The following is a 70443-nucleotide window of genomic DNA, read 5'->3' as shown; positions in this document are numbered from 1 at the left end:
ATCCTTAAGAGAAGGGGAACAGATGAAGAGAGCCCTACAATGGCTTATTGCCTGTCACAGAGCAGGGGGAGAGAAGCAAAATAGACCTGGTAGTCTCACTGAATTGAGGAGAAAGTTGCAGTTCAGGGAAGCTAGGGTGCTTGAACTTGCAGGGCAGAGTACCAAAGAGGAGAAAGTTCACAGAAACAGACAGAGATCTGAGATCTTCATAGGTGTCCCTTGAGTCTTTGACAGGCTACTTGGATTTATAATCTGTGAGAGTAAATGACCCAAAGCTGAAGAATCAGCAAAGAATGGGCAGAACTGTATAGTGGCGAAGTCTGGGCTTTTAGTATACCTGTCACCCAAATAGCATATATTGTACCCAATAGGTAGTTTTTCATCCCTCACCCCTCTTCCACCTTCCTGCCTTCTGAATCACTAATGTCTATTTAACCAAAAACTACTTATAACCCTAAAGCTATTGACATAATAATAATAAAAGAGTGGGCAGAACAGTTTCTGGAGCTTATATGGAACTTAGAATTTGTATTCCTACCAGCCAGAGTTGAGAGATCGTATAATACATGGGACATTAGATAGAATGTTCAGAAGGGTATTGGCTTAGTACTGGGTTAAATTAATTCTACTCTAAAGGCTGCAATAAGCCCACTTTAATTACAAAGCTTAATCATAAGGTTTGCAAGGATCCAACTTAACTTATGCACCAGAATAGAGTCCAATACTACTTCAAAAAACACAAAAAAGTCCAGCACCCAGTGATATAAAATTGAGGATTTGGCTAGAGGTTAGGAGCAGAGTGGAATGAGGAACTTGGGGCTAGGCTAGATGAAGCCCTCCTGTTTTCATCAGGTGTCAAGGTAGCACATAATATAGAACCTTAATTTTAGTTCTTACACCACAGAAAAGATCAATACAATTGATAAAACTCTAACCTGACTGATCAAGAAAAAAAGAGAAAAGACACAAATTACCAATATCAGGAATGAAAGCAAGGATGTCACTACAGATCCTACAAACGTTGAAGAAAACCTAAGGAGATATTATAAACAACTACATGCCAATAAATTCAGCGACTTAGATGATAAAATGGACATAATCTTTGAAACACAAACTATGAAGGTCATTCAATAAGAAATAAGTTGAATATCTTATATCTGTTAAAGGAATTACATTCATAGTTTTAAAAAAGTGAAAACTTTTTCATAAAGAAAACTCCAGGATCAAGTGGTTTCACTAGTGCATTCCACCCCCAGGTGTATTGGTAAATGTTTTACACCTGGCACTCTAGAAGAAACAACAACCTGTTTTGTAGCATTTGCCAGTTTCCATAGTGTAAATATTCCCACTATGGTCAATTTCATGCTACCAATGTGATGTCACTCATCATGGAGATAAAAAGAGATGTGCATATATATGCACAAATATATATAAAGATAATACCATATAAATGAAAGTCATAAATACCCTAATAGCATTGAGATTAATAAAATGTAGCAAAATATTTAAGATATGATAAGTATTCATTCCATATGTATTACTTTTGCTTTTAACATAATTTATTTAATTTTTAATACTGGCTGTATTTAACAGCTGGCTTACAAAATTTCTGAGAATTTGAAAGTACATTGTCATGGGCCAGTACAAGCCATTTCTGGGATGCTAAACTTTAAAAAAAAATACCAGTTCTACAAAAACTGTTGCAGAAAAGAGACACGGAGGAAACATTTCTAAACAGAATTTTAGCAGAAAAAAATCAGCAATATATAAAAAGAATAATAAAGTATGATCAAATGGGATTTATCCTAGGAATTCAAGGTTGGCTTAACTTTCAAAAGTCAGTTTTTTTAAGTTTTAAAATCTTTATTTATTTATTTTATTTAAATAGCTTTTGGGGTACAAGTGGTTTTTGCCTACATGGATGAATTCTATAGTGGTGAATTCTGAGATTTTAGTGCACCCATCACCTGAATAGTGTAACTGTACCCAGTATGAAGTCTTTTATCCCTCACCTCGCTCCCAACCTCCCCACCCACAAATCCCCAAAGTTCATTATATCACTCTGTATGTCTTTGCATCCTCATTGCTTAGCTCCCACTTACAAGTGAGGATATACAGTATTTGGTTTTCCATTCTTGAGTAATTTCTCTTAGAATAATGGCCTCCAGCTCCATCCAAATTGCTGCAAAAGACATTATTTGTTTCCTTTTTATGGCTGAGTAGTATTCCACAGTGTATGCATATCACATTTTCTTTATCCACTCATTGGTCTATGGGCACTTAGGTTGGTTCCATATCTTTGCAATTGTAAATTGTGCTGCTATAAACGTGAGTGTGCCTGCATGTATGTGTGTGTCTTTTTTGTATAATGACTTCTTTTTCTCTGGGTAGTTACCCAGTAGTAGGGTTGCTGGATTGAATGGTAGATCTACTTTTAGTTTCAAAAGTCAATTTATATACAACTTGAATGAACCTTGGAGATACTGTGTTGAGTAAAATAAGCAGTCATAATAGAACAAATAGTGTATGATTCCACTTATATGAGATATTTAAAGTAGTCAAAGTCATGAAAACAGAAAGTAGAATGGTGGTTTCATTGAGTTGGGAAGGGGGAATGGGGAGTTGTTGTCTGATGGGTATTGAGTTTTAGTTTTGCAAGATGAAAAACTTCTAGAGATCTGTTATACAACAATGTGAATGTAGTTAACACTACCGGACTGTATACTCAAAAATGATAAAGGGTAAGTGTTATGTGTTTTTAACCACAATTTTTAAAAAGTCAATCTATAATTTATCATATGTGGTAGTCATAATACCTATGTCCTAATCCACAGAACTTGTGAATATGCTACTTTACGTAGCAAAAGATATTTTGCAGATATGATTAAGTTAAGGATTTTGAGATGGGAGATTATTCTGGATTATCAGGGTGGGCCCAATGTAATCACAAAGGTCCTTGTACCTAAAAGAGGGAGGTAGGAGAGTCAGAGTCAGACAAAAAGATGTGTCATGACAGAAGCAGAGATTGGAGTAATACAAATGCTGGCTTTGAAGATGGAAAAAGCCATGAGCCAGGGAAAATGTGCAGCCCCTACAAGCTGGAAAAGGCAAAGAAACAGGTTATATTCTAGAGCCTTCAGAAAAGATGCAGCCCTGCCAACACCTTGATTTTAGCCCATTTTGGGCTTCTGACCTCCAGAACTATAAGATAATAAATTTATGTTGTTTTAAGCCACTAAGCTTGTTATGGCAGCAATAGAAAATGAATGTACCATATAAACAGATCTAAAAAGGAAACAAACATGATCATGTCAGTAGATTCAGGGAAAGCTTCTGACAAAATTCAACAAGACAAATTTATCAAGATTCATGATAAAATCTTAGCAAATTAGGGATACAAGGGAACTTACACAATCTAGAAAAGGGCATCTATTTAAAAATACCCTACAATTGACATTATACTTAGTAGTGAAAAATGGAATGTTTTTCCTCTCAGATTAGGAACAAAGCAAGTAAGTCTGTTATAACTATTTCTATTCAACAGTGTACTGGAGGTCCTAGCCAATGCAAGAATTCAAGAAAAAGAAAAAAGGCACATAGGAGAAGATTCAAAATTGTTTTCATTTATAAACAATATAATTTTCTACCTAGAAAATCTTAGGAAATCCACAAGCAAGCTAAGACACTACAGTTAATAAATGAGTTTAGCAATGTTGCAGGATACAGGTTCAATACACAAAAATTAATTATTATTATTATTATTTTTGAGAGGGAGCCTCATTCTGTCACCCAGGCTGGAGTGCAGTGGCACAGTCATGACTCATTGTGGCCTTGAGCTCCTGGGCTCAAGCAATCTTCCCACCTTAGCCTCCCACGTAGCTGTGACTACAAGCATGTGCCACCACACCTGACTGACTTTTTTATTTTTAAATTTTTTGCAGAGACAAGGTCTTGCTACATTACCCAGGCTGTTTTCAAATTCCTGGCCTCAAGCTGGAGTTGCCACCTTGGCCTCCTAATGTGCTAGTATTACAAGCGTGAGCCACTGTGCCTGGCCTAATTGTATTTCTATATACTAGAAACTAACAATTGGAATTTAAATGGAAAATAACATTTATGATGGCATAAAAACATGAAATACTTAAGAATAAATTAGCAAAAATTTGTATAGTACACTAAAAACTACAAAACTGCTAGGAGAAGTTTAAAAAGATCTAAATATATAGAGAAACATACCATGTTCATGGCATGTATTGATATTAAGACTTGATTTTGTTAAGCTGTCAATTCTCCCCAAATTGATCTTCAGATTTAATGTACTCTCAGTCAAAATCAAAGCAGATTTTTAAAGAATTTTGTAATCTGATCCTCAAGTTCATATGGAAATGCCATGGATCATAATAGGTACAAAAAATTATGAAAAACAAAGACCAAGCTTGGAGGACTATCTGATTTTTAAGACTTACTACAAAGTAGTAGTAATTAGATAGTGCATTATGGAATAAAGTAAACATTTAGATCACTGAACAGAATAGAGTCCAGAAATAGATTTATATATATGTAGATAATTGATTTTTCACAAAGGGGCCAACGTAATTCAATGGGGGAAATGATAGTTTTTTCAACAAATGGTGCTAGAACAATTGGGTATCCATATACAAGAAAAAAAATGGCCCTTATCTCACATCATAAACAACAATTAACTTGAAATAGTGGATCTAAGATTTAAAATCTTTATAACCTAAAATCTTTATAACCTGTTATGCATAACAGCGCTATCTATACCAACCCCAAACTGAGGCAAACATTGAAATTTCTTAGATAAGACATAGAAAGCACAAACCTTAAAGAAAAAAAAATCAGTATATCAGACTTCCTTAGAAAAAACTTGCTTTATTTATTTTTTTATATATTTTTTGAGACAGAGTCTTGCACTGTCACCTAGGCTGGAGTGCAGTGGCATGATCTCAGCTCACTGCAACCTCTGCCTCCTGGGTTCAAGTGATTCTCCTGCCTCAGACTCCTGAGTAGCTGGGATTACAGGCCCTCACCACCATGCCTGGCTAATTTTTGTCCTTTTTTTTTTCAGTAGGGACAGGGATTCAACATGTTGGCCAGGCTGGTCTCAAACTCCTGAAGTCAGGTGATCTACCTGCCTTGGCCTCCCAAAATACTGGGATTACCAGCGTGAGCCACCATGCCTGGCCAAAACTTGCTTATTAAAAGACATGGTTAAGAAGATAAAAAGGCAAGCTATAATGGGGTAGAAACTATTTGTAAAACTTGTATCTAAAAAAGGACTTGGATTCAAGATATCTTTTAAAAAGCTCTTCCTACTCAATCAGAAGACAAAAAACCTGATTAAAAACTGGGCAAAAGATATGGAGAGACATTTCACTAATCAAGGGAAGCAAGGGGCACATAAGCATATGAAAAGAAGCTTAACATTATTAGTCACTAGATAAGCTCACATTAAAACCACACTGAGATACCACTGTACAACCACTAGAATGGTTAAAATTTAAAAAGACTGATTATATGATGTCTTGGCAGGATGAGAAGTAACTGGAAGTCTTACAATTTGTTGGTGGGAATACAAAATAGCATAGCCACTATGGAAAACAGTTTGAGGGCAGCCAGAGAGAAAGGTCGGGTTACCCACAAAGGGAAGCCCATCAGACTAACAGCAGATCTCTCTGCAGAAACCCTACAAGCCAGAAGAGAGTGGGGGCCAATATTCAACATTCTTAAAGAAAAGAATTTTCAATCCAGTATTTCATATCCAGCCAAACTAAGCTTCATAAGTGAAGGAGAAATAAAATCCTTTACAGACAAGCAAATGCTGAGAGATTTTGTCACCACCAGGCCTGCCTTACAAGAGCTCCTGAAGGAAGCACTAAATATGGAAAGGAAAAACTGGTACCAGTCACTGCAAAAACATACCAAATTGTAAAAACCATCGACAGTATGAAGAAACTGCATCAATTAACAGGCAAAATAACCAGCTGGCATCATAATGACAGGATCAAATTCACACAAAACAATATTAACCTTAAATGTAAACAGGCTAAATGGCCCAATTAAAAGACACAGACTGGCAAATTGGATAAAGAGTCAAGACCCAACGGTGTGCTGTATTCAGAGACCCATCTCATATGCAAAGACATACAGAAGCTCAAAATAAAGGGATGGAGGAATATTTACCAAGCAAACGGAAAGCAAAAAAAGCAGGGGTTGCAATCCTAGTCTTTGATAAAACAGACTTTCAGCAAAAAAAGATCAAAAGAGATAAAGAAGGGCACTACATAATGGTAAAGGGATCAACGCAACAAGAAGAGCTAACTATCCTAAATATATATGCACCCAATACAGGAGCATCCAGCTTCATAAAGCAAGTTCTTGGAGACCTACAAAGAGACTTAGACTCCCACACAATAATAGTGGGAGACTTTAGCACCCCACTGTCAGTATTAGACAGATTAATGAGACAGAAGATTAACAAGGATATTCAGGACTTGAACTCAGCTCTGGACCAAGTGGACCTAATAGATATCTACAGAACTCTCCACCCCAAATCAACAGAGTATACATTCTTCTCAGCACCACATCACATTTATTCTAAAATTGACCACATAATTGGAAGTAAAACACTCCTCGGCAAATGCAAAAGAACAGAAATCATAACAAACAGTCTCTCAGACCACAGTGCAATTAAATTAGAACTCAGGACTGAGAAATTCACTCAAAACCACACAACTACATGGAAATTGAACAACCTGCTCCTGAATGACTACCAGGTAAATAACAAAATTAAGGCAGAAATAAATAAGTTCTTTGAAACAAATGAGAACAGAGACACAATGTACCAGAATCTCTGGGACACAGCTAAAGCAGTGTTTAGACGGAAATTTATAGCATTAAATGCCCACAGAAGAAAGCAGGAAAGATCTAAAATAACCACCTTAATATCACAATTGAAAGAACTAGAGAAGCAAGAGCAAACAAATTCAAAAGCTAGCAGAAAACAAGAAATAACTAAGATCAGAGCAGAACTGAAGGAGATAGAGACATGAAAAACCCTTCAAAAAAATCAATGATTCCAGGAGCTTGTTTTTTGAAAAGATTAACAAAATAGATAGACCACTAGCCAGACTAATAAAGAAGATAAGAGAGAAGAATCAAATAGACACAATAAAAAATGATAAAGGGGATATAACCACCGATCCCACAGAAATACAAACTTACAATCAGAGAATACTATAAACATCTCTATGCAAATAAACTAGAAAATCTAGAAGAAATGGATACATTCCTGGACACATACACCCTCCCAAGACTAAACCAGGAAGAACTCCAATCCATAAACAGACCAATAAAAACTTCTAGGATTACAGACGTGAGCCACTATGCCCGGCCTTAAATTATGTCTTAATAAATCTAAAAGGACACCATTAAGAAAATTAATAGACAAACCACAGATGTGAAGAAGATATTCAGAAAAGATATATCTGATGGACTCGTTACTAGAATACACAAAGAACTCCTATGATTCAATAATAAAAAGATAAGCAATCATGTTAAAAATGGGCAAAATATTTTTTTTTTCTTTTTGAGAGAGAGGGTCTTGCTCTGTTGCCCAGGCTGGAGTGCAGTGGCGCAATCCTGGCTCACTGCAACCTCTGCCTCCCTGGCTTAAACCATCCTCCCGCTTCCCAAGTAGCTGGGACTACAGGCATGTGTCACGACGCCCAGCAAACAAAAAAATAGGCAAAAGACCTAAACAGATGCTTCACAAAAGAAGATATATGAATGCCAATGAGCACATGAAACATTGCTTAAACATCACTAGTCATTAAAAAGTACAGAGTACAACTACAATGTGATACTACTACATACCTACTAGAATGGCTACAATTTAAAAGTCTTACAACAACTGCATGTTAATGAGATCACAGAGCACCTGAAATGCATATGCTTTGCTGATGGGAATGCAAAATAGTGCAACCACGTGAAAGAGCGAGACTCCGTCTCAAAAAAAAAAAAAAATAGTGCAACCACTTTGGAAACGGTTTGACTGTTTCTCAAAAGGTTAAACTTACACCTACTGCTTGATGTGGCAATTCCACTCTTAGGTATTTATCCAGGGGAAATGAAAACATGTCCATAAAAACAAATGTTCATAGCGGCTTTATTCACAATAGTCATGCACAGGAAGCAACCCAAATGCTCATCAACAGGAAATCACTAGGTAAACTCTGATGTGTCCATACAGTGGAATCCTAGTCAGCAACTTCAAAGAAATAAACCACTGTTCATGCATCCAGATGGATGGGTCCCAGAGACATTATGATAAGAGAAAGAAGCAAGGCACTAAGGAATGAATATCATGCAGTCCACTTATGTGAAGTTCTAGATTAGCCAAAAGTAATCTGTAGCTAGAAACTGGATTAGTTGGGGATGGAGGAAATATGAGAGAATTTCCAGTGAGATGTCAGTGTACCATATTATAATAGGGATGTGGTTTGCTTGGATATAAACATTTTATCAACATTGTAGAGCTACTATTTGCACCTTTTAATGTGTGCAAGTTTTCCCAAAAAATAGTAATGTCAAAAAACAATAAAAATTGTGTGGGTGAAAATATAGTGAAAGGAGAATGGTGCAATATGCTCATTGTTGAAGCGGGGTGATGGATACATAAGGATTGAAATTATACTATTGTGTTTACATTGTGTATTTTTGAAGTTTTCCATAATAAAAAGTGAAATAAAACAAAAGAGAAGAAAAGGATAATTATACTTTACAGGGCTGTTTTGCGTTCATACAGACAATGCTGGAGACGGGGTTCTGCCGGCTGTGAAGTGTATTTTGACATAGCTTCTCCATGTGATCTGCTTCTCCCTCTCATTGACTCATGTTTGGCTCTTGCTGTCTGCTGCATTCTCACCTTCCTGCCACTCCTGTTTCACTTCTCTTTCCCTCCCACCTAGCTTTCTTCCTTGTCCTCCCCGTTCCATTGCCTTTGGTCCATTGATGGTTAGATTAGCCCTGGGGCTCAGGGACAGCAGTCCGCAGCTTCAGGGGAGATCATGAGGGAGGGGCTCAGGACAGACACCCCAAGGCATTGCTTCCTGCTCTTTCTTCTTGGTGCTTGCCCACCCCCCAACTCTGCCACCCTATGTCTCCCCAGGGTGGAGGCAGGCAGGGCTCTTGCCTCATTGTCATCTGAGTGCCAGCACATTTGTAACAGGATGGACAGGCTGTCGTTGTCCCGACACGTCTCCTCCACCTGGTTCCCTGAAAACTGTCAGATTAGAGGAAATTTGAGCCAGGTTCACAGCCCTGAACCCTGGCCAGCCTCCCTGCTGGAGCTGCCCTGCTCTGGGCAGCCTTCCCCCTGAACCCTTCACCTACCACCAGACTTGGCCTCACTGCCGCAGCCATCAGCATCCCACAACCCTTGCACCCTGATCTGTTCTTGCCAAGAACCAGCTGAGTGCCTGGCAGTCCTCCGGAAACCTTGGGCTTTGGGGCACTACCCACAAGTTGCCTGCAGTCTGCGCTGGCTTTGTTCTGTTTTAACCACTCGTGAACTCGACAGATACTTATTGGGCACCACTGTTTGCTGGGCACTGTGTTAGACTCTGTGGCCACAGAGATGGCCTGGACTCCATCTCTGTGGCCTGCTGGTGGAAGTGGTGTAAACAGATGATTTCAATGCAGTGTGGGCAAGGTGGGCCCTGGGGAACTGAGTGAAGCTGCAGGGGCACACGGAGGGGTCACTCAGCCTGGACTGGGGCGGGGAGGTCAGGCAGCCATTCTTGGAGGAAATGCCAACTCAGCTGAGACGCGCAGAGGGTGGAGAAGCACCAGAACAGCATGTGGGGCAGCCCGAGGGCGCACTCGCTTTCTGGGAGCTGCAGATGGTTCAGTCTGGTTCGGCTTTGTGTGTGAGGGGAGGGTCCAGTCAAGAGGTGAGGAGTGGAGAGCCCAGCAGCTCCCCTGCTGGAAGCTGCCACACCCAGCCTCCCTGCCCGGATGACGAGGACTCCAAGGTGGGCCCCCGCCCAGCCCTTCCTGGAGCAGCACATGGCTCTGACAGGATGGCACTGAGCTGGTGCCTGAGTGCCCCCTCACTCTGTCCCCTTCATCCCTCCAATTTCTCTCTCCCTAGAGCCTCAGGTTGGGCAGTGACCTAGGCAGAGCTGGGTCATCTCCTTCCGGGCCATCCACACCTCCCATCTCTGCAGGATCAGGCTGCCTCCTCCTGCTCCCTGGGTCTCCCCCGAGTGCTCTGCTCTGGGTCTGCATCTGGGTCACGTTTGGGTTATGGCTCCAGCTCTGGTTCTGGTCCTGGGCTCAGCTGTGTCCCCAGGTGAGCCCATACACAGGGAGCCGGGCCTTCCCTGGGATAGCAGAGCAGCTTCTGACCACAGAGCCTCCTCCTGGGGTGGCAGTCTCCCCCATTCTGAGCTCAGGAGGCCAGAGTGAGCACAGGGGCTGCCATGTGGAATGAGACGGCTCTGGGGCACCTCAGGAGTAGAGACTGGAAGAACATGAAGGGCATGGAAAGAACTTTTAGAGACAGCGCAGAAGTAGCTGTTAGACTCAATTTCGTTAGCACGCTTGGCTCAGGAGGAAAAAATTCACAGCACAGTTCAAGGGATTAGAGGGAGAGTTCTGGAGTCAGAGTACATGGAGTTCCAAACCCAGTTCTGCTAGTTATTCAACTTGTGACCTTGGGCAGGTTACTGAAACTCTGTGTGTCTCGGTTGCTTCATATTTAAAATGGGAGAATGGAAGTACCCCCTTCATACTCTTATGGGAGGATTGATTGAGATGAGCATGTTAAGGGTCTAGCACAGTGCCTGGTACAGGGTTAGTGCTTAATGAAAATGATAATAATGCTATTTCTTGTCATTATTCTGGCCAGTTTCTCTGATGGACAGAGGAGTGACCCTTGCCCATCACCCACTCAGGGGGTCTCCCAAGGGTTTTTCCCCTCCATCCATTGGATAAGAACCTCCCAGAAGCAGGGTATGCCTGACCATCCTGATTTAGGGGGAGAAATGCTCAGGTTTTGGAGCTGAGAGACCTGTCTTCATTGATGAATAGCCGAGTGACTGAGGGAAAATTGCTCAACTTCTCAGCCTTATTCATCAGTAAGATGAGGATAATGTTCTCTCAGGGGTTAGTAGTGAAGTCCAGACAGCACGAATAGGTGGTACAGGACTGAGCCCGGCTCTGCTGTGTGGCCTTGGGCAAGTTGCTTTACCTCTCTGGGCCTTTATTTCGTTACCTATACCATATACCATGGAATTAGGGGTACTCTATATGAAGTGCTTGGCATAGAGTATGCCCTCAACAAAGAATAGCAGCCAGCCTTGTTATTCTGATGGTGGCAATGACGATGAAGAAGGGAAGAAGCTCAGGGTCTGGGAGGGAACTGGCCAAGTCTGGATGTTTCTTGGGAGTCAGTGCTACTGCAGCCTCAGGATAAGGGGCGCATCTTCTTTTCCCTAATGCCTTCCTGAATTGGGGCAGGTTCATATTCAATGTGCGTGGAAGGAGTGAGGAAGAAAGACGTCTTCTGAGATCTGAGGAAGACAAGCTGCAGTTGATACTGCAACAAGGAACAACCCCAGGGCACAAGCTTCTCTCTGATTGGCCCCCTGTAAGCTCTGGGCCTCCGGGGCTGACACTCCACTGCGCCCAGGGGCAGGGCCAGGGAGTGCTGCTGGGCTATCCCCACCACGCCTGTTTAATTTGCTCTTCAATTTTTTTTTCTTTGCTCTTATTTTTCACAATTCTGGGGAAATTAGTGTCTAGAATTCAAATAGCAAGGAGAAAACCCAGAGGTCATCTAATTCGTTTCCTACCACAAATAACCCAAATAACCTCCCCACAAGCCCACAAGTCCTGTAAAATAGTTGATGTTATTTGGGCAAGGCAGGCACCCTGCTGTCTAACTTCAATCCCTCTAGCTGCCTGTTAGTCAGTTCCCCGTCCCCTCTGGCTTTGCCCTCTAAAGGGATGGAGAGAAACTGACCAGTGCCTCCATCCAAATAACCCTCTCTTGGTAAAGAAGGGTGTTATTAAAACACCCCTTCTCCAGGCTAAGTAATCCCAGTGCCTTTAACCCTTTCCTCTCAGGTCCTGTTTTCCAAGTCTTTAATTATTTTCACTGCCCTTCTCTGGATTTTAGGATGCAACCCTATAATCATAGAATTTCAGGGCTGGAAGGTACCTGGGAGATGACATGGAGGAGAGCCAGGAGCAGACGGTTAGAAGCCTTGCCCACCCCAGCTTCTGGTGCAGGAAGAAAGCCCTGGCAATTTGTCTTCACCAGGCTGTCTCCAGTCCTTCCCCAGCAGAGAAAATCCTGCTCATTTTCCCTCAAAGTGAAACATTCAACAAAAACAGACTGAATAGTTCTTGGGAGCCAGGCACAGTCTCGGCATTTTCACAATTTCTCACGTTCCCTAAACCCCCAATGGTCCTGCCAGGGAGCTAGGATCAGCCTCATTTCATAGGCAAGGAGACTGGCTCAGAGAGATTAAGTAACTTGCCCAAATTCACATATCAAGAAAGTTCTGGGGCTCTTCCACCCCAGCTCTGGCTGCACCCACAGCCAGCCAGTCCCTCAGGCCCCAGGTGAAGTTCTTCTCCCACGAAGAAACCCTGACAAAGTTCTGGACAGCCAGAGCTGGGCTGTAGCAGGACTCAGTCAGGATCCCGCAGAGAAACAGAGCCAATAGGACCTACAGTTATATGAAGAGATTTGTTTCCAGGAATTGGCTCATGAGATTGTTGGGGGCTGACAAGTCGGAAATCCAGAGGGCAGACAGGAGTTGATACTGCAATCTTGGGGCAGAATTTCTTTTTCTCGGAGAAACCTTGGTTTTTAACCCTTAGGGCCTTCCCACTGATCAAATGCAGTACACCCACATTATTGAGGATAATCTCCTTTATTTAAAGTCAACGGACTGTAGGTGACCTCACTCTCGCAGCAACACCCAGATTAGTGTTCGATTAAATGACTGGGTGCTATAGCTTAGCCAACTTGATACAGGCGAGTACCCATCACAGCATTGTTTATGGGTGTTGATGGGTGGGGGAGCACAGGTTCCCCAAGGCATCTGATCCAATGGGCATTTTCCACAGAGTTCTAAGCCAGTGTTGGGAAGGTGGCAGGGGACTTGAGGTCCTTCCCATTATGCAGGAGTCCTAGGTCAATTTGTACTACCAGACCCAGACCTGATCACCTTCCCCTGGGGATGCCCTGTCTTGATACTGCTCAACTGAGAGCTACAGTTAGGACCCAGTGTCTTCTCAGGGGATAAAAGCCTTGGAAGTGTAGCAGGACAAGCCACAGACAAAACCCCTGAGGCACTGAGTTAAAGAAGGAAGGGCTTTATTCAGCTAGGAGCTTCAGCAAGACTCACGTCTCCAACAACCACGCTCCCCGAGTGAGCAATTCCTGTCCCTTTTAAGGGCTTACAACTCTAAGGGGGTCTGTGTGAGAGGGTCGTGATCAATTGAGCAAGCAGGGGGTACGTGACTGGGGGATGCATGCACTGGTAATTAGAACGGAACAGAACAGGACAGGGATTTTCGCAGTGCTTTTCTATACAAAGTCTGTAATCTATAGATAACATAACTGATTAGGTCAGGGGTAGATCTTTAACTACCAGGCCCAGGGTGTGGGGCTGGGCTGTCTGCTTGTGGATTTCACTTCTGCCTTTTAGTTTTTACTTTTTCTTTCTCTGGAGGCAGAAATTGGGCATAAGACAATATCAGGGGTGGTCTCCTCCCTTAGAAGGAGCCAAGGGTAGGAGCAAGAGGACTGTTGCTTGAATCCTAAGGGACCCAGTGAACTAACAGCCCTTGAGGGTGAGGACAGTATCTTCTTATTCTCTGTACACTAGGGCTGGGACCATGCCCAGCCCCCTGGAGAGGTGCCACAAATGTCTTTTCCTTTTACTTCCCCTCCCCTCCCAGGTAGGGTACCTGAAACACTCCGGGCAGGTAGAAATCAGTTCTGTTTTTGAAGAGCTTCTGAGAAAGGAATTTATGATCACACGAACAGTACTGCTCAATCTATAGAGTTCTTCCTAATATATAATCTAAATCCTTCCAATTTCAGGACAAATTCTATTGTACTAGGATAGCAGGCATGAGAAAATTAGACTTTAGAAATTTTATTATTGCTATAAAGTTTTGAACTGCCATAGGCTTTTTGCTGCTGTCTACAGATAGAGGTATGAAAAGAGGACAAGGGCACCAAGAAGTCAAAAGGGACTGGGCACGGTGGCTCATGCCTGTGATCCCAGCACTTTGGGAGGCCAAGGCCAGTGGATCACTTGAGGTCAGGAGTTCAAGACAAGCCTGGCCAACATAGTGAAACCCGTCTCTACCAAAAAATACAAAAATTAGCTGGGCATGGTGGCATAGCCTGTAGTCCCAGGCACTGGGAGGCTGAGGTGGGAGAATCGCTTGAACCTGGGAGGCGGAGGTTGCAGTGAGAGGAGATCACACGAAGGCATTCCAGCCAGGGCAATAGAGTGAGACCCTGTCTCAAAAAAAAAGAAGTCAAAATAACCATGTAAGCATTAAGACTGGATCAGACTCTTCCCCTCACAGAAACAATTACCTCATAGCTTCCCTTTTGCAGGGCCAGAGGCTCAGTTCCTTAACTCCAATTGCACAGTACACTTTCATTTATAGAGTATTTATGTTAGACCCAAAGAAGAACTTCTCGCAGCAAGCAGTCCTAAAGCTTGAAATGAATGGCTGAGGGAAGCTATGAAATCTTTTTTCTTGCAGGCCTTTTAAATAATATATAGTTCTTTAAAAGATACATCAAAGACTTTCTTGATATAGCCTTGCCCAGGGGCAAGGGGATGGACCAGTTGACCACTCCCTCCCAACCCTGGGACTCCAAGGAAGCCTGAGAAGTTTTCCCCTTTTAAGGGGTTTCCTCTTTCATCTAAAGATGATTGGTGACAGAATCAGGTGTTCCCAGGCCACACAGTAGGTAAGTGAAGGTGGCTCCACCTGCTGAATCAAGGGAGGCTGCCAGGAAGGGAACAGCTTTGAGGTGCCTCATGGGAGAAGCCTGGGAGGAGGCTTGGGGTTGGCCCGCGGGTGCATGTGGGAGAAGGGACTCTGGGGGGGCTTTCAGGCATGCCTGGTCTGACAGGGCCAAGCAGGAAGAGGTAGAAGTTGCCTCTGCTCCATAGGAATCCTTCTCTGGAAGCCACACCTGCCAGCTCTTCTTACCTTTTAACGCTTGCAAGGGATGAGGCAGGGGCTGGCCGCCAGTCACATCTCACCACCACCGGATATAGGGAGAAACATTGCAGCAGGAAGACTTTAAGCTAGACCAGAGGGAGAACAGGGTGAGATGTGGGAGGAGGGACTGGGGTGGGGGGCTTCACGGGCTCCCTTTCTTTCAAGGCCTTTAAAAGTGAAGAGGCCTCTCTGCCACCGCAGTGCAGATGATGGCCTTTGGGGGCTTTTTGCCAAGTTGCACAGGACACATAGGCTCTGAGGGCCATTAGGAAATGCCCTTTTATGGAACCTGTGCAACTGAGTTTGAGGCTGGAGAGGGGCAGGACCTCAGCAGACGGGGTTGCCTGTAGTCAGGTCCTGAGCGAGGGCCTGGGGAGCTTCGGGAGCAATCACCTTCCTGTGAGGTGTGCAGTGCCCATGCAGACCTCAGTCCTCCAGGGGTGGGAATCCTTTTCTTTGGTTCAGCTCCAGGAGGGATGTTGGGGTGGTGGGACAAGGGCTTGGGGACCAGCCCTGAAGGGACAATTGTTTGCTTCTTTTCAGCTCCTGGCCTCTGGGATCTCCAGGAGACTCTACCTTCTGCTAGGCATTTGGGTAGAGCAGTCCCTCAAGGGAGGAGGGGCCCTGCACCCTGGCCTAGGAGAACCAAAAGACCAGTCAACCAGCACCCACTGAGAATTCAGCTGAATAAATTCTGCTGAGTCAAGTCAAACACTGTCTCTGTGTAGCCAGGGAGGCCACTTACGTGCATGGAAAGCGAGCCATGCTCATCCTGGTTGGCGAGACGGGCCTCTCTCAGCACATGCTGGTTCTTCCCTCCTCTGAGCAGCCCAAGCCCCTCACACATATTTATCTCATTCGCTGTTCATGCCAAATGTAAGTGATTTGCTTACTGATCTCTTCTCCCATTAAACTATGAACTCCCCAAGGGCATGATCTGGGACTCCTTCCTGTCCGTGTGAACAGTCCCTTGCCTAACCCTGGCCCATGGTAGGATGCTCAACAAGTATGTGTGAATGAATGAATAATTAACAACACCAGGTGGGCTGAGCTAATTGCTTCCTGAGTAGGACAGGCAGGGATAGATGCTTGGGTTAGGGAAAGCCTCTTGGAAGAGAGAAATTCACTTCATCTTCCCTTTGCCTTGAATCACTTGAACCTGTTCCCTGACATCCTCCAGCATCCGTCCATCTTTCTATCCTCCCTCTTATAAGATGTCTTCCACTTTGATCATCCACTAGTCCTCCAGCGATACGTTGGAGCAGCCTCACTGGCTCGGGAGAGCTGACTGTGTGCATCTCTTTCCAGTGCTCTTCACATTGGTAGCTTGAGACTGACTAGGGTGAAATTTTCAAATGCTACAAACCAGTGCTTTTTTGCCTGGAAGAGTCCATTGCTAAACTTTTATCAGCACACCCTTGCAATCCACTCACTCACCTACTTACTGCCTATCTGTCTCCTTCCTTCCTTACTCTTCCCTTCTCTTTCCTCTCTCCTTCCCATGTATCGCCCTTTCTTTCTCTCTTCTTCCCTTCTTTTTACATTCTTTTACCCAGTTCTTCAACTATCTGTCCATCCATCCATCCATCCACCCATTTCCTTATTCATATTCATCTAGCTTTTACTTATTTCATTCACCCATCCATCTACCCATCCATCCATTCATCCATTTGTTCATCATCCAACCACCCACTTACCCATTATCTACACATCTTATCCATCTGTTCATTTATTTCCCCATTCACATTCATCTGGCTTTAACTTCTTCCATGCATCCATGGAAGACATCCGTCTGTCCATCTACCCACCCACAAATATTCTCTGAACATCTACTCTGTGTCAGCCTATTCCTAAGGCTCAGAATCTTTCCCCAGATTTCTGGAAGATGGGTGCATAAACTCTAAGAACTAGCAGAGGCCCTCCAGGGTGCCCCAGGCTCATCCAGCATTGATGTTGGACTATAGCCAGAACCCGATGACTTTCCTCTTCTGTTTCTTTGTGTCCTCTCTGTTCTTTTCTCCTCACTGCCTGTTCTCTCCAGGTTAGGGAAATACTATTAGGGAAAGGGGGAGGGGCATGTCCCAATCCAGCAGGCCAGGACAGGACTTCCCTCTCTCCTTCTCCCTCCATACCTCAGGCAAGAGCCCAGAGAAATTGGGCCTGGTATTTTGAGAAAGTGTCCCCCTCCCCAGAAGACCCAATGAGCTCTTAGCCAATTCACCAGTGAGTTCAAACAAGAGGGGGCTCCTTTGGGGCCCACAGACAGAGACCTCAGGCAAGAGGAGAATCCCCGTCATGAAGCCAGCACTCCCCATGCCAACACCACCCCACATACATCCTCTCAGAAGTGAACTGCTCTGTGGGCTGGGCTTGTCTCTGCCCTTGTTCCCAGGGGCTGTTTTTGCAAAGGATTAGCTGCTCAGCCTGGTGAGGCAAAGGGGCAGGGGCTTCCTAGCTTGACCTGGATTGGAGGGGAAAGAAGGGAAACCAACTCCCCTCCACACAGCCCAGAACCTGCCATGCCAGCCTCACCTACTGTCTTCTCTGCCCTGCCCAGCCTGGCCTTGGAGAGGCACGGCTCTTTCCTTGGGGGTTTGGAGGCTTCCTAGGACCAGGCCAGTGGGTCAGAGCCCAGAAGTGACTGGGAGGCAAGTCCTACAAGAGCTAAGGATCCCTGGTGTCCCGCAGGGGCCATGGAGAGGAAGGGGATGAAGTTTGTTTTTCTCACTTTTCTTCCTGAGGTCTGTATTTATATTATAGTCATATTTGAACAGGTGACTTCTGATATTATCTGAATCTCACACTTTGCTGGCCTCTTTTTGGAGGGCATTGCCTGTGGCCTGGCCCAGAGAGGATGGGCAGGTGTTTTCTGAGTCACACAGCAGACCAACTGTGGAGACAGGTGAGAGTCAAGTGTTTGGGCCCTGAGGACCCAACCACCTGGCCTGGCATTGCTTGTGCCTCGGTCCTTTGAATCCAGGCAGGGTCTGACCTGCTCTGGTAGCAATAATCTAAGGTCTATATGTATCTTGTTAGGGCCATTGAGATAGGACAGACTATCAGAAGCCATCTTCTGGTGAGATATTCAGGTGACTCCATGACCACCCAGCTGAAGAAGGGACTTTGGCTTCTTAAAGGCTTAGGGTTCAAATTCCAGCTTGGCCACTTGACTTAGGCCAGTGAGTTATCTTCTTTTTTTTTTTTTTTTTTTTTTTGAGACGGGGTCTCGCTCTTTCGCCCAGCCCGGAGTGCAGTGGCGCAATCTCGGCTCACTGCAAGCTCCGCCTCCCGGGTTCACGCCATTCTCCTGCCTCAGCCTCCCGAGTAGCTGGGACTACAGGCGCCCGCCACTGCACCCGGCTAATTTTTTGTATTTTTAGTAGAGACGGGGTTTCACCGTGTTAACCAGGATGGTCTCGATCTCCTGACCTCGTGATCCGCCCGCCTCGGCCTCCCAAAGTGCTGGGATTACAGGCGTGAGCCACCGCGCCCGACCGAGTTATCTTCTTAAAGCCTGTTTTCTCATCTATTAAAAAGGGGTAACTGAACAGGTTTTAGGGAAGCCTGAATGAGCTCGTATATATGCAATACCTAGGAAAGTGACTGGAGGTTGGCAAGTAGGGTTCAATACTCAGTAGCCAAATCAAACAGAACCCATCCTTCCCCCTTAAGGTGAAAAGCAGTGTTACAGTCCCAGGGTGGACAATCTTTCCTCTGAAACTCAAGCCTGCAAATTACAAGGCTATTTGGCTTGTGTAACCCAGTTAACAGCCCTGTGTCCCGTAGGCTTTTGCAGACACCTCACCTTCTGCCCCAGGGGCCTCTGGGCGCAGTGAAGCCTGCCTACCTGTGAAGACAGAGACTCCCCGCTCCCCGGATGAGAAGCAAGTGCGTCAGAGGGAAGCAGCCCAACTGGTTGCTGAGTTGTGGAAAATAATTAAGCTGGGGGAGAAAAAAACACTTCTTTTAAAAATCAGGTTAGGGATGAATGTGCAGGGCGTGGTTCCTGTGCAATTATCTGCTCTGCTGGCTGCGGGGCTGCCTGCTTCTCCTGGGCCGCTGTGTCAGGCTTGTGCCTGCCGCTCCTCCCCTCCACTCCTCCCCCTCCTCTTCTTCCGCCTCCTCCCCCTCCTCCTCCTCACAGGTGTGTCTCTAGTCCCCGTGGTTGCCTGCCCCACTCCCTGCCGAGACGCCTGCCAGAAGGGTCACCTATCCTGAACCCAGCAAGCCTGAAACAGCTCAGCCAAGCACCCTGCGATGGAAGCTGCAGATGCCTCCAGGAGCAACGGGTCGAGCCCAGAAGCCAGGGATGTCCGGAGCCCGTCTGGCCCCAATGGCAGCCTGGAGAACGGCACCAAGGCTGACGGCAAGGATGCCAAGACCACCAACGGGCATGGCGGGGAGGCAGCTGAGGGCAAGAGCCTGGGCAGCTCCCTGAAGCCAGGGGAAGGTAGGAGCGCCCTGTTTGCGGGCAATGAGTGGCGGCGACCCATCATCCAGTTTGTGGAGTCCGGGGACGACAAGAACTCCAACTACTTCAGCATGGACTCTATGGAAGGCAAGAGGTCGCCGTATGCAGGGCTCCAGCTGGGGGCTGCCAAGAAGCCACCCGTTACCTTTGCCGAAAAGGGCGAGCTGCGCAAGTCCATTTTCTCGGAGTCCCGGAAGCCCACGGTGTCCATCATGGAGCCCGGGGAGACCCGGCGGAACAGCTACCCCCGGGCCGACACGGGCCTTTTTTCACGGTCCAAGTCCGGCTCCGAGGAGGTGCTGTGCGACTCCTGCATCGGCAACAAGCAGAAAGCGGTCAAGTCCTGCCTGGTGTGCCAGGCCTCCTTCTGCGAGCTGCATCTCAAGCCCCACCTGGAGGGCGCCGCCTTCCGAGACCACCAGCTGCTCGAGCCCATCCGGGACTTTGAGGCCCGCAAGTGTCCCGTGCATGGCAAGACGATGGAGCTCTTCTGCCAGACTGACCAGACCTGCATCTGCTACCTTTGCATGTTCCAGGAGCACAAGAATCATAGCACCGTGACGGTGGAGGAGGCCAAGGCCGAGAAGGAGGTAAGTGCTGGGGCCCCTCCTGCCCCTCCAGGCCTCTCCTCTCTCACCCCACCCCTCTGACCTTCGCCTTCTCTACTCGGGCTTCCTCGGGTTTGGGGCTTAAGTTTCTACGTCCTTGGCTCTTTTAGAAAACATTTCTTTCCCCTCATGCCCCCTGTCCCCCCTAATCCTAGCTGGGGATCAGAGGTGGCTCCCCAATCCCCTAAGGTCTCAGGAGACAGGGACATTTTCTCGATGAGCAGATGGAGACTCAGAAAAGATTGGGGACCTGACCAAAGTCATAGGATAAGTTCAAGTCAGGTTAGAGAGTATGACCCAACGGCACAGAACTCACTACTGTGTGCCTGGCTGAGGTGTTTCTTTCTTCTTCTTCTTCTTCTTCTTCTTCTTCTTCTTCTTCTTCTTCTTCTTCTTCTTCTTCTTCTTCTTCTTCTCCTTCTCCTTCTCCTTCTCCTTCTCCTTCTCCTTCTCCTTCTCTTCTCCTTCTCCTTCTCCTTCTCCTTCTCCTTCTCCTTCTCCTTCTCCTTCTCCTTCTCCTTCTCCTTCTCCTTCTCCTCCTTCTCCTTCTCCTTCTCCTTCTCCTTCTCCTTCTTCTTCTTCTTCCTCTTCTTCCTCTTCTTCCTCTTCTTCTTCTTCTTCTTTCTTCCCCTTCCCCTTCTTCTTCTTCTTCTTCTTTCTTCTTCTTCTTCTCACTTTTCCTCTTCTTCCCTTTTTTTTTTGCTTTGAAGAAGAGATAATTCCTCCAACCTGAGTCAGACTGGCCCCTGGGGAATGGGTTGTGGGTGAGGAAAGATACTAGAAGGAGAGAATTTTGGGGCCCACTGAAAGGTCCTTTCTGCTGTCTTTGCAGTTTTTATTTGTCGCACAGTGGCTTCTTGTTCTAGCTGATCCCCAGCTGGTCTCTTGACTTCCTCCACAGCCTCCTTTATCCTTCTCCCAGCTGGGCCCTGTGTTTTGTGTGTGTGGTTGTGTGTGGACACACCTATTCCTGCAGGCGGACACTGTTGGGGAAGTTTGGAGTTTGTGTGTGGATGGCGCGTACACGTACAGCTAGTCCCTGACTTAGGATGGTTTGATTTATGATGACGTGAAAGTGCTATGCTTTCAGTACAGTATTCCATAAAATCCAACACTTTATTACAAAATAGGCTTTGTAGTAGAAGATTTTGCCAAACTGTCGGCTAATATAAGTGCTCTGAACAAGTTTAAGGTAAGCTAGGTTAAGCTATGATGCTTGGTAGGCTAGGTGTATTAAAAGCATTTTTGACCTATCACATTTTCAACTTACAATGTGTTTATTGGTAAATAACCCCATCACAAGTTGAGGGACATCTGTATATGTGTTTATTTTATGTGCACGTGGGTGTTTTTGTGCCTTTGTAGATGTTTGCATGTATTCGTATATGTGATACGTAAGTGTGTTTGCATGAGTTCTATGTGACTGCGCCTGTACTTCTATTGGGAGGAGCAGAGGCAAGTGCAGGCTTGTGGATGTAGCATATCTGGGGAAGGTGATTTGGGCGAAGGGCCCAGCTGTGGCCACTGCCCTTTGCCCCACAGATGTGAGGCTCACTCTTCCCTAAGGTACACAGCTTCCTGCTGTGGGTGGCCTTCCTGGGGCAAACCTTCCTGGCCTCCACGGCAGTGAACTCCACTTTCCTGAAGAGCTTCTGCATGCCTTAGATCTGGACAGCACAGGATTCCTTCCTGCCCAGCATTCCTGACCAGGAGGAGCTGGTTGATTATTCTCTCTCTTCATCTCTCACCCACACCCCTGGACAGAAAGGGCCGAGGTAGAGAGGGGAACAGACTCACAGATCCCTTCCAGAAGCCTCGTTTGGCCCAGGAAGAAGATGTTTCCAGCTTCCCCCATCTTCCAACCCCAGCATGGCCTCAGACTTCATACTGGGAGATATAGATGGGACAGGGGCCATGAAACTCATTCTAGGGAGTTTACTTGGGAGTAGACAGAACAAGAGGCAATCATCCTCATCACAGTAGCTGAGAAATTGCAGAGCCTCAAACAAGGTTTTAGGAAATGTGACCAAGTTCCAGTCCCAGTTTTTGCCTCTAACTAACTATAAGGCTGTAAATAAGTCCTTTCCATTCTCAGTCTCAGTCTCCCAAGGGGTGAGGCTAGATTGTTGGTTTTCAAATTACCCCACAGAGCCCTAGAATTCTTAGAAATATCTTTGAGGCCTCAGGATGAGGAGGGGGCAAAGAGGTGTCAAGAAGGCGGAGGGTTCGGGTTCCCACCTCGACTACAAGCAAAGGACGTTCTTATTGATCATCTTCTATGTGGGTTTGGCCTCAAATTTGGTCTGAACCAAGGATATCTCTGCTTAAGCCTGGGTACCCCTGGAAAAGGTGGTTCTGGTGGGCAGGAGGGTCTTGGGCAGCCCTATCTGGATGTGCCAGGAGCTCAGAGTTCAGAGTTCAGGTTCTGGCATGGGGGCCGCTGAGGGACTCACAGTTCTTTCTTGAGGGAGGGCTCATGATGTAGGTCAGGAGGCAGGGCTCATACACACAAACAGGACTGGGGAGCACCCGCCTAGTTACGCAGAGTGGCTATAAGTCAACATCAAGCCGTAGTAGACAGAATGCCAGGCCAACAGGTATTAGCAACCCCCCTAGTGTCCTCCCTCACCTTGCAAATAAGGACACAGGCACAGAGGAAGGAAGGGGCCTGTCCAAGGTCCTTGTTTGAGGAGGAAGCCCCCTAAGCCCTCTTCCAGGGTTTGAGAGTGCCTCAGGGAAAGGGCCCCAAGGAGATGGGATTGGGATATGTGTGCTTTAGGAGAAAATGCCTGGTCCCCTAAAGTGACTGTGATGGTGGGAGCTTCAGGTAGCCTGCGTGTGTGTGTGCACACACATGTGCACCTGCAGCATAGGGCTAGGCAGGGAGAAGTGGAGCCAGGAAGCCAGGAGACTGAGCTGGGCACATGGGCTGTCTCGGCCTGGCTGTGCTGGAGTGTCAGAGGTGGGGGACATTGGCACAGAGCGGGGTTAGTGGGTAGATGGGCCAAAGTGAATGAGCATGCCAGTCCTGGCATCCTTTTGAGGCATCTCCTGCAGACCCAAACATCAGCCCACACATAGCTCTTTGCAAGCGGCCTTGTTCAGAACCTGTTCTGCAGGCCAGTGGTGAAGACCCAGGTGACATAGCCTCAGACCTGCCTCACTTGGTTGTGTGAGGCTAAGATGACACCCAGGGCTGTTGGTGCCCATCTTCAGGGCCTCAGCTCTACCTACAGACTCTGAGCAGAGTCTCTGTTAGAAAAAGATCACTTGGTGCGGCAACATGACAGCACCTTCCTCTGGTGGTCCCTGGGTCAGCATGTTTCCAATTCCACCCCAAATGTCACAATAGGCCTCATACATGTCCTCCTGTCTTCCCCTCTGCCACTGAACACTTCCCAGGCTAGGTTAGGTGGGTGAGATTGAAATGTACACATACATCCCTTTCTGTCTTATGGTCCTTCCTTCTGCCTATCTCAAGCTTCAGCAGGCCAGGATGTTAAGACCTGCCGGGTGGATGGCTGGCTGCTCTTGGGGGGCCCTGCCCTGTCATAGGTCTGGCCTGCTCTGGGGTGGCAGCATGACGAGGCATGCGTGGAGGTCACTCAGCTAGGAGCATTGCTTTGGAGAGGCTCAGCCTCATGCCTCCTCCACTCTCTCAACCCCACCATTTGGTTCAGTTCAGTTCTCTCACCACATCTGTGGCTTTGTTTCTCGTCTTGTTGCCCAATTCTAACACAAAAGCTGAGCCACTGGCTGCTGGGCATGGGCAGCCGCTGGTCCTTGCGTTTCTGAGCAGCGCCGGTCTGCCCAGGAAAGCTCTTTGGGATTCGGGAAGGGGAGCCGGGCTAAAGGCCAGGGTGTCCTGGAGGGGCTGGGCCCACTTTCCCTGGAGACCTTGGTGACTTTGGGGGAGAATGCTTGCTCTGGGACAGGGTGGGTGAGAAAGGAGGTAGGGGGACCTCTCTGGGTGCTAAGGGGGAAACAACAAAATAAAAGAGTCTTGGAGACAGGAAGCAGGGGAGCAAAGTGACAGGCAGGCAGGAGACAACCCAGTGTCTGTGGCACACACCTGAGTGCCAGTGCCGGGCCCAGCATGTCCTACTTGTAGATGAAGAAACAAGGTCAAAGTCGTCAAGAGACTTACACAAGTTACAGCACTCAAGAGCGGCAGAGCTGGGATTCCTCTCCACTATTTTAAGCCTTTTTGTTCCTGTAGGATTGGAAGGGTCTTCTTGAGATCACCGAGTCCAGTGGCTCCCAAACAGCAATCCCCAGACCAGAATCAGCTGGTGAATTGTTGAAACACAGATTCCCAGGCCTTAGCCCAGGAGGTATTTTAAAGGTCTCCCTAGAGAATTCTAATGTGTAGCTGGGTTGGGAATCAGAGATCTAGTCCAATTTCACCACAAGGAAACCAAGGCCCAGGGAGGGGAGGTTCCCACGGTGCCTGCGTCCCCATCTGCAAGGCGAAGGAGGAGGCTGAGGGGGCTGCTAACACTCTGTGGGCCTGGCATTCTGTCTTCTTCCCCACTCTTGGCCTGGAGATGGCCAGGGTGATACCTTCCTTGCCCCATCTCACCCCTCCCCTGACCTGAGGCTGTGAGGAAGCAAAAGGAGCAGTAAATCTCAGTCAAGCAGACTAACTGATCCTGGGCTGTTTGACGTCTGGATGGAAATGGGGAAATCTACCCAGCATTTCAGATTCTTATCCAGATAATTACCATTTGTCTGAGCGTACAAATTTGGCAATTAACTGGCTCATTTGGCAAATGTCACAGCCGACGGCCCATGTAGTGAATTCAGGCCAGGGGAAGATCATGGCCAGTCCTCTCCTCCCTGGAGGCAGTGCAGGTACACCTATCCAGGTGGGTGCTCAGGTGTGTCTCCATCTGAAGACCACGTCCAGGTTGAGGCACTGCTAGCTGCCGCACTACCCGTCTGCTCTCGGGACAACCTCTGCTCACCCAAAGCTGAAGGATTTCAAGGCTAGGTGGCCCATACAGGGCCCCTTCCTGGCATCAGAGAGCAAGAGGCAACCAGACAGGTGTGGGAGAAGGGAACAAAGGAGTCATTTAGGGACAGGCCTGGGCAGGGAGGAATGAAGCAGAGAGTAGGAAGTCAGGAGGGAGGCGTGGGCAGGGCGGGACTGTGGGGATCAGAGGCCCTGTCAGCCATCAGGGCCTTCAACCACTTTCTGAGGGAAGAGGGAGAGAGGGAGACAGGGAGAGAGAAAGCTGCAGCCTCAGAGGACAATGGGGAGGGTACTGGAAGGGAAGCGGGGGCAAGAGGAAACAGGTGGAACTGCTAAAGTGCACCATCTGCGAGGTGAAGAGAGCATGGGAGGGCTTAGGTCAGCAGGAGTGAAGGGGAAGGACGATGCCACAGAAGACACACAGGACAGCCTAGTGCCACCACCTCTGGATGCGCCTCTTAAGGCACAGAATAGAATCTGAGCCCTATTGTTGCAGCTTGGCCTTACCGCTTTCCAACTGTGAGAACTCAGGCAAGCTGTGTAATCTTTATAGGCCTTGGTTTTCACACCTGTGAAGTGGGGAGGATAATGCCACTTACCTCCACAGGAGGCTTTTGCTGGTTAAAGGAGAAAAGTCCTGGCGCATAGTAGATGCTCAGTAATCAACACTGCCTTCCTTCCCTCTCCTAGTGTTGAAGGAGAGCCCAGCGTCTTTTAAACCTTCCCATGTTATATTACTTCCCATACAGGAAAAATTGCCAAGAGCTGAACAGACACGAGGTGCATCCCTAGGTCTCACCCCAAATGCTCCTCTCCCGACAGGGTAGGACTCATCCCAGAGGTGAGAAAGGACGGTTCTAGCAGCACAGAGTTCCCAGTCCACGGGAACTCCAAGAGCCCACTGTGTCCTGCTGGTCTGGTCTTGCAAGACATGCTGTGGGAACCAGGCCCCTTCCCAGCCTGTGCCCGACTTCTTCAGTGCCCCAAAGAAATAGGAGGCCACGTCTCTCCTCCACCCTGACCGACTCTTCTGCCCACAGCTGCAGACAGTCTCCCCTTCTGACTCTGCCCTCACAGGTTTCCACATCATCCGCCAACACCTCTGGCTCTACTCTCCACCCCTCGGTGCTCAACTAGCCCTGTTGCCCTCTTTCCTGGCTCCCTTACCCAGGATGGACTCCCGGGGGACTGGCCTCTCCCTGCCCTTGGCCTAGACACTTCTTTGTTCTAATCCCCATTGAATTCTGCATCCCTGAACTCACTATCTCCTTCGTCTGTCTTGGCCAATGAATCCACGCTTACCTGGGGAGACCTTTCCTCCTCTGCAGCCCCAAGCATGCAGCCCTCACCTGGTCTCCCTGTGCACTTCTGCTCACTCCAGGCACTCAACTCGTGGCCTTCACCTTCTCTGGTCAGACCTTCTTCCACTTGCAGGTGGTTAGTCCACCCTCATCCCCTTTTGTCCTCCCTCATTTCCACCAGTGTCCTCCAATCTTCAATTATCCACGAGCTACGCTTCCATCTTGCATTCAGCCCAGTGTCTTGACCTCGACAGCCTCTCTGTGCACTCCCTACTGTTCACTCTGTGTCTGGACAGTGTACACACTCCATCTGGATCCCAACCCAACAGCGTACACTATCCTAACCACTGAACACCACCAACACCTCACCTGACCACATCTGCTGCGCTCCTCACTTGCCAGTGCCGGGCCCACCTGCCCACCATGCTGCACACACTGCTCCGAGCATGGTGTGAGTGAAAGCACCCGGCCTGGCCCCTGGTCCACGGAAGGTGCCCACACAATAGTGATGATGGGAACCATTGCTCAGACGGTGCTCACGCTTTGCCAAATGCTTTCTGGGAGCTTCACTCCCAATCCCAGGGCATCCCACAGCTTCCCTGGGAGGCAGGTCCTCTTCCTGCCCCCATGGACCAGACAGGGCTACTGAGGCACAGAGAAGCCAGGCAACTTTCAGAGGCACCTGCTGTCCTGTGCTTCCGGGGAGCTCCCTCTGAGCCCACCATTGCTCATTTCATGGAAGGGCTGCCCATCTCCTATTTGAGACAGGACTTCTACCACCGCTGGGCCCTGGCCTATGGTGGGAGGGATTGTGTTTTGTTCTCTGCTTTCCTTTCCATCAGACCTTGTTCTGGGGGTGGTAAGGTGGGGTGAGGAACCCAAGTGCCAACTCCTCCATCACCGAGCTGGGTCAGGAGGTTGGGGGTCTCCAGCTATTCCCCGACCTCAGGCTTCGCTCAGGAGTTCTCCAGGGATGAGAAAGGTGCTTGGGACAGACCCCCAGTTCACTCTCTTGGACTCTTCCTCACAGCTCAGATCTGCTTGCCAGGTCCAGCCCCCTCGGAGGCCTTTGGGGCTGTGGGATCTGCCAGCCTGTGTTTCCTGGGCTCTTGGGCTCTGCATCGTCAGAGTGTGAGGGTCGAGTTTCTGCCATTACAGTGGGCCTCCTTTCTTTGTTTTCCACTCTCTCACCACCTTATTTAGTGACTGCTGGCTTCTCTCCAGCCTTTTTTCCAGAGATGGGGCCAAATCTCCATCCTCCTCTACTTAGGTCCTCTTTTCCATCTCTGGTGATGGTATTTTCCATGCTATGGCATTTCCAGCCCTTTGCTGGTGGGGCAAATGCTACCGAGAACAACTCTGAATCTCCCTGCCTGGAGAGCCCAGGAATGTGGTGATGGGGGCGGGGAGGCCAGGGATTCAAGGACTCTCTGGGAAGCTCCATGGCTCTTGCCCCAGGCCTTTCCCACCCTCTGGGCGCCTTTTCCAGGAAAGCCAGGGAAGCTCTATCTGCCATTGGATCCACTTCCCTCGGTGCCTGCAGCAGGTCCCCTGTTAGCACTCCCTTGGCCCGGTGGGACGTTCAGAAGGTGTGCCACGCGGTGATGCATGTGCCCGGGTGCTCATGACTCCTGGCTGATGGGACTTCCCTTCCTAGAGGTTTGTGGCTTCCTCACCTTGACTATTCTTTTGGGCTCCTCAAGGAGATGGCCAGAGAAAGGGGTGGGACTCTGCATTCAAAACCCAGCGGTAGCAGGGAGATCTGGAGCAATCCAAGGCTCTCTTGGATGCTTTGTTCTGTCAGGTGGAGATCATCCAGCTATTGTCCATGCTAGAAGGGGCTTTGAGAGTCCTACAGGGCAGCCCAGCAGAACAGAGGCTTGGCTGGATGGGATTGGCCTTAGCCTCATGACCTCCTTTTGTCTCTATTGTGGCTGCTTTTCAGAGAAGGGCATTTCCCCAAATGAAAGGTGAGTATGGGAGTGAAAGCTAATGTCCCAGTGCGCTACTGATACAACCTCTTCCTAAACCACTCCAGACCCCAACAGTCTGTGTCCTCTTCCTGAGCAGGAGTCCCTACAACCTCTTCTTCCACTCTGCAGTGCCTTCCTGTCTAGCCTTTTCCTTCCCCAGAACCCCTGGGTAAAATTCTCTGTCTTGCCAAAATTGCAGAATGCCTTCCCTTTCCCATAAACAGGTTTTATAGCTGTGCCTGCCCAGACGGAGTCCACGCCGGCGGCAACCCTGGCTGCTGCTTGCAACACAGCCCTACGTCATGCCATAGAAACGCTGCACACTGTTACTGCCATGAGACACTCCCTGGGCTAGGCTGGGCTGAGCTGGGCTGGGTCCCCTTCCTTTCTCTTCCCAATGTCTCCAGGTCCACTGAAAGGGGCAAGCACCCTGTAAATGAGTTTCCCTCCTGCCTATGCTGGGTGGAGGAGACAGGCAGAGATTTAGCCCTTAAAAAGACATGGCTAGGATATCCAGCCCTAGTGGCGTGAGAATACAGCAAGATGGTATTTAACTTACTGCTAGATCCTTGGCGACTGGCATGGAGCCTGGCATATCTGAGGTCCTGATGAATGTTTGCTGAATGAAGAGCTGAACAGATGAGTGATGAGCCCTGGCTGCGAGTGTGCCCCCTGAGTGGACCCGCTCCGTGGTTCTCTGGTTCTCTTCCATCTCCTCCCCCTGACTTCTCCAATCCTGGCTCTTTCCCTGCAGACGGAGCTGTCACTGCAAAAGGAGCAGCTGCAGCTCAAGATCATTGAGATTGAGGATGAAGCTGAGAAGTGGCAGAAGGAGAAGGACCGCATCAAGGTGAGCAGCCCCCAAGCTCACCTTGCTGCTCCCTTACCCCACCTGGCCTGCCTGGAAAGAGGCAGGCCTTGGCTCCCATTTGAGTCCCAGGCCCACGTAGACATCCCAATGTGTTTCTTCTGGCTTCTCCCACCTTCTCTGACATTCTCACCGACTCACCTTCTCAGTCTGAGCCAGGCACTCAGGTGGGATCCTGTCTGTGACCTAATGCCCATTTCATGTTATCCCAGCAAGTAAAGACCCCAGACTTTCCTCCAGTGTGTCTTCCAATGTCCTCCAATGTCTGTTCTGCCCACCAGACTCCCCAGCCACCAAATACACACCATTTCTTCTCTACTTATGCCCTTGTGGCTAAATGCATGTCTGCCATGGTTTGGGTAATTGCAAACCACAATCTGAAATCACTGTCTTCTTGACCCTGACTACATACACAGCCAGTATACACATTCATTTTCTGAATACACATTTCTACATGTACATTCATTTTCTGAATGATGTTTTGTTCTGGTTAGGGTTTCAGGGAGCATATTGTGACCCATGGGAGAACTTTGGGGCCCACAGGGAATGATGGCTCATATCAACCCACCAAGAGGAAGGAGCCACAGGTAGATAAGAAGTGTGGGCTGTGAACAAACCTGGCTATCTCTGTCAGTAGGTGGCATCCCTCAGTGATGCCTTTGAATGGGATTCTTGGCCAAATAGGCTTGCCAGGTTGGGGCAATGGGAATGCCCTGATCCTGTGCTGGAAACCTAAAGACATACCCAACTAGGGTGATTTCTTTCCCTAACTAAAGCCCTGCCTAATCCCTTCCCTGACTCTGGACCTCCAGAGCTTCACCACCAATGAGAAGGCCATCCTGGAGCAGAACTTCCGGGACCTGGTGCGAGACCTGGAGAAGCAAAAGGAGGAAGTGAGGGCTGCGCTGGAGCAGCGGGAGCAGGATGCTGTGGACCAAGTGAAGGTGATCGTGGATGCTCTGGATGAGAGGGCCAAGGTGCTGCATGAGGACAAGCAGAGCCGGGAGCAGCTGCACAGCATCAGCGACTCTGTGTTGTTTCTGCAGGTAACAAGCCACTCCTCTGTCACTCAAGCCCTCGATTTCCCCATCTACTTTTTGAGACTCCCCTCCATCATCCATCCATCCACCTATCCACTTATCCACCTATTCATCTATCCGTTCATCCACCATCCAGCCATCCAACCATCCATCCTTTCATCCATCTATCCAAGTGCCATTCTCTATGTTTAATTTTTTTAATCCAATCCATTTCTTTACCTACTCTCAAGATGGCACACCAATATCACCTTTTACCAACTTCACTTGATATGTGCTAGCAGTGCTCTGGGCTCAGTAGGAAAGAGTTCTGAGATCAGTGAATTGGGTAGAGGAGGAGTGGCGTAGGAGTGCTGCATATTTGTTATCTTGGATCTAGTCCGTTTGTCTATTCATCCATTCATCCTTCCATCTGCTAGAGTGTTTTGGATACTGCTGCGTGCGCAGTACTCTATTAGGTGCTGTGGCGAACAGAGAAGTACAAGACATGGTTTCTGCCCCCAAGCAACTGCAATCCAGCTGGGAAGATAAGACGTGTACAATTAGAGAACAATATAGAAAAGTGTGTAATTAAATGATAAAGCATATGGCTCAGGAGATAAGTGCCTGTAGAAGCTCAGAGAAGGGCAGGCGAGCTGGAGGAAGCTAAGACAGCTTTGTGGAGGAGGTGGAGTTTGAACTGGGTCTTGGAGGCTGGTTAGGATTTGAGAGGGAGGACAGAGTCTTCGGTGAGGAGGAAGGGAAATGAGAAGTGCAAAGGCAGCACTGAGCACGGCACGTAAAGGTAGAAATACCGCTGTGGGCCAGGCATAGTGGCTCATGCCTGTAATCCCAGCACTTTGGGAGGCCAAGGCAGGTGGATCACCTGAGATCAGGAGTTCAAGACCAGCCTGGCCAACATGATGAAACCTCATCTCTACTAAAAATACAAAAAAAAAAAAAAATTAGCCAGGCATGGTGGCACACACCTGTAATCCCAGCTACTCGAGAGGCTGAGGCAGGAGAATTGCTGGAACCCGAAAGACGGAGGGAGGTTGCAGTGAGCTGAGATCCAGCCTGGGTGACAGAGTGAGACTTCACCTCAAAAAAGAAAGAAAGAAGAAAGAAAGAAAGAAAGAGAGAAAGAGAGAAAGAGAGAAAGAAAGAAAGAAAGAAAGAAAGAAAGAAAGAAAGAAAGAAAGAAAGAAAGACAGACCACCATGGCTGACCCCAAATTCTATAGTAATTCCTTGCATTTCTTTAGTGCGTTCACTCCCAGTCTTTGCAGTTTGTGTTCCTCTCATAAACTCTATGAGGTAACAGATGCACCCACTTTAGAGATGGGAGTCGTGGAGTCACACATCTGAATGCTGGTGCCATCAGGGATGTTAGCATCCAGTGGGTTTTAGTTGAACCTTTTCACCTTACAGAGAAATAAACATCCAGTGAGGAAGAGTGGGGCTTGCAGCACTGAGACCCCCAGCTGCACTGTAAGAGCCCCTGGCAGAGAAGCATCCTCATAGCTCATGAAGACCCAGGCAGTTAATGGTTCTTTCCTTTCTTGGTAGGAATTTGGTGCATTGATGAGCAATTACTCTCTCCCCCCACCCCTGCCCACCTATCATGTCCTGCTGGAGGGGGAGGGCCTGGGACAGTCGCTAGGCAACTTCAAGGACGACCTGCTCAATGTATGCATGCGCCACGTTGAGAAGATGTGCAAGGCGGACCTGAGCCGTAACTTCATTGAGAGGAACCATATGGAGAACGGTAGGTCCCCTCTCGTGGCTGGGCCCCAAGGCCATAGACCTTTCTCTCCCAAATCAATTCCTGCTACCTGACAGGGGCTGGCCTCCAGTGAGCTTCTTCTCATTGTTCCCACCCACCCACCCTTCCTCAGGCTGTTTGGACTAGGATACAGGGATTCTAACCCTCCTCCTCCTTTGAACTTGCTGCCAAAGTTATGCAACTATAGCAAGAGACCTCCAGAGCAGGGACATCCTGGGCACTGGCTCCACAAATGCCTCCTGTCTGTGGGTTGTCCGTCAAACTCAGAGACTGGTTTCGTTCAGATCTACATCTAATTGCTGGGCCCAGCCCAGCAGCTGTGTGGATGCTGCCACTAGTATGGGCCAGATTCCAAGCTGGTGGCTTTGCAGACTCTAGCAGACATGACCTAGAACTGCAGCCATGCCTGGAGGGAGGACTTGCCTGTCATCGTGGCCATGTTGAGCAGTGCTGAGCCCAGAGGCTGGACTTGGCCTGTTCAGCTGGGCTGGGGACGGTGGGACACAGTGTCTCTGTGACTCACCAGCTCCCTTGAAGTCAGCTGTTCTTCTGAGTCATGCTGTCCCCTCAGAGGTCAACTGAATCATCTCACAGAAAACCTCTGAACCTGAGAAACAACACCGTCAAGTCCTTTTCCACCCAGTCCCTTTAGGGCCTGAAGCCTAGGCACTTTCCCCAAGGCCCCACCTGGTGTCCCAGGTATTGCATGGGGACTTGAGTGTACAGCCTTGTTAATGACTGTTAGATGGGAATACCCCAAAGGAAAGGACCCCTGATTGCTCTCCAGACACAGCATATGATTCTTTGCAAGAGGAGAAGGGGGTGAAGGGGATGAGTGTGCAGAAGGGTTGGGGTTCAGGAGGCCGTTTGTGCACCTTGGCGATGGCAAGGCATTCAATCACACGAAGGACAGATAAGCCATTTCAGCAAGACAATCATTTGGCTTTAAACGGCACTCAGATCCCAAAATCCTCCTTCTAATGACAATAGTGATGATGCTAATGGTGATGGTGACAGCTGACAATGATTGAGTGCTCCCTCGATGCCGGGCATTTCGCTGAGCTCCTCATGCACATTACCTTATTTTCCCTGCGGGGTGTACTGCATTTTACAGGTGAGAAGGCTGAGGCTCGGAGAAGCATCCTTTCAAAGGGCGCACAGCTCGGTAGGGGGTACAGCGGGGTTGAACACTCTCCTATTCAGTCTCCCATGCCCTCTCATCTGAGAAGCTGTGGCTGGCGGTGGCTGCAGAAGTGGGGTTGAGGAGTGTGATAATCATCATCCCTGGGGTACAAACTCGGCAGGGGAGCCCCTCTGGTGAGGTCCGGCCAGGCCTGGGGGCATGGCCTAGACTGGGGTGGGGTGAGCCTTACAGAAACTGTTCAGGCTCCTGGCCGCTCACTGTCCCATTTCTAGGTCACAATGCTGGCTCTGTACAGGTGTGGCCCTGCGTCCTGTACGAGGTGTGTGGCGAGGTGGCAAGCAGGAGCAGGGATGGGCACTGCTGATTCAGTGGCCCACACCTGTGCCTGGGGCCATGGGGGCGGCTCCTCTGCCTCTATGTTGTTTTTTCGTGTGGCTGCTGTGTGGATGCTGGGAGTGTGTCTGCTCTAGGAGGTGGTGGCCGGTGAGTCAGACAGTGAAGTGACCATCCACTCCTCCCCGATGCCAGCCTGCCCACCAGACCAGGGACTCGTCCACACCCTCAAAGTCCCCTGCGCTAAGAGACACCAGGCCACTTCATCCTGGACTCTGTGGGGCACAGGGATGGGCTAACGCCTAGGAGGGCATTTGTTTATTCTTTGAGTATCTGCTGTGCACCAGAACACTGATAGGCGCAGGTGATGAAGATGAAGAATGAGTGTCTCAGGCACATTCCTCTTCTTGCTCAGGAGAGAGAGGGAAGGACAGGGAAAGTAGAACACGGGGAAGTCGAAAGAGAAAGGAATGGGGTGGAGGTGGCTGAGGGAAGTCAAGTGTCGAGGAGCAGATCTGTTTGAGTTAGGGGGTCTGCAGGTGAGTGGCCCCTGCCATAGCAGCTCACTCCACTGCCTGGATCCCTGGGCCATAGAGGCCAACATTGGGACCTCATCCCCTTCAGTGAGGAGGAAGGGAAATGAGAAGTGCAAAGGCAGCAGTGAGTATGGCATTTAAAGGAAGAAATACCACTGTGTGTTGTGCACACAATCTTATTCACGAGGGCTCAGTCCAAGAGGGTGGATGGCTCTTTGCAGACACCTTCTCCACCAAGAACTCAGGAATTGAGTGAATGCTGGGCAGGGCGTCATATTCTCTGAGGTTGGGGAAACTTGGCTCTCCCTGGGAGATAGGGGAAGGGCTATGGGGTGACTCATCTGAGCCCCAAAAGTCCCCAGTGGGCTGGCTCCTCCTTCCCACCTGGTTCCTCTGCTGAACCGACCCTCTCCTTCCTAGGTGGTGACCATCGCTATATGAACAACTACACGAACAGCTTCGGGGGTGAGTGGAGTGCACCGGACACCATGAAGAGATACTCCATGTACCTGACACCCAAAGGTAAGAGGGAGCCCCTTACCCCAGACCCAGTGTCTCTCCTGCTGCCCAGGGGCCCCCAAAGTCCGTGCAGTGACTCTCAGCCAGGTTCCTTCTGAGTGGGGGTGATGGCATGTCCAGTTTGCCTGGGAAAGTCCTGGCATCTATGTGTTGTCCTGACGTGATGATGAACAGGTCTGCGTTAGCTCTCAGAAGTGTCCTGGTTCGAATGAGAAGTTACCTGGTGCCAGCTCCTCAGAGGCATTCCTCCCTGGCCACACAGGCAACCGCTCTTTGCCCTCCTTGCCTTCTCACTTCCAGCCCACACCTCTGCTTCTCTTTCCTTCCGGAGGTCTCCTGGGCTCCCTTCTGCCAGGCCGTTGCTGTGTTTTGCTTTGGCTCAGGTTTCATAGGGGCTGAGCCCTGTGAGATGGCTGCCAACCCCAGGACCCTAGGCAGGGAGAGTGGTCCCTCCTCTTCTGAGTTTCCTGGCTCTGCACCCTGGCCCCCTTGGCCCTCCCTCCCAGGCCCTGGACAGTCCTAGCCTGCAAGGTGCCGGCCTAGCACAGACCAGTGCCTGCCTGTCCTTGCCCTGTGGTGGCCTCTCACATTCTTGGGCGCCAGCAACAAACCACAGCGATACCCGTTACATAAGGGTGGGTGTGCCGGCCCTCGGACCATGAGGATGTGTGCCTGTGCATGTGGGAGAGGGAGGCTGGGGGAGGAGGGAGACGTGGGTAAGGCATAGGGGCTGGGGAGGGGGAAGCCTCCGGGAGCTAATCAGTAATTCACACACGTCTTACACACACACACACACACACACACACACACACACACACACACAATGGGAGAGGCTTGGGGGATTTGGAGAGATGAGCTCAACAGAAAAGCACCTGTGCTGCCCCACCCAGTTTGAAAACAACCCCTGGGCTTCTTGGTTGTTGGGCTGTCCCTCCTCTGACATTCCTGGTGTGGGCCAGGCCCCAGCCGGCCAGCCTGCCTCCTCCCTGCCCGGGGTGCTCTGCTTTTGGGCAAGTTCTGGGAGAGGATAAGCTGTTCTAACCAGCCTGCCCCAGCACCCCTCTCCTCAGAACCCCTACCTGGCCTCACCCCGGCCCTGTCCCTCCTGTCTCTCCCTTCCATCCATGGACCAGGCCCTGGGGTGCCATCGAGTGCCCTGACAGGCTCCTGTGGGTCTCTTCTGCTCTGTAGGAGACTGAGGGCCCAGTGTGAGCCTCCTGCAGGCTGTGGGAGGGGGTGGAGGGAACAGTAGCCCCACTATGATGCCACCCCGAGGGCCTAGGGCCTGGGGGATCTTGGGCAGGCCTCAGTACCCATATCTGAAGAGAGGGGAGGTTGTGCTCACATGCTGGGAGACTTCCCAGCTCTGTTGCCGTAAGTCAGTCTATGATGTCTGTGATGGAAGAAACAGGTTCCCCCGGCATCCCTGCCCAAGCACTGTGGGTAGCCTGTGCCGAGGACAGGAGGGACAGGAAATCTGCCCTCTGGCAGCTCCCAGGCTCAGGGTGGGGGTGGGGGGAGGACACGAAGGAGTCACCAAGGAGATGAAAGAAATAAGGCCCCTAAAGGGACTGGGTCCTGAGTCTGGGAGCTTTGAGGTCAGTGGGATTGACAGTGGCTGTGACTCCTTCCCAGGAGGGGTGGGTTTCCAGGAACCTGTGCTCAGTAGAGGGAGCATGACTGCAAAGGGCAGAGGGCATCAGGGACCACAGGCACAAAGGCTTACAGGGCCGGAACTGGGGGTGTGGTGTCATCTGAGGGTCAGGTGGGGAGGCACAGAAGTAACAGAGGACTAGAATACACATGGGGAGCTCATTGTTTTCAGCTGGGTATCGGTGGGGGTATCAGTTCCCGCTGCTTCCTCACAAGGCTATTGTGAGAGCCCAGGTGTGCGGGAAGGAAAGCGCTTGTGAAGTGAGGCTCTGATCTCCCGGGAAGCAGCAGCCCCGGTGGGCCCCTGGGAGGTGTTCCTGGCTCATCAGGTCACCTCCAGGAGGCTCCACCCTCACGTGGCTGAGAGCCTACTGCTTCTGCCCCCGCGGTTGCCATGGCCTCTCCAAGTTTATGCTGATGCTGTCTGCACGGTTACTAACAGAGCCCTTCTACTCTCAGAAGCATGCCAATTTGGGTGATAAATTAGTTGATTGACTTATGTCAGACCCAAAGGACCTCTCTCAATGGTAGAATCCAGGGCCTGTGATGGGCACCTGGGCAACTTTTTGGGGGCAAGCAGTCCTGCATGAGACTGTTTTCTGCAATGACAGCCCCCTTCATCTGCTTCATAGGTGGGGCCCGGACATCATACCAGCCCTCGTCTCCCGGCCGCTTCACCAAGGAGACCACCCAGAAGAATTTCAACAATCTCTATGGCACCAAAGGTAGGTGGTGGCTCAGCTCGAAGGTGCACAGAGTTCATGTGGGACTGTGCAGGCAGGAGGGGTGTAGAGGTGGGGTCGGGGCCACGGGGCTGGGACCCCAGTGTGAGATGAATGTGGGAAGCTAGGATGGGTGGAGGGTCCAGGCATGGGTAGGGAGGGGTCCTACTTACCGAGCTTAAAGCGTGTATGTGTGTCTGTGTGGTGGTGGGGGGTGGGGGGGGGCACTGTTAGTTAGACTGGAGGAAAACCAGCCAGGAATCTCGGCATCCCTGGAGATCCCTGAGTCTGTGTGCTCTTCTGATCCCTGAGGAAGGATCTCGGGAAAACTGGGGCTGAGCTGCCACTTGGGCTTAAGTGTGGGCAACCCCCCCAGCAAGTATGAGGGCACGAGGACCCAAAGAGAATCTCTACTGAGTCGTGTACTTCTGCAGTGAAAAGTCATGTACAGTGGTTAGTTGTCAGCTTGGCTGTGACTGGAAAGGAAGGCATGGCAGGAAATGGGGCTGGCCCTGAAGCTCCAGGCCGTGAGGCGAGCGAGCAGCACCTTAAGACCCAGATAAGATGAAATGGGGGTGGGGACGTGGCTTCCCCAGGGGGAGCTGCTAAGTTCAGGGTCTCCCTCTGCCCCGTGCTCTGAAGGGACCATTTGCTGAAGGGCAGGGCCATGCACTCAATGAGACCTGGTTCTGGCAGGCCCTGGTTCTGTCCTAGGGGCTCCTGGTCACATGTCAGCCATGCATGGGGAGGGAGGGGACTGGGTCTGCCCCCACCCCAGACATAGCACTGGAGGACTCTTCAGTGAGGGCAAGACCCATGGAGACTGGAGGGTCAGGGGCACCAGAGCAATGCCTGGGCGTCTACATCCAGCACTGGATTCACAGCCGTGACCAGCGGCACCCCCTCCTCCACATATGCAGTAGTGGGCACCTTGAGGACAGAGCTGTGTCTGTTCTGTTCACTGCTATAGCCCCAGGGCTCAAAAGTAGGAGGGGGTCAGGAAGCAGTTGTTGAGAGAGAGACTAAAGGCGTGAGTGAACAGAAGGGCAAGGTGTCTGGCCTTACGGAGCCCTGGCTGGACGTGCTCACTGAGGCCTTGCTGCAGAAGCTGCCTGGGATCCCTGTGGGAGGGCTTTGCACTGAGGCAGGTGGCCAATCCCAGCCATCTCTGACCCCTGAGCCCAAAAGTCAGCTCTCAGCCCTCCCCACAGGCAGCTAAGGGGTGAGCTTCACTAGGGAGGCTACTGATGCTTCAAGCCCGGCAGGTGGGGGTGTGGTGCTGGAGAAGTGTGCATCACCCATGGGGGCTCTAAGCCCCCCACTCCAGTGCCCTCTGAGTGTCCTGGCTGCTCCTCCCACCCCCTTTCCACTGCCTTCTCCTCTGGACTACGGGACATGCCTGCCCATGGGCATGTGTTAGCCTATTCAGCTTGGCAACTATCAAGTGTCTTGTACCCAAGTTTTAGGATGTGTTTGTATTTATTTGTTCGTTGGTTCATGCATTCTATCCATCAGCCATACAATGAGCACCTTCCAGGAACCAGGCTCTGTGCCAGGCGCCAGGTGTGATGCAGGGGCCAGACAGGCACATTCCCAGTTCATGTGAGCTCACTGCGGGAGACAGACAATCGAACATGCAGTTGCCACCCAGAGGGTAGGGGGTGCAGGATGATGTGGGGATGGGGCTGAGGCACATGCAGACATTGGGGAGGTGCCATGCAAGCTGGCACTTGGAGACCCCACCCATGAATCGCCAAAGGTGGGGAGCAGAAGTGTCCTAGGCAGAGGACGGGATCTGGGCACACAGCCTGGGGCAGGAGAGAAGCTGGAGTGTCTCAGATACTAAGGCTTAGCCTGGTTTGAATGTCCAGTGGTGGAGGGAGGGCAGAGGCAAAGTCAAGAAGTGGGAGATGGTGGGTGGGTGGCGGGGGTTGGGGGAAGCAACTCACGACAGGGCTGTGGGCTGCTCTTGGGACTTTGCCCCTTATTCTGAGGACAGTGGCCTTTAGGTGGGGCAGGGACCAGACTATGCTTTATATTTTAGAAAGATAGCTTTGGTGGCAGAAGGATGGGGGTGAGGCGTCACTGGGATCACACAGTGGCATCCTGGCTTAAGTTGTGGCCAGCGGCTGAAGAGTCATAGACCTGGCTGTGTGCTGGTCCTGCCTCCTCTCCCACTCCCAGCTGTGGCAGCCTGACATCCCTTCTTTGCCCTGCCAGGTAACTACACCTCCCGGGTCTGGGAGTACTCCTCCAGCATTCAGAGCTCCGACAATGACCTGCCCGTCGTCCAAGGCAGCTCCTCCTTCTCCCTGAAAGGTGAGCTTGCCCACCCTGGCCCCTGCTTTCCTCCGCAGCTGCCTTACACCTCCCAAGCCCTGCTTAGGTCTCTTCCCTGAGCTGCTAGTTCCTCCCTCACCTCGTGGAGGAGAGAGGCCTGGCTTGAGAGCCCGGGAGCTGCCGCCATGGTCTTTGCTGAAAATGAGGGCAGGGGTGGGGGCTGGGCCACATCAGCGTCTGCCAGGGCTTGTTTCAGCGCTCTCTAGTCTCTAACTACACGCCGCAACAACAGCTCTCAGTGGTCAGGACGGGGGGACAGGCCATACACCCTGCACCCGACCTCTCTGATCCTCAGGATGCTGCTTCTCCTATTGCAGAGTTTATTTCACTCTCAGCGTTGGCTGGCTCTAGGGTCCTGTGGCCACGGAGCACCTGCCAGCATCCTGCAGAGCCAATCCTGCAGGGCCAATCCTGCAGGCGCCCCTTTGGGAAAGGCAGGACCAGACAACCCTTAGTCCCCCCAGGACTGATCCTCTTTTCCTGCACTCTGCCCCCCGCCTGCCTGCAGTGCTCCCCAGCACTCTGACAAGGCAGAGTGGTTGATGCCTCCTGTCCCCTGGGGCTGGGGGCATCCCGAGGGGGCAGGCTTGAACCAGACCCCAGTTATGGGCCCCAAACCCTCATGTATCTCCTGAAAGATCCCAGGGACAGCTCTACTGGCTGTGGTGGGAGTAACCCTGTCTCTCTTCTGGCACCCCAAACATCTGGCCTGGAAGTCAAGATCAGCAGATTGGGTGGGCTCAGGAGAGGGAAAGGGGCTATGCAGGGCAGAGAGACCCCTGAGCAGTGGCCTCTGAGGCCTCATCACTCAACTGTCCCTTCCAGCCCAGGGTCCTATACTATACCCAGGACAGGGATTCTTGGAGCTGCCGGCAAGATGGAGGAGACAGGACTATGGGTGGAGGGTCCTAGCCTGCAGGAGCTGGCTAGGATCCGTGATCCAGGCCTGGGGAGCTCCAGGACTTGCCTTGGCCTGTTTGGCTTCTAGCAGGCGCCTTTCTGCTCTCTGCTCAAGTCTGGACCACAGAGCACCTGGCAGGGGAGGTGGCCGCCCTCAGGTGTGATTCAGAGCAGCCCCCAGAATGAGGTGTGGGTCCTTTTGGCCCCTCTGGGACCAGCACTCTGCCACTAATGCCTCTCTCTCTCCCAGCAGGCACTGGGAAAACCCCCTATCAGTTCACCACCTTGGGACAGGCCACTGCAGAGTTTTCCAAACCACTGGGTCGCAGTGGGCTGTCTAAAAATAATCCCGGTACCTGCCCATTTTCCATCCCTCCCCTTTTCTCTCCCATAGTGGGACAGGTGGGACATGGGGGGCTGTCTGCCACTTCTAGGGTGTGCCGGTCCCTTCTCCCCAGAGCTCCCTGGAGAGGGATGCATGCCCCACCTGCCACCCCAGCACACTCTCTATCTGGACTTCTGCCTGCTGCACAAGGCGGGTGTCTTGGGCCACCCTGACCCCACCCCTGTTTCCATTCTCCCCTCTCTCATGGCTGGCATGGGATTTTCTTTCTGGGAACTGAGAGATGAGGCCTGAATTATTCCTCTTAATCTCCACTCAGGATCCCTGGAACCCCCCTTTCCAAGGCTGCCCCCACCTCAGATGCAGGAAGAGACCCAGGTTCTTTGCTCTGTCTCCTCCCCCTCCTCCTTGCTCAGTGCCACCTGGGAAGGGCCATCCCAACTGGCAGCCTGGCAGTGCTCATCATGAGCCTGACCTGCTCATCCTCGCTTAGAGCAGGGCAGGACAGGGGCTTTCCCAAGACAGACCGCAGCCTCTCACTGGACAGAGATCTGGCCCAGGACAGACCCTGCTTATTTCTTGAGGGCCTCAGCATCCAGGTCATGGCCTGTGTCTTCCCAGGCATCCCTGCAGGCTGATGGCTGACACTGAGAGTGCCTTCCCTATGCTGTGAACCAGAGCTCCTTTCAGGTTTGTCTGGGCTGAGGCGGAGGGAGTCAGAGTGGCCCCGCCTTAGACTAGCATCTTTGCAACCAAGCTCAGAGAGCGCACCTGCTCCAGGCCTCTCAGGCTTGCCATCCTAACTGTGGGTGGCGGCCACAATGACAAATTCCTGCCCCTCTCTAGGCCCTAGTCTCTGGCTAGTGAAACAGGGGAGGGGTCACAGAGCCGGGGAGAAAAAACCTGAACTTGGGTTTTGGATTTCCGGCACTCTGTCCCCCGCCTGCCTGCGGTGCTCCCCAGCACCTGGTTTGGAATCCTGACTGCTGCTTATAAGCTGTGCAACTCAGGCAAACTGCTGAGCTCATAGATACAGGGGCCAGGCTCAGCAAGGAGACATCTGCAAAGTCCCTTCCACAGTGCTTGGCACAAGTGGGGCTCCGTGAATGGAAAGCATCGTCCAAACAGCACAGGGGAGTCCAAGTGAGCGCCTCCTGCTGGGAAACTCTGGCAGGCCATGCTTATGTGTGGCGCTCCTGGGCTCTGGGAAGGGGAGGGCCCGTGGTGTACACCTCTAGGGTGGGTGAGTGGAAATTCCTGCAGAGCAGCGTGATGCTGCGCTGGATGTGGGGGCAACACTCCCCTGCTGCCTGGTCCAGCCCACCTGGCCGGCTCCTCCTCCTTCTACCTGCTTTGCTGCCTCCTCCCTTTGGCCAGCCTCCCCAGGATTTTTGGTTGCGGCACCCTGGCTGCTGCACGCGTCTTCAGGCGGCTGCATTTGGTAATGGGCTGGATGATGCTTGGTGGTCACTTTGGAGAAGGCAGCTGTGCTGCTCCAGCCCCGGGGTCCCCTGACCACCAGCGCTGCTCCCTTTGACCTGAATCTCTTGTCTTCCCAGGCTATCCCTCCCTCATGCGGAGCCAAAGCCCCAAGGCCCAGCCCCAGACTTGGAAATCTGGCAAGCAGACTATGCTGGTAAGGGAAGTGCTGCGGGAGGGCCTGGGCATGTCCAGAGACCTGGGCACTGAAGGGGGCTCCCTGGAGGCAATAGGTTCCAGGGCCTGTGGGAGGACTTCTCTGGGCCATGGGGTGGAAGAGAAGGAGGCAGCAGTGGCCTGAATACCTGTGCACAGCAGAGGGTAGTAGAGACCCGGGGCTAATGGGCAGGGGACTAGCTAAGCACACACTGTCTGGACCTCAGTTTTCTGATCTATAAAGTGGGCAGCCTTGGTTTTTTTATTTGGCAAATGCTTGTTGGATGCCTATGCTAGTGGAATGACAGCTTGGGTTCTGCTAGCTCTGGGATTGTAAAACAGCCCAGCGGGAGGACAGGCCTCCTCCTAGAGATGGGTCCCACCTCCCCGGGGGCAGTTCTCCAGTTCTGACAGCATAGAGGCCATTGGGGTGATAGTGTAGGGGCGGGAGAGGCTGGAGAGTTGGGAATAGATATATTTAGGGTCAATATCTAATGACCCGAGGCCAGGCATATCAGAAGAGCAGCATGACAGGGAAGCATGACTTTGGGGTCCAGGCCACCTGCTGACTGTGGGGTCCTAGATGAGTTAGATACCCTCTCTGAGACTCTTTCTTGCTTTTTATTATGTGGGGACTGAGATGATCCCCAGTGCCCATTAGATCTGGCATATGTGACCCTGACTGAGACCTCAGTGATCGGGGACTGTAGTTCACATGCAGAGCCCCCATATGCCTGAATGCCTTGCTCCTGAAGGTCCATTCTAGGCCCTGCTACAGGAGTCGGCCAGCTGCCATGGCATGTGGGTGGCATCAGGAGCTCTGCTGGAACCAGGGCCGGAGCCCTTGGCTCTTGCTGTCCTTGCAATTGGAGATCAGAGCAGGAGGGGTGATTTGCCCTGGACCACAAGGAATGGCTGGGGATGGTCTAATTGGACAGAATCTTTAATTGCTGGCGATGGGAGCTAAGTGATCGTGTGTGTAATTTGGAGCTGGACCCAGGGGCATTGCAACAGCAGGACTGCAGAAAACAGATATGGGGAGAAAAAAGAAGGTTTCTGTTCTAGACTCAGTCCTTCCCCTCCCTACTACATACTTTTCCACCCTCTCAGAGCCTGGGGTCCTGAAGAGAAGGCTCATCAGCACTTTGAGGCCCCTGGCAGAGCAAGGTTTTGGTGTCCAGCAAGCACCCAGCACTGGGAGAGTGGAGACAGGTGCTGGGGTGCAGAGAGGCTGAGCTGGGAATCAATTTCCCTGGGGGCTGGCCCCAGCTGTCTCATTGACTTGCTGTGTGACTTTGCATGAGGAAAAATGATTCCTTTGTGCCTCAGTTTTCCCATCCATAATTAGGATGATTTCCCAGCTCTTCCAACTGCCGTATGTGCTGTGACCTCAAGCCAGGGAGGGGAAGGGAGGATGAGGAGAGCATTTTGCCCTGATGCCCACCTACCACTCCAGGCTTTTAACCAGACAATGCCATTCATTGACCTGCAACCCATATTATTGACCCAGTCTTCCTCAAAGAAAGGCTTCAGCCATTTCCAAATCTATTCACTTTGCCCTATTAATTGCTTGGGGTCCAGGCTGGCCCCTGGGGGTCAGGAGACCTGGCCCAGGCTCTGCTCTGCCAGTGAGTAGCTGTTCTTTCCCTTCCCTGGGTCTCAGTTTCTTCCTTTGTTTAATAGGTGGTTTAAGCAAGGTCTGAGCATCCCTCAGGCCCACAAGTCCTGCTGTGGACCAGACATAGGCAAGGAGCTGACCAGGAGGTGTCAGTTCCGTGAGAGACAGGGCCAAGGGCAGTGCACCCTTGAGGTGTGTGTGTGAGGGGCAAATGATGTCTCCTGTATTGGGATCCGCAGGGCATGGGGGTGGGCTCAGCCTCTGACCCAGCTCAGGGACAAATCATCTTCCTGAGACCCTCCGGGGGCTGACGGTGCTTGCATGGGTGAGCAGCAGCTAAGCTGTGCTCTTCCACTCCATCCCGGAGGGCTGCCTCCTCAGGGCCCTGATGAAGTGATCTGGGCAGGGTGGGGCATGCTGATTTCATGAAATTACTGGGAGATACGATACATGGAGAAGGCTGGGAGAGCTGTCACTGGGCTCTCTCTCCGGAGATGCTCCCTGTACCAATGGCTGGGGGAGGAGGAACAGGACGAGAGAGGCAAAGGGCTGTGGGGAGCCTGGGACCGTGTTGGGCTGGGGCAGTTCTTTACCCTCTCTGCAGCCCTTCTGTAAGGGAAATTTATGCAGAGAGAGCCGAAGAAAATCCTGGAAGCCCTCGCCGTAAGAGAAGTGATGCTGAGAACTGGCAGCTGGGGGTGGGGTTTTGCAGGCAGTGCGCTGGGGCTTGGATTCCGGCTCCTTGCTTACCAGCTGAGTGACCTTGGGTAAGTTGCCTAGCCTCTCTGTGCCTGGGTTTTATAGTTGTGCCTTCAACTATAAAATAAACATGATAATAGTAATCTATTTAATTGGGTGGTTGTAAAAATTAAATGAGTGTGTCCACATACAGCCCTCGGCACAGTGCTGTGAAGTTCTGAGGAGTAGAAAGTGCTATATAAATAGTAGCTGTGGTGGCACTGGAGGAACCTCCCGAGCTGTGGAGAGAAATTTTGACCAGTGTGATGGGGGGTTGAGGTCCAAGGTCACCCACTAACTATGGGAATGGACTCTAATTAGGATCCAACCTGGAGATCCTGACATTAGGGACCAGCCCCTGATCACAGGGTAGGTAGATCTTGCAGATTAGGCCAAAAGGCCCCTGGAATTGTCGGAGCTTGGATCACTGCTGCCTCCTGAGGCAGGTTAGGGTAGGGTGGGTCTAGCTAGTGGGCTCATCTGTCGTCTGGCCTCGCTGACCACTCTTGTTTCCCCCACAGTCTCACTACCGGCCATTCTACGTCAACAAAGGCAATGGAATTGGGTCCAACGAAGCCCCATGAGCTCCTGGAGGAAGGAACGAGGCGCCACACCCCTGCTCTTCCTTCTGACCCTGCTGCTCTTGCCTTCTAAGCTACTGTGCTTATCTGGGTGGGAGGGAGCCTGGTCCTGCACCTGCCCTCTGCAGCCCTCTGCCAGCCTCTTGGGGGCAGTTCTGGCCTCTCCAACTTCCCCACTGGCCACACTCCATTCAGACTTCTTTCCTGCCTTGTGACCTCAGATGGTCACCATTGTTCCTGTGCTCAGTGGCCACCCCATCACAGGGGTGAGATAGGTGGGGCCTGCCCTAACCCACCACCCTCCTCCTCTCGGGCTGGATCTGGGGGCTAGCAGTGAGTACCCGCATGGTATCAGCCTGCCTCTCCCGCCCACGCCCTGCTGTCTCTAGGCCTATAGACCTTTCTCTCCAAGGCCCCATCCCCCAATGTTGTCAGCAGGTGCCTGGACAGCACAGCCACCCATCTCCCATTCACATGGCCCACCTCCTGCTTCCCAGAGGACTGGCCCTACATGCTCTCTCTGATCCTACCTATCAATGCCCAGCATGGCAGAACCGGCAGCCCTTGGCCACTGCAGATGGAAACCTTTCAGTGTCTTGACATCACCCTAGCCAGGCAGTGGGTCTCCACCACAGCCACTTTGAGTCTGTGGTCCCTGGAGGGTGGCTTTTCCTGACTGGCAGGATGACCTTAGCCAAGATATTCCTCTCTTCCCTCTGCTGGGATAAAGAATTCCCCTAACACGATATAATCCACACATGAAAATAGCTACTGGCCTAGCTACCATTAACCAGCCACTATACCATTTGCCTACAGAATTTCATGCAGTCTATAATTTGGCATTCTCTCTGACGATGGAGAGTGTGGCTGGGCTGACCGCAAAGGGTGCCTTACACACTGCCCCCACCCTCAGCCATTGCCCCATCAGAGGCTACCTCCTCCTTCTGATTACCCCCCATGTTGCATATCAGGGTGCTCAGGGATTGGAGAGGAGACAAAACCAGGAGCAGCACGGTGGGGACATCTCCCGTCTCAACAGCCCCAGGCCTATGGGGGCTCTGGAAGGATGGGCCAGCTTGCAAGGGTTGGGGAGGGAGACATCCAGCTTGGGCTTTCCCCTTTGGAATAAACCATTGGTCTGTCACTTCTCTTGTATTGAATGACCATTTCCCTGAGGGTCCCCAGAGGAACAGGCTGCAGTTCTTCTGAATGCACTTTTTCCCTCTGATGAGGGCACGGTCATCTTCCTGCTCTCCTCTCAGAGACGTGGCTCCTTTGAATCGCCCTTGACCTCTCTCACCCTGTCTGGGACACAGAGGTGCAGTGCAGGAGCCTGAGCCTTAGGGAGGCAGGCCTGGGCTAACAATGAACACAGGGAGAATGACGGTGGGGTGTGGGCCTAGGGATATGCTCAATACCTTCTGCCATGCTCAGACCTTCTGGCCAGCCCACCCCAGAGTTCCCAGGGGGAGAGGGGCCCAGAAGTGGCTGGGAGCCTGTAACCCCAAGCACTCTGGTGCTCAGACGTGGGCTGGAGTGGAAGCCCACTGCAGGCTTCAGACCTGAGGGCCTTCTCAGTGCACAGAGGGCCTTCTGGGAAGGAGAGCTCACCTTTGAGGCTGGCAGGAGAGTCAGACTCCTGAGGACAGCATCATCTTGGGCTTGGGGGATGGAGGAAAGGGAAAAGGCCTTCCAGTCCCTGGAAACCCAGAGAGGCCTGGAAGGACAGTCAGGGACGGCTTCCTGGAAGAGGTGAGCAAGCCAGGAGGAGGCATGATGGTAGAGAGGGAAGAGGGTGGGAAACAACCACATTCTTTCCCTGGTGTGGCAGGGACACCAGGGCCCCTCTGTTCTCCCTGTTCTTCCTCACTCTGCTCCCCACCAGGGGCCTGATGACACCAGGGGAGCAGTCCCTCTGTCCTAGTAAAAGTCCCTAAGTGAGCTGGCTGCTGGTCCATTGTGGAGGGACAACACTCTTCCTTCCTCCTCTCCACCCTGCTGGGCCAGGGAACTTAGGAGCCAAGCAGCCAGGCTTGCCAGGAAGGGGCTCTTGGGAATGAGAAAGTGAGGGAGAAATGGCTGAGAAGAGAGAGACAGGGGATACAGCAGGGTAAGGGTGAGAAAGGAAAGGAGGGAGAAGGGGCCAAGTGTGTCCATGGAGGACCTTCCAGCACTGTCAAGAAGAGAGACCACAAGTTGAACCCGCATGCTTTGGCCACCTGGGTGGTGGTCTCCCTTGGGAGCTGGGACTGCAGAGTGTCCCTGGGGTTAGTTGCTGCTCCCTACAGCCTCCTGCCCCGGGTGTTGGTTCCCTACCCAGTGCCCCAGCAGGTCCACCTCTGTGGGCACTGTGCCCTGCAGCCTCCTGGCCCTTCTTGAGGACCCTGGAGTTGTGATGGTGATAAGGGCCCATTCCTGGGCTCCACAGATGCCCGGACTCTCAGAAAGACCCTGGCCACAAGAGGCTCCCCGTTCTCCAGGCCCTGCCCTAAGCCTACCAGCTCCAGGGAAGGGGAACTGGATGGGACAGCAGGTCTGGCTAAATTCCCCCGAGACGGCAGCCGGGCCCTTCCCTGTCCCATGCCTGGGCCACACCAGGGGCTGCACCTGCTGCACAGAGGCTGGCTGGTGGGATGTTGGGAAGACCGCTATGTCTGGAGGCCCAGGGCTCTGCTGGGAACTGGGCGGGGACGTCGCTGAGCATCACACTCTCCCCATCAATCCCCACCAGGTCCATTATCGTCTGAGCTGTGATTATAAAGCAATCAGGGAAATCCTTTCTTCCCAGTTCTTGAGAATGCCTCTGTCCCCAGCATGAGTGAGAATAGGAGGATTACTCCAGGCCCCGAGTGGCTCAGGGGAGGGGAGAGAAAGGAGGGGGGCAAGGCTCTATGTCAACTTCTGTTCCTGTCAGACCCAGGCAGAGTCTTGGGCCATGCTCCCGTGTCTTCTGCCCTCTCCCAGATCTGGCTGTTTGGTGATTCTCAGAGGTATAGGTAGCCCGCTGGCAGACAAGCGAGGAGGGAGGCAGCAGAGGGGCTCAGCAGGGAGCTCTGGCTTGGTAGTTCGGAGCCCTGAGTCTCATCCAGGCTCTGTCACTTGGCTGTGTGATCTGGGCAATCTGCTTGCCCTTTCTTGGCCTGACCTTCTCCATCTACAAAATGAGGTGTATTCATTGGATCATTTCTGGGGTTCTTTCCCAGCTCCAACAGCCTGTGAGGTGGAGACCACAGCAAAAGGAGGGTTGGAAGGGACAGGAACATTGAGCTTGGTGTCACATTGGGAATCCACCATCAGACTTGGGCTGATAGCCAGGCAGGTTGGACTCCCAAATCCCCAAGGCTCCCTGTACCCAGTCCCCTGCCTCTCCTTTCCTTTAGACCCTGTCAGGGCCATGGGTCCCCATCTGAGGAGCCTTCTCTGTCTGGGAGGGAGGAAGGCTGGAGACCCAGGAGCTTCTGAGCTCTGCTCTGGGCTTCAGGACCTGCTAGAGTGTGGACTCGGTGATAGCAGGGGTTATTCCATCACGTTGTCCTAGAACAGTGCCTGGCACATGGGTGGGCCTTGGAGGCTAAGAAGCAGTTAACTGGGAAGAGGAAGTGGGAGAGGAAGGTGAAAAAATCAAAAGGGGAGCTGGAAGACATCCAATGAGGGGTGCCTGGTACATTTCACTGTGTGGAGAGCTGAGGCATAGGCTTCTGAGGGCAGTGCGTGGAGCTGGAGCCACACTGTCAGGGCCAGAATCCTGGCTGCACTGCCCATCAGCTGTAAGACCAGGGCCAAGCTGCCCACTCTGTCTGGGCTTCAGTGGGGATAACATCTTAAAGGACTGCTGTGAGCAACAAAAAACTGCACAGAACCTGGCTTAGCAAGGGCCCAACCATTGAGAGATTATACTATTATTATTGTGGAATTAACAACAATGACGACATTTCAACCTGGGATGAAGCTTGATTTCCCCTCTTTTTGGCCTTCTGCACTTGGTGGAGAGTCACGGGGTGGAAGCTGCTGGGCCCAGCCCTAGGAGCCTCACCAGGGCTCCTGCAGTTCTGGGGCACGGCCGGCAGGTGACAGCATTTCACTGCAGTGAGTGGGCGCCAAACTCCTGCCCCAGCCCGGGCCGTCACGACTGGGTCCCAGGGCCCTTCCACAAGGTGAGCCTCTCTCTTTCTCCTCCTTCCCTCACTTCTGTATTAGCTGAGTAGACCCTTCTGTCCTAGCCTGTAGAATATGTGACCCCAGGACAGCAGTCCCCTGGTGTGAGTAGGAGATAGGGGCTTACTGCTTACCCCACCAGACCTTGCCCGAGCTGGCATGGAATTCTGCAGAAGGGGCAGGCTCCTCTTATGTGGGCGCCACCTTTGGGTTCCCTCTGCAGGTAGCTGGCCTGAGGAGGGGGCTGGGTGGGCACAGCAGGCTCAGTTCTGCATCCCCCAAAGAGGGTTTGCATGAGTCAGACAGGGCTCTACCCAAGGCAGCTCTTGGTGAAGAGTGAGACAGAAAGCCAGAGTCCTCAAAGTCCAAGGGGGAGGGGACACTGAGGGGCTGCGAACTGCCAAGCTGCTTGACTCTTGTCCCCCTTCCATGTCCCGGCTATGACATGGGGACCTTTGTCCTTGCCTCCTGATGGACCATGGAGAGAGGTCAGAAGGGTAACAGGTGGGACCCCAGGAATGCCTATGCATAGGGGCGGGGGCTGGATGGCTGAGGCAGGGCCAGCTCATATCCCACCTCCCTTTCCCACCAAACCCTCAAATCACCTCCCAAGAGTGACCCAGGCAGTTTTATCTTTCTGAGTATTGACTATTAAGTTTGAAAATGAACTGTTGTTCAGCCACAGAAACAAGGAAGATAAACACTAATTGCTTGGTGAATGTGCCAACTCCTGGCTCCTAATTCATCATCTTGCCAAGGCAGAGGCTAAGAAGAGGCAAAGGAGTGGGGAGGGGGTGAGGAAACTTGGGAACCAACAGACTCTCTTGCAAGATGTGGCAGTGGATGGGTGACCTCAACCCAGGGGCTGAGGATGGTGCCTGGGATCCCTGAAGCTCCCCAGGAAGGACAGGAAGCCAGGTGAGGGAGGGAGGAGAGGTCTTTGGCTGGGCTTATCTTTATCAATACATTCATTCCAAGTGGAAATATAACGTGTTCCCTCGCTGGCCTTGAGGTTGGCTTTGGTTAGCAAATTCTGCATTTTTCTGAGGTTGTTCCCATTATCACGTTAAGATCCTCAACTGGCTGAATTGAGGGGCTGCAAACCCTGTTAGGGATTGGTAACTTGCAGGACTCAGATCTGGCTGTGGAAGGTGGAGCCCTGAGGGCTTGTCTGAGAAGGACGCTCCATATTCTTTGAGGGTGTGGTGTGGGTCTTTGATGGTTCAGGTATGGATCTGCCTGGAGCGGGGACTGCACTAGGTGACCTGAGCCCAAGGCTGGGGGCATTGCACAGGCCCAGGGGAGAGAGACGAGCACAGATATCTGATAAGGAGCAGGAATGGAGGCATGGCTCGGGGGAGGCCTGCATTCATTCAGATCTTTGTGTTGGACCAAGATCTAAGCACAAGATACAGGAGACAGAAGCTGCCGCTCTGCATGACTTTGCAAGACTGGGCTTGTGAGCTGATCCAGAAGGTGATCGGAGCATGCAGGGCCCAAAACAGGGTGATGAGGAGGCATGTCCTCTGAGGAGGGGACAGCTGTGCTGAGAGTGGGTTGAGAAGATCTGGGGGGACCAGAGGGATCTGACTTGGAGAGTGAGTACTGCATGTGTGAGAAAGGCAGGGCAGGATCATGCCGGGCTGCATAGGGGCTGAGGTTTACCGTAAACACAGTGGCCACCTCCATGGGAGGGTGAGTAATCAGATCAGTGCTCTAAGAAGAGGACTCAGGAATGAACCGAGGTGAAGCAAGAGTGAGGGCCCAGGTGCGCTATGCCGGTGACTTGAAACATCATTGATGGGACCGACTGTGGCAGGTGGAGACGCTGGTGGCATTGCAGGTGCAGGAGCAAGCAGAGACACAAGCAGGATGTGCAGAGGATGCAGGGTTTAGGAAACGGTTGAGAGCTAAGGGCCAGTGGGTGGAGGAGGGGAGTTGGAGAGTAGGTCCCTGTTGCAGGAACGCTAATGCCAGAGAGGGAGACTGCAGCACAGCTGCCATGAGCTGAGGGGGACGGAACTGCCATGAGGGGGGTATGGAAGCAGGGAATACTCTTGGGGGGTGATACAGTCCCAGAGATCACCCTCTGTTTGTGCCTCTCTGAGGGAGGCAATGTGCCACCCTGTACCTGAATCCTGACTTGGCTGGGTCAATAGAAGAAGCTACTTACACTTCCTTACCCTCAGTTTTCTCATCTGCCAAATAGGGCTAATCATAGTGACTGTATGGGTTTGTAAGAGGATCAAATGAAAGGAGGCAAGTAAGTGTCGCCACAGTGCCTGGTGCATCGTCATTTGATAAATAGGTGCCCGATGCACGGTGGAGAGCAGGACAGAGGGTCCTTTCCCTGCCTCAGGCACTTCTTCACTGACTGCTGCTTTTGTTGCTGGTGGTGATGGCAGAATCTAATCCCTGGCGTTTCAGGGTGGGCCTGCTTAGCTCCTCGAGGCCACTTGGCTCTGGTTCCTGGGTCCTTCCTTCCCTGGTGGCCATGCAGCCATGGGTCCTCTGGGCTGCATCTGGCAGGAAAGCCAGACTACGGGAGGAGTGGAGGCTGATGCTTCTCCTCCCAGTGGCAGACCAGCCACTACATGCATGGGTGGCCGGGGTAATTAATTTACACATTTTATCCTGCTTAAACTAATAAGCTTCTCTAGCTTCCTCCACTGAACCCAAGCCTTTGAGCTGAGCCTGCCAGAAACGTTATCCTGCCCCCCAGGAAGTCTGATGGGGCGTATAGTTGTCCTGTGGGCTCGGGCCAAGGCTCCCAGGCCCTGTGTCCACACTTCTGAGGCTGCTTATTTTGGCTGCTCCTAGCCTGCTGGTCCAGGTATGCCACAGAGGCATCTTAAGATGCCAATCAACACTGCACACCCTGATGGAAAAGCAGGACTTGGGAGCCCATCGTTCCAGCCCCCTGCCCTGCAGCCTCCCGCTCCTGAAGTAGCAGGGTCTGGCTCAAAGCCGCCTGGGATCACAAAGACTTCCTCCATGTAGCGAAAAAGAAGTCTTTAAGAAAGGTTGTGGAGTGAAGATAGTGACGTGGGAATAATGTGTGACATAGCCGCTATTTTCTTGAGAAAGGAAGAAACGCACATCCACATTTGCTTGCATGAGGATAAAGCCTCCTGGATGGGTGTACAAGGGACTGGCTACTCCTAGGGAGGAGCTGGAGAGCTGCGAGGCAGGGCAGGAGGGAGACTTTCCCTGTGGACCCCTTTGTACCTCTTGAGTCTTGAAGGCTGTGAATGTATCATATGTTCAAAATGCATCAACTATTGGAAAATAAATGCAAACACAATAGAAACCCCATCTGTGCAGCGCATGTTTAGTGGCTGCCCCTCTGTGCCTGGGAGAAAAGGTGTGGGAGAGCAGACCACGGTCACACCTTTCAAAAGAGTGAGGGGAGAGGAAGAGAGGTATGTCTGTGATTATAATCATCATTGGTGAGTTCAATGCCAGAGGAAGCATGGAGTCCTCTGGGCTCACAGAGGAATCCAAGTGGGTAGTTAGAAAGGGCTTCCTGGAGAAAGAGATTCTTGAGCTGTTTCGAAGGTAGCATAAGAGCTGACTGGATGGAGAAGGGAGGGAAGGATTGGATGAGACTGAAGTGTGGGTTTCTATTCTGACTGCCAAAACCTGTGGTGCCTTTGGGTGTTAGTCTTCCCATTCATAACATAGGAAACCTTGGTTCAGGGAGCCAGGCAGGAAAGTAGGTCCAGCCCCTAGAATTTCAGCTCTCAGCTACCACTCTGAAGCCGCTGTGGGCACCCTAGTTCTGTGCAGGCTGCTGCTTCCCAGAGAGGTGCTCTCGCTAGCTGAGGACAGCGGGCCAGCCCCTTCCGGCTGCTTCCCCTACTTATGGATTCGTCTTGTATGCTCCGATTCCAAATCCTGCAGGATTTAATATCCACTCTGTAATCTACTGGCACCAATAGGCATTATCTAACTAAACCTTAAATTGAAAATGCTAGGCTTCTATTTTCCCCACGCCGTCGGGAGAAGTCGGGACTCTCTTCGTCCAATGTAATTTACTCTTGCACTAATTAAAGTGCGTCACTCTGCTGTCCTCGAAGGCACGCAGCCTGCCCCGGACAAGGAATGCAGCCGGGGGTGGACGAGGCAAAGCAGGGGCTGGGCGGGCTGGCCAATCTAGGGCTGCAAGATGATTCCTGTGTCCATCCCAACTGCCTCTTGCTTTAAGGCCATTTCATTTCCTGAGAGATTGAGAGTTCACTTGCTGTAATATTCATTCATTCATTCACTCACTCATTCACTCCCTACCTCCCTCCTGTGTTTATTAAGCACTCAAGGCAGGCACAGAAATAAAAGCTGCTAAACATATGGTCAGGCTCTTCTCTCCAGCGCCTTCCCCAGTGTCGTCAGGGTTTCACAGGATGCAGGTTCCCAGGCCACGTCAGCTCGCAGAGGAACCCAGGGATGGGGAGCAAGAATAGCTAATGTTACAGATGCTTCCTTTCACCCAACATTATTTAAATAACTCTGTTTTTTTTTAAATGAAAATTCTTATTTTGAGATCATCGTAGATTCACATGCAGTTGTAAGAAATAATAGAGATCCAGTGTGCCCTTTGCCCAGTTTCCCCCAGTATTAACATCTTGTAAAACTATAGTACAAGATCACGACCAGGAAATTGATGCTGACACAGTCAAGATGCAGACTGTTCCATCACCACAAGGATCTCTCCTGTTGTCCCTTCATAGGCACTCTCCCCTTTTCTCTTCTTTTCTGACACCTGGCAACCAGGAATCTCTGTTTCTATAATTTTGTCATTTTAAGAACATCACAGAATCATTTAACCTTTTGGGATAGGCTTGAATAACTCATTTAACGCTTTTTTATTTTTTATTTTTTGATAGAGTCTTACTCTGTTGCCAGGCTGGAGTGCAATGGCGCGATCTTGGCTCACTGCAACCTCCACCTGCCAGGTTCAAGTGATTCTCCTGCCTCAGCCTCCCAAGTAGCTGGGACTATAGGCGCACACCACCATGCCTGGCTAATTTTTGCAGTTTTAGTAGAGATGGGGTTTCACCATGTTGGCCAGGAGGTCTTGATCTCTTGACCTTGTGATCCGCCCACCTCGGCCTCCCAAAGTGCTGGGATTACAGGCATGAGCCACTGTGCCTGGCCTCATTTAATTCTTATAACAACCTGATGAGCAAGGTCAGCATCAGTGTCTTCATTTTACAGACACACTAGTTGAGGCCAGGGCAGTGAAGTAACTTGCAGAGACAGGATTTAAGCTCAGGTCGCCCTGACAGTAAACCAGGCTCTCAAGTCTCTTCAATGTAACACTGACTTGCAGGCACTGCTTGAACTGATGGCCCTCAATCCTCCATGTGTCAGGTTGAATTTCCTCTGCCTCCAAAACACAGCTGGGGGTCTTGGCTCTGGAATGCTAAGGTCTCAGTCCTGGAGGCTGGAGAGGGCAATCCTAGCCTGTCCTGTCTAGCCTGAATTCTCAAGTGCAGGCTGTCATACAGGGGCCCAGAGGTGATGCTTCCTGGAGACAGAGGTGAAGCTCTAGCTGTGTGCAGTGGTTGGCCGGGACTCAGTGCTCACTCCTGCCTCAGTGGGGGAGGCAGAGGCTCATACCGTGACGTGCTCCTCCTCCCCAGTGCTCTCCAAGGCTGTCCAGGCCTCACAGCCCAGAATTGGAGTCTCAGATACTGTGGTCAGATCCGCTATGGGGCCACGATGGGCCAGCCCCGAAGTAGTGTCACTTGCAGAGCTAACCAAGCGTGAGATTGCTCAGATGGCTGGAACAAGCGAGTCCCCCGTGCGTCCCCTCTCCCTTCAGCCAGCCACAGTCTCCTTTAGCTCTCACCTAGGTCCTGTTCCTGCCATAATATGACCTGACACTGATGAGGTCACAAAGCCAGTATCCATGGGTCCCACTCACTGTTGACAAGGGCCTCATCTCCCAGTGGGAAGCCTCAGTCCCTGGTCCCTGGAGAGGGGATCTGGCTCTCTGCATCCAGTGGGAGAACCTGAATAGACCTGTGGGAGGTGGGTGCTCCCAGCTTCATCTGGGGGTCAGATGGGCCAGAGCTGGGGCTCTGCCTGTGTGTATGAGTGGGGGATGAGGGAGGACTTCTGTATACTAGAGTTGGAGTCAGTGGCATTGACCCTGGTCCCTGGGCATCAGGGATTCTCTAGAGGGCAGAACCAGGGCCAATGGGAAGGAGTTATGCTGGGAGATGGGTGGGTTTTGCTCAACAACAGTGAGATTTTTGTAGTAAATAGAAGAATCCAACAGCAGAGGAGACTGCTTTGTGAGACAGTGAGGTTCCCATCAGTGAAGGCATTCATTCATTTAACACACATTCGTTGCCTGCCTTGGCTCTTGGCACTAGAGTTACAGAGATGTGGGTTCAAGTTCCAGTTTTGCCACTTACGATTCCATGATCCACAGTGAATTCCTTGTGCCTCAGTTGCCTCACTTATAAACAGGAGTAATAACAGTTCTTTACCTATCTCCGTGGAAAGGTTGAACAACTCCAAGCTCCATGCCTCGCACAGGTAAACACACGGAGTCTCGAATGTCCTATTTCACAGGTGTGATTACCTCTATCCTGCAAGTGAGTTAAATAGCACATTCTCCATTACTAAACGTCTGAGTGGAGATCTGAATCCAATTCAGTCTAATTCCGAGTCATTATCTTCCCTCTGAACCATAAGGCTGGGCTCAGTTAGGTATTCAAATCTGAGCTGTGGGACTTGTATCTAGAATATATAAAGAACACTTACAACTCAATAATCAAAAAGACAAATAACTCAATTAGAATATGGGCAAAGGATCTGAATATACATTTCTCCATAGAAGGCATACGAATGACCAAAAAGCAAATGAAAAGATGCTGCACATCATCAGGCATCAGGGAAATACAAATCAAAACCACAAGGAAATGCCACTTCACACCCAGTAAGACGGGGATAACCAAAGACAGACAATAGCCAGCGCGAGGCTGTGGGGAAACCGGAGCCCTCATACACAGTTGTGTGGGAGTATAAAATGGGGCAGCCACGCTGGAACACAGCCTGGCAGTTCCTCAAACGGCTAAACAGAGAGTCACCATAAGACCCAGTAATTACATTCCTAGGCTGATACTCAAGAGAATTGAAAACATACATCCATGCAAAACTTGTACAAAAATGCTCAGAGCAGCATTATTGATAATAGCCGAAAAGAGGAAACAACCCGAATATTCATCAACTAATGAATGGATAAACAAAATATGGTCTATCCATACAATGGAATATTAGTCAGCCATAGAAAGAAATGAAGTGCTGATACATGCTACAACGTGAGTTAACCTTGAAAACATGATGATAAGTTGCCGGGTGCAGTGGCACGTGCCTGTAGTCCCAGCTACTCTGGAGGCTGAGGTGGGAGGATCACTTGATCCCAGGAGTTCAAGGCCACAGTGTGCTCCAGTGGCATGTGAGTAGCCACTGTACTCCAGCCTGGGCAATATAGCAAGACCCCATCTCTAAATAAATACAAATAAATGATAAAATTTAAAAAAACAAGATTTAAAACTTATTCCACTTGTTACATAATTCAATTTACATGAAAGTCCAGAATAAACAAATTTGTAGAGAGAGAAAGTAGAGTGGTGTTTGCTTAGGTTGGGAGCTGGGGTGTGGGGTAGGGGAATGGAGGAGAGGTACCTAAATGGTAGAGGGTTTCTTTTTGAGATAATGAAAATGTTATAAAATCGGCTGTGGTTATGGTTGCACATATTTGTGAATGTACAAAAAAACATTGTATTGTATAAGTTAAATGCTTGAATTGTATGGTATGTAAATTATATCTCAACAAAGCTGTTAAAAAAGAGAGAAAGAGAAATAAACCCATAAAAAACGTGATGATGCAAACCTGTAGTCCCAGCTACTCAGGAGGCTGAGGCAGGAGGATCACTTAGCCCAGGAGTGCAAGACCAGCCTAGGCTTTTTTCTAAGACCCCCATCTTGGGAAAAAAAAAATCTGAGGCTGTGAGAAAAGTGGGCAAGGTGTGGGTGGAGATGGAGTCTGGGGAATTTTAGCACGCAGGTGCAGGGGAGACTATGAGGATGGATGACCTTGCTCAGGAAGAATTTCCCAAGTGGGAAGATGGATGGAAGCTGGAGGAAAGGCTTCTAGGGGAATAGGCACTTCTTGGGTGTACCTCTGGGTGGGGTGGGGGAGAGGAGGCTGCACCAGTGTCCTCTGGCAGCACTCACAGCCCAGCAGGAAAGGGCACATCAGTGTTGGGATGGGGGAGTTCTGATCATGGCTGGACATGTGCCCCACCCGCCTGCCAGACCACCCACATGATCCCATGGAGATGAACAGCACTTGACCCACTTTGTGTCTCCCAGGAACACAGGTTTGGAGGCAGCAGAGCCAGGTCTGGACCTGGGTATTTGCTACCTCTGTGGCCTTGGTCTCCATATCAATGGTATGAAGGTGGCGGTTTCTCCCTCACCGTGTTGCGTGGCGTGAAAGTGGAAGCTGTGTCGAAAGCACACGGTGAGCCTTCACATGGGGGCCAGAATTCATCTCAGCCAGCCTTGGTCGTCACTTCAACTGTGGGTAGTTAAGCAGCATTACTGTTCCCATTTCACAGATGAAGAAACAGAGAGGCTGTGTGTATTGGTGAGTTTCTAAAGGACATGTTGTGAACAGGGATAGGACGGGACCCTGCTCCAACTGTGTGCCCACCAGGCCATCCTTGTTGCCTCGTGCCTGATAACCGAGCAGGGCTGGAAAAGTGCTGTCAACAAATGACTTCTTTTCACCTTTAGGACAAACTTCTGCATATGTAGGCCTGGTGGCATTCCTCTCACCTTACAGGTGAGAAAACTGAGTCAAGGGACACGCATGAGGTCCCACCGCTGACAGCGACAGGCCAGAACTGTAACTTTCCTTCATTCAAACCTGGTACCCACATGACTCAAGCGAGGGAAAGGTCAGGGCACCCCTGCCTCCCACTGGCCTTAGAGCAGCCACAACCATGATCCTGGAGCCTTCTGGACTCTGAGATGCAGCAGATCAAAGGCCTTGTGATAACAGTGGAGACCTAGGTAGGTACTGTGGATGGGGAGGACATCCAGGCTGGGGTACATGTCTAGGGGCTTGCAGACTCCATGCCACTGCCTGCAAAGCCAGTGTGGGTGACCAGGCAGCCCCTTCTATGGATGCTCTACCTTTCCTGGAGGCTGCTGTGGCATGAAGGAAACTGGAGCTTCTCTGCCCAGGGAAGGTGGCTGCATTTCAAGCGGGAATCGTACAAGCACTCTTGATAAACAGCAGGTAGCCCTACTCCCAGCAGCTAACAGGATTAATCTAAATGCACACAGACGCGGCTGGGCAAAATCAAAACACAGAACCCAGGCTAAATTACACCACTTAACTGGAGCCCTCAGAGCCTTGGAGCGCATCACCTGACTGGTGCCCGGCGTGGGGTGGGGACATGGGAGGAGGCCGTGTGTGCTGATGCTTCCTTTTGAGGGGCCATGGAAGCCCTGCTGCAGTGTGGGGGTCAAGGGAGCCCTGAGGCAGGGCTGCAGGGCTAGGCAATGGTGCGTCAGAGAGGCCAGGCGTTCAAGCCACCATGGCGGGGAGCAGGGCCATCTCTGAGGGCTTGGGGTGGCAGGTGGGGCGGTCAGCCTGGAAGGCCGCGGCAGCTTCACGCTCTGGGAAAGTGGGAGAGGCCTTCAAGTGCTCCTGTTGACTCCCACTCCCACTCAATCAGCCCCATCCAATGAAGGGTCCCATTCCAGGGACGGGACGTTCACAGGAAGGAGAGAAGCTGGGGCTTTGGGTAGCTCTGGCATCCTGTGGCTTGTTCTGGCCTCCACAGGGAAAAACAGAGGGAACACCACACCCAGACAGCCGCAGCCTCTCTCCACTCCAGCCACTGTCAGCTGCTTTTACAGTGGAGGACGCTGAGGCACAGCCAGTTTTCAGGTCATGCTCTTTGCCCTGCCCCCAGCTTCCTCCCAAATCAAGGCTCTGGTGAGAAGCAAGTTCTCTGTCCTGCACCTGCCTCGGGCTCAGGTCAGTTCCACCCAAGGTCACAGCAGAGCCTCGTTCCTCCCCAGAGCCCGGGGCCATCATCTGTGGGGTCCTCCATGAATACTCTGTGGGGCCAGCCGCTGTGGGCTGGAAGGCCTCAAGGAGGAGCCTCCTGGGGAAAAGGAGAGTGGCCATGGGAATCACTTCCTGGGCCCCTCAAACGGGGCGAGAGCTGGGAGTTCATCATTGTCACCTCTTGGCCTTCAGAGTGGCCAGTAAGCCAGCAGGTGACCCCTTTTTCCTTGAACCACAGGAATGATGGTAACAATTGCTAATGTTTACTGAGCGCTTTTTCACCCCTAGGACCTTAGCTAAGCCCTTTGAATCCACAATCTCCTCGAATGCACCCAGCAACTTTACGAGCTGAGCACTGTTTGTGGCAAGATCTCCATTATACTGAGGAGGTTCTGAGGTCACATGCTGGGAACCAAACCCGGACCCCAAAGTCCTGTGATGTCACCTTCCCAGGATTCAGCTCCATTCCCAGTCAGCTCCATTCCCAGGCCCTTCAGGAAGGGGTAATGGGAAGGGAACAGGTAGTGTCTGGAATCACAAGACTTGAGCTCAAGCTCCTGCTCCTTCCCACTAGCTGACTCTATGGCCCGGGGAGCAGGGGGACCCTTTACTCTTTGAACCTGAAATTCCTGGTTTGTAAAACAAACACGGAGAAAAATCTTTGCCTTACCTGCACTGCTGCGTTGTGGGAATCAAATGAGAAAAATATATGACCGTGGTTTTCATGCTGTGAGGCGCCACATAAATGTGAGTTATTATACCACGCCCCAGAGCAGGCATGTTCCTGGCTCTGCGTGATTTTTGTTGTCAAAACCGTTAGGAGCGATAATTACTTAATAATAATCCTATTCCTAATCCATGCACCTCTGCATGGGGACGTCGAGGCCCCTGGCATTGAGACATAATTGGTCTCTGCACAGGGCCCAAGAGCAGGGGATAGTGCTCCCTATTTTGCAGTGGGGTGAACAGGCTTCCAGCATGAGCAAAGGGATGCCCAGAGTTCCCCAGCCCTCCAGGCTGATGTTCTGGGCTTAGAATCTGGGATTGGAGCCTTCCCCCTCCTGCTGCGAGGGCTCCCAGGCCGCCCTGAGAGTGATTTATGGCAGGAATCTGCAGTGAGTGCTGTGTCAGCGCTCCCCGCTCCCACCTTCCCACTCTGTCTCCGCCCCCCTTTATCTGCCTTCTCCCCGTTTCTCCTGTGCTGCCACTCACCTCCCACAGCTCTGTCTTTCCTGGTTGCCCCTAGGCTGATCGGAGCTTAATTTCAGCTCCTTTCTGGAGCTGAGGAGCTCATGCTGCCCTGTCAAGAGCGGCTGGGGCATTTGAAGCGGGAGGCCCATGGGGGAAAGCGCGGAGGGAGGAGTCCCTGTCCTTTGTCCCAGGCCATCAGCCCTGAGGCCCTTCAGGTCCTCTTTCTGGAAAGGGTCAAAAGGGTACCTGAGGCAGAAAGGCCAAGTCACCTCTTTGCATTCATGTAACCTGTGTGTGGCAGAACCTGCATTTGAGCCTAGGTCTGCGGAATGCCCAGGCCCACGTGTGTGTCCCACACCTAGGATCATTAAAGCCCAGCACCAGGGCTGTGGGCAGAGCTGTCCCCTCAGGGCCATGCAGACCCCTTCACAGAGATCCTGGTGCTTTGCCGCAGCATCTCAGATTCCAAGTCCTACTGGGAAGGAAATTTGGGGGGAGTGTGCCAGGGCCAGGAGGGCAGGAGCAGACATCCGAGCCTCTTTCCTGAGCTTTGATCCGGGCTGGTAAGGTGTCAGACCAAGGGCGTCTGGAGAGGCGTTAAACAGAGCCTGTGAGTGGGCACTGCCCAGGCAAACAGCATGTCACCAAATAGTGAAAACCAAACAGTTGAACATTAAATGTATGAAAGCCAAGGATTTGTTGTATTGCTAACTCATTTTTTAACATGCATAAAATGGAAACTCGGAGAGGCTGTTTAACTTGCCCAAGGTAACACAGTACCTTCCTGGCACAGAAGCTAGGGGTGTGGGTCACTCTCTGGCCAGTTGCTGGCTATGCTTTCCCTCCTTCCTTACCCCTTCCAGCATCCAGAATCCCAGGAGGCTGCTCTGCCCTTGGCTTCTGGGGTGGGCCAAATTCAGAGTGACCACACTCAAGGCCACTGCCAAGCCTCCCTCCCTGGCTGCTCAGGGCCATGCGCTGCTCCTCCCTCTGCACCCAGGACCCGCGTGGCCTGGGGAGGCTGGCAAGGACCTGAAATCACTAACTAACTCTCGTTTCTGGGACCAGAGAGTCAAGTGGGTACTTTGGAGGCACTGGTGGGTACAGAAGGAACTTGGGGGAGCTGAAACAGGACTCTGAGATTTAAGGTGCTCCAAGGGAGAGCAGGTACAGAATGGGAGGCGCAGCTGTGATCTTTGAGTCACCAGTTGCAGCCTCTCAACCCCTCTTTTGGCCTTTCCCTAAATTCAGGGACAATGAAACACTAGGGCACTGGGCCAGCGGGGCCACCTGACTCTCCAAGGCCGGATCCTCCTGTGCTGACTCTGACGAGCCCAGCTGAGGAGGCTGGCACTGGCAGATTTTCCATCCTGTGGACAAACTTGTTATTTACGTTGATTGGTGCGTGATTTACAGCTAATTTGTTAATCAACCACAGCCTATGCAACGTGGGTGAGGCTGCTTCTCCTTAACGATCCACCAAGATCCTGCTCTGAGAGGCTGGCCCAGGCAGGCTGTGGGGAACCAGGGTGGTGATGTGGGCCTGGGATGGGATGCACCTCGCACCCAGGAATCCCCATCAACCCTCACTGCCTCCATATGAAGCTACTTCCTCTGGCTCTCCTGGATTTCCATCACGCCCTCCCTCACCCCATACCCATATTTTAAGGCCACTCTTGCTCTAGGACAGCAGCTACCAGTGCCTTGGGCATCTCACCTCACCCCTCTGAGCCTCGGTTTCCCCATTTTTTGGTAGAGGTAGCTTCCTGATCTCTGAGTGAGGAAGATGGGTAATTTCCATGAAAGCACCACACTCGTCAGGGTGGTGTTAGAGCTGGCATTATGGGCTCATGAGAGTCGAGCATTAAGCCTTCAGTGATTTTGTGAGCTGGTTGATAAACATAGCCATTATTAGAAATTATATAAACTACAATTAAATAAGTTATATTAAACATCAGGGTAATAAATACTCAAAACTCATTACTTCCTAATTATTTTATAACATTTTACTATCTATGCTTGTGCTTATTTCCATTTCTGGTGTCTGTCTGGTGGAGAGGCTGTATGATACTACACCAGCAAGCATCCCTTCCCAGTGCCACACTCAATGACGTCAGCTTGAAATGAGCCAGGGTGGGAATATTCACAATATGGAATTGACAAAGACTCTAAATCAGGGTTTCATTCATTGTTCTGTTCTTTATCCAGATTTTAAAAAGCGATGGAGAGGCTGGGCACGGTGGTTCACACCTGTAATCTCAGCACTTTGGGAGGCCGAAGCGGGCAGATCACCTGAGGTCAGGATTTTGAGACCAGCCTGGCGAAACGGTGTCTCTACCAAAAATACAAAAATTAGCCAGGTGTGGTGGCACATGCCTGGAATCCCAGCTACTCAGGAGGCTGAGGCAGGAGAATCGCTTGAACCTGGGAGGTGGAGGTTGCAGTGAGCTGAGATCGCACCACTGCACTCCAGCCTGGGTGACAGAGTGAGATTCCATCTCAAAAAAAAAAAAAAAAAAAGATGGAGACTATCTTAACAATGCAGATTAAACTTAAAAGTGTGCTGTGTCTGTGGCTATTACACATCAGTGAAAAATGAGGAAATATTCTTGCAGTAAGTGAAAACTAATATCTGATGCCACAGAGAAGTCATTCACATCATTGATGAACAAGGGAAGTTTCAACAAATAGTTTTGTCATTTCACTTTTTTTCTTTCTTTTTTTTTGAGATGGAGTTTTGCTCTTGTTGCCCAGGATGGAGTGCAATGGTGTGATCTTGGCTCATTGCAACCTCTGCCTCCCGGGTTCAAGCAATTCTTCTGCCTCAGCCTCCTGAGTAGCTGGGATTTCAGGTGCCTGCCACCATGCCCAGCTAATTTTTTTTTTGTTTTGTATTTTTAGTAGAAATGGGGTTTCACCATGTTGGTCAGGCTGGTCTTGAAATCCTGACCTCATGAATTGCCCGTCTCAGCCTCCCAAAGTGCTAGGATTACAGGCATGAGCCACCACACCCGGCCTATTTCACTTTTTTTTTTTTAACCCATTAATGTAAATGAAAATATCAACCAACATTCCTGTGGGAATTACACTAGCTTGTCAACTGCGATCATAGGCTGGCTGCAAATACAGGAGTTCTGCAAAAATCAACTAAAGCATTCTGTGAGAATCAGTTGTTTATATGGAATTTATGATAAAGGATAGTATATATTTTATTATTATTTGTAAGATATATGCCACACATTCTTTAGACCTGTAAAATGACACACATACATACATACACATGTTTTTCCCAGAGAGCCCGCTGTTAAAGATTTACCAGCACACCACCGACTGTACTCATGGGAGAGACCATTATCCTTTTCCTCTTGAGCCCCTGCTTCAGCTCTAGGACTTATATGATGTCATCAGCCCTTAATGGCTCACCCAGATTTTGGGGAAGGAGCTAGAACTTGTCCTTGTCATCATCCTTTCCAGCCCCAACCAGAGCAAAGACTATTCCTAGCTGCGAGTAGGCATTTCCCCCTGGGGTCCCAACAAAGAAAGTGTATTTAGGACACTTCCCTGGGCAGAGAGCAGAAGGGCTCAGAACGCTGGAACTTGCCTGGGAAGCTCCGGGGTGTCTCCATCTTTGCTTGACTCCATCCAGAGTCTGAGCCCTGGCATCACCTTGGGTGGGGGCCCCAGGCCCTCTGGTCTGGATTTTTACAAGAGCCCCCTAACCAGCCTCCCTGCTTCTATTCTTGCCCGCTTTACAATGTGTTCTCCACATGCTCCCAGAGGGATTTTTTTTTTTTTTAATTGTTTATTTTTTTAAACTGGAGATGAGGTCTCACTTTGTTGCCCAGGCTGGAGTGCAGTGGTGCAATCATGGCTCATTATAGACTCCTACCCCTGGGCTTAAGCGATTCTCCTACCTCAGCCTCCTGGGTAGCTGGGACCACAGGCGTCAACCACCATGCTCGGTTTCAGAGGGATCCTTTTAAAACCTAAATCAGGCCTGGCTCGGTGGCTCACGCCTGTAATCCCAGCACTGTGGGAGGCTGAGGTGGGCAGATCACGAGGTCAGGAGATCAAGACCATTCTGGCTAACATGGTGAAACCCCATCTCTACTAAAAATACAAAACATTAGCCAGGCATGGTGGCACGCGCCTGTAGTCCCAGCTACTCGGGAGGCTGAGGCAGGAGAATCACTTGAATCCGGGAGGCAGAGCTTGCAGTGAATTGAGATCACACACTGCACTCCAGCCTGGGTGACAAAGCAAGACTCTGTCTCAAAAAAACAAAACAAAACAAAACAAAAAACCAAAATAACCTAAATCAGATTGTGCTACTCCTCAGCCAGAAACCCTGCAAAAGCCCCACCTGGGTGTCCCCTCAGGCCTCGGGCTACCTCATTCCCATGTCTTAGGGCTCTGCCCTTCCCTCTGCTCTCTCTCGGCACCAGCCACACTGGCCTCTGCAGTTCCAGGCATCTCCCCTCTCAGAGCCTTTGTTCTGGTTATGCCCCCGGTCTGTGTTAATCTTCACCCAAATACCTGCTTGGCTCATTCCCTCACCTCCTTCAAATCTTCACTCAAATCCCACCTCCCTACAGAGGCCTGTCCTCATTTCCCTTCAACACTATCCCTGGCCCCCACCCCAACACACCTAATCACCCAATGCTGATCTACTTTCTGTTTGTTCTTAGTCTTTCTCGCCTCGTAATAGACTAATTTTCTTACTATCTTTGCAATGGAATCTGAGCTCCATGAGGGCAAGGATTTTGGTCTGTTTCGTTCACTGATACACCCATACTCCAAAAGCCTGGCACACGCTGGGTGTCAATAAATATTTTTGAAGAAATGCTTTGGGGAAGGAAGGGCAGCTTATAGAGAGGAGCATATGTGGAAGAGCAGGAAACACTTTCTTTCTCTATTGGTTGTGGACTGGGAGGAGGCCAGCCTTCTCAGCCGATTTCCCGGCTCGTCTCCCACTCAGAGCCTCTGGGGCCCTGTATTAGTCAAGGCTCTCTGGAGAAACAGAACCAATGGGATGTGTGTATATATATGTATTAAGAAAGAGATTTATTCTAAGGAATTAGCTCATGCAATTTTGGGGGTCAGCAAATCCCAAGATCTGCAGCCAGCAGGCTCGAGACCAGGAAAAGCTGACGTTCCAGTTCAAGTGAAGAAAATACCAATGTTCCAGCTTGAAGACAGTCAGGCAGGAGGATTTCCCTCTTAATTTTGGGAGGGTCAGCATTTTTGTTCTATTTAGGACTTCAACCGATTGGATAAGGCCCACCTAGATTAGGGAGGGCCATGTGCCTTCTTTAGTCCGATTCGAATGTTAATCTCATCGAGAAACACCCTCGCAGACACACAGAGTAATTATTGACCAAAAGTCCGAGCACCTTGTGGCTGAGTAGAGTTGACATAAAATTCACTGCTGCAGGCGCTTTGCCTGGCCCAGCCCTCACAGAGCAGGCTCAGGTACAGGTGACCTTCCATCAAGGAACAGTGCTCTATCAACGTGGCCTGTTAGCACCACTCTTTCTTTTCTCCTGTTCTCCACGGGCCTGGAACCTGGGTAGAAGGAGAGGGAAGGTGGCCTAGAATGACCTTTGAGGCCTTGGCTCAGCCTTTGTTTTCTCATCTGTAATATGAATTTAAAACAGTATCCCTTATCTTACAGTCATAAGGCTGAAATGAGAAAATGCTTTGGCAAACAATGCATTTTGCAAGCCTGAGGTATTAACCTTGCAGTCTACTCACACCTACACTTCTCTGGCAAGTGTCTATCCACAACAAAGAAAGGGTTAAACCTGCCTTCTTATTTGTACAGTTTCTCACGTCCCTAGGAGGAGCAAAGAACAAGGCTTATAAATAGGACCATGGTCTTTGCAAACAACAGTAGCAACAACACATTTGTCTGAGAGGCTAGGTTGAGAATTGGTGCTTGCTCTATCTTGTGCCCTAGAGACAATCCTCGGACTGCTAAATTTCTCCACTCTCACGGCATTGCCCATCAGGAGGGATTGCAGTTCTGAACATGATGGATCAGATGCAATATCAGAGGTGCTTCATGCCTGCAGGCCTGTCCCAGGTGAGTTCTGTGCAGGTATGTCTGAAAGCCAGAGGATGAATGGGAGACCCGAGGTCCTAAATGCTCAAAGAATGTATGTTCTCAGTGATGCTTCCCACCGTCCTCAGCACATCATCCCTTCCCCCTGGCCCTGTGGGCTTGGGAAGCAGAAATGAGAAGGCACTTTCCTTTGTCCAGACCTTTTTTCTGGCTCCTCCACCCAGTCACTGGCAGAGCCAAAGTTCAGGTAGGAACTTGTGTAGCTGGATTGCCAAAACACCAGTGCCATCCGCTGCCCACCTGTGAAAGCTGCCTGGCAAGATGGAGTATGGATGCCTGTGCCATGATACCGGGTGACGAGAGGCACAGGGTGTTCCCAGTGAGGGGCCTATCACGGAGACAAATGACTGATGGAAACCTGCATTGATTGGGGCAGGGAAGTGTCGGTCTGCCTGTCCCTGCCAACAGCAGAGAGCAGGGACTCACCCCATCCTTGTTCTCTGGGAGGACCACACCCCAGTACCCATCCTTGGATACTGTCTGTGTTGGGGCTTCACTTCAGAGGTGGATATGAAGCTGCTTGGTTTCATCTCGCAGTTGAGGTGAGGCTGATTCATTCATTCGATAGTTATTTATTGAGAGCCTATTCTGTGCCTGTGTATTGGCACTGTTTTCAATCTGGGAATCCAAGAACAAACAACATAGACAAGGTCCCTTCTGTCATAGAACTTACATTCTAGTTGGGGAGACAACAGCACACATGTGAACACGTGTAAAGAGGAGGAGAATGGCCCAGGTCTGGGCCTTGGATCTATCACTGACTAGCTGTACGACCTTGGGCAAGTTATTTAACTGCTCTCAACCTCAGTTTTCTCATATTTAAAGTCAGGAGGATAATAACAACATCGATGTCATAGGGTTGTTGTGAGAATTATTTGGAAGTATATGAAGGACACAGTAGAGTGCTTGGCTCATAGCAGATGTTCCCATGTGCACATGTACCCATTATTGTTATGCTGTTGTTATAGTTAACATCACTTACCTAGAAATGGAATCAGAAGAGACCAAAATGCCATATTCTTTCTTTCAGCAAAGTGACACCCAGGAAGGGGTAAGCCACAAGCCATGTCTGTACAGCATCACAAGCTTTTAGTTGGTAAAACATCAATTCAGCCAACTCCTTGTGTGTTTGGTCAACAAAGGCTTTAACAACTGACTTGTTTTTTTTTTTTTTTTTTCCATTGGTGGGATCAGGTGGTTGTTTGAATTGGATGAACCAACTGATTGTTCTAATTGAATGAATCAATTCATTGTTCTAATGTCATGGTGACCCAAACTAAGATTGGTTACAATTTTATCTAAGGCCCTGGCTGCTTTCTCTTTCACAATGAGCCTTTTGGCCTGGTTCTTAGTTTTATAGCTGTTAAAAATACATGATTGAGTGTGAGGATGCACGTGTGTGCATGTGTGCACATACACACATATATACACAGAAGACGTGCCAACCCATCACTGTCCCTGCTGAGTTGAGACCACGAGAATGCGAACTTTATATTTTGCCAACAGCTTTTACCTCTTCTCAGCCAGTTTTTTTTTTTTTTTTCCAGAGCAGAAGCCAAAGAGCCAAATGGCATAGTCTGAATGTGGTCACTTTCCTGCCAGCCACTGGGCCAGACTCTGGCTGTTGGCACAGGGTTCTGCTGCCTGTTGTGAGATAGCATCAGCTCTGCCTGGCATGGAAAAGGGAGAGTTGGCATTGTCAGCCTGTAGGTGCTTGTGGGGAGAGGTAGAGGATGTTGGTTACTGGCAGGTAAACCTGTTGCCACTAAAACTTGGCACGTCTGGGCGGCTTCAGCAGTCCAGACAGAGAATTAGCGGGGAGGAAGAGCTCCACAGAAGTGCCCGTCTGGCTCCTTGGTACTGTCCATGGGAAGAGATTTCTTTCTTGGTAGGGAACTTGGTAACTTGCAGAGGCAAATATATTCATAGTGGGGTAAGTCTATAAGTCTAACCATAATCCTAGGATGACTTTGACCCCATCATCTAGGAGAGGTCTCCTAGGGTTCTTTTTGCCCTGTGTGTGGGGAATACACACACACACACACACATTTTAGATGGAATTTTGCTCTTGTTGCCCAGGCTGGAGTGCAGTGGTGCCATCTCAGCTCACTGCCACCTCTGCCTCCCGGGTTCAAGTGATTCTCCTATGCCAACCTCCCAAGTAGCTGGGACTACAGGTGCACGCCACCATGCCTGGCTAATTTTTATATTTTTTAGTAGACAGGGTTTCACCATGTTGCCAGGCTGGTCTCGAACTCCTGATCTCAAAGTGATCTGTCCACCTTGGCCTCCCAAAGTGCTGGGATTACAGGCATGAGCCACCGTGCCCAGTCCCAGGACTTATATTTTCTAAGTGTTTCCTGTAGAAGCAATAAATGCTGCTTCTGAGCTCTTGGAAATTGGTGAGCTGGTAACGTCTTGAAAATTTCTCCTGTCTGCCCTGGGAGCATCATCTCCCACTGTCACCCCAAGCCCTTGATGGAGTCCATAAGGGCTCTGCTTCCCTGGGCCAGGAGACAGGCTGCATACCCAAGCACCTTTCCTTCCACATGCAGACAGCCCGAGAGCACTGCCTGAGGAGCCAGGAGACCAGGATCCCAGGGTCAACACTGCCTTTTACAAGCTGTGGGACAGAGACAAGTTGCTTAACTTCCCCAGCCCTCAGTTTCCAGCTGCCCTACTTAAAGCGATGAGGATTAAACGAAATACTACAGGTGGAAGCAAACTGTAAATCGATGAACTTCAAACACATGCAAGGGGTTACATTACGCTCTCCACACAACCCTCCCACCAGATGAGCTCCCTGGGATGACTTTCTCATCCTGTCTTGTTAGAAAGCTGCTTACTTGGATAAAGCCCTCAGGACATGTAAGATGTTCATCCCAAGGGAACCTCCACTCCCTCCTGGCCTGTCTGCCTGATCCCTAGATTTTTCTCCACCCTGAAGCTCTCGGCCTTCTCCAAAGCTAGTCCATGAGCAAGCACAGACTTCAGCAGGGGAAGGGAGAAAAGGGAAGAAAAGATTAGGGATTCTCTTTCTATTCCTTTCTTGGTTTCCTGTTCTGAGATGGGTGAGCAGCCTGATTTATTTTTGACAAATGTATCTGCATTATGAATTATACTGGGGATGGAATTGTTACATTAAATCAAAGTTAATTTTCGACTTCCGTTCAGGGCGCCATAAATAATCAACTCCAGGGTAAGGTTACGGACTGAAGTCGCCCAAATTATGCTAATAAGGATGATTAAACTTTGGAATTCTAAGTTTCTGTAAGAATAACAATCAGTTAGCATTTACAATTCTGCCATGCCCTAGGATCTGCTGCTTTCTCTGAAGCTGCTCTTAAATATAAATAATAATACCAATTTTTAAAAGTCAAGTTGAGCCCTTTGGGGCATATTCTATTCTCTTTCCTGGTGCTCAGCTTCTGCAGATGTGTCTGAGGCAACCAGAGAAGGAAGGGAGGGTGGCTCAGAGTACGCAGAAACTGCATTTGCATTTGCCTTAGAACTGCAAA

General features: G+C 50.6%; 1 protein-coding gene and 2 long non-coding RNA genes across 3 annotated transcripts in view; 2 read left to right on the top strand and 1 right to left on the bottom strand.

Moving 5' to 3' along the window:
- Window positions 1-13393: 13393 nt before the first annotated feature.
- LOC131384584 (uncharacterized) lies at window positions 13394-15354 on the bottom strand. Its single transcript, XR_009215587.1, has 2 exons — window positions 15283-15354; window positions 13394-14572 (listed from the first exon to the last, which is right to left on the bottom strand). It is a non-coding gene; the product is annotated as an uncharacterized LOC131384584 (long non-coding RNA).
- A 4116-nt stretch (window positions 15355-19470) lies between these two features.
- TRIM29 (tripartite motif containing 29) lies at window positions 19471-46497 on the top strand. Its single transcript, XM_032167710.2, has 9 exons — window positions 19471-20355; window positions 29377-29472; window positions 30303-30536; window positions 32075-32273; window positions 34725-34826; window positions 37109-37201; window positions 39419-39517; window positions 42341-42417; window positions 45294-46497. The coding sequence occupies exons 1-9, from the start codon at window positions 19552-19554 to the stop codon at window positions 45354-45356; spliced, it is 1767 nt and encodes a 588-aa protein (XP_032023601.1). The 5' UTR covers window positions 19471-19551; the 3' UTR covers window positions 45357-46497.
- A 20271-nt stretch (window positions 46498-66768) lies between these two features.
- LOC131384563 (uncharacterized) overlaps window positions 66769-70443 on the top strand; it is a 9663-nt gene continuing 5988 nt past the window's right edge. Inside the window, exon 1 of the long non-coding RNA XR_009215539.1 lies at window positions 66769-66886. This is a non-coding gene — a long non-coding RNA (uncharacterized LOC131384563). The remainder of the gene's footprint in view (window positions 66887-70443) is intronic.

Source organism: Hylobates moloch, unplaced genomic scaffold (genome assembly GCF_009828535.3).
Source record: "Hylobates moloch isolate HMO894 unplaced genomic scaffold, HMol_V3 SCAFFOLD_11, whole genome shotgun sequence".
Taxonomy (NCBI): domain Eukaryota; kingdom Metazoa; phylum Chordata; class Mammalia; order Primates; family Hylobatidae; genus Hylobates; species Hylobates moloch.
This window is presented reverse-complemented; position numbering and strand designations above follow the sequence as displayed.

Coding starts and splice junctions, on each gene's coding strand:
- TRIM29 (XM_032167710.2), top strand. CDS start 19,552: ATGGAAGCTGCAGATGCCTCCAGGAGCAACGGGTCGAGCCCAGAAGCC. Junction 29,473..30,302: donor AGGAGAAGGACCGCATCAAG/GTGAGCAGCCCC, acceptor CTGGACCTCCAG/AGCTTCACCACCAATGAGAA. Junction 34,827..37,108: donor CATGTACCTGACACCCAAAG/GTAAGAGGGAGC, acceptor TCTGCTTCATAG/GTGGGGCCCGGACATCATAC.